Source organism: Amphiura filiformis, chromosome 2, assembly GCF_039555335.1.
Source record: "Amphiura filiformis chromosome 2, Afil_fr2py, whole genome shotgun sequence".
Taxonomy (NCBI): domain Eukaryota; kingdom Metazoa; phylum Echinodermata; class Ophiuroidea; order Amphilepidida; family Amphiuridae; genus Amphiura; species Amphiura filiformis.
This window is the reverse complement of record NC_092629.1, coordinates 4,909,506-4,981,594: the sequence shown is the minus strand read 5'-3', so window position 1 is coordinate 4,981,594 and position 72,089 is coordinate 4,909,506. Positions and strand designations below refer to the sequence as shown.

At 37.8% G+C, this 72,089-nt stretch overlaps 2 protein-coding genes across 3 annotated transcripts; both read right to left on the bottom strand.

The window, feature by feature from the left end:
* Nucleotides 1-27,414: 27,414 nt before the first annotated feature.
* On the bottom strand, nucleotides 27,415-50,330 carry LOC140145804 (snake venom 5'-nucleotidase-like). 2 transcript variants are annotated; one of them, XM_072167481.1, is made up of 10 exons: nucleotides 50,211-50,330; nucleotides 38,114-38,284; nucleotides 37,224-37,402; nucleotides 35,040-35,253; nucleotides 34,164-34,370; nucleotides 33,414-33,632; nucleotides 32,243-32,503; nucleotides 31,409-31,558; nucleotides 29,463-29,666; nucleotides 27,415-28,784 (listed from the first exon to the last, which is right to left on the bottom strand). In XM_072167481.1, the coding sequence occupies exons 2-10, from the start codon at nucleotides 38,280-38,282 to the stop codon at nucleotides 28,594-28,596; spliced, it is 1,794 nt and encodes a 597-aa protein (XP_072023582.1). In that variant the 5' UTR covers nucleotides 38,283-38,284; nucleotides 50,211-50,330; the 3' UTR covers nucleotides 27,415-28,593. The 2 variants fall into 2 exon arrangements, with proteins under 2 accessions (XP_072023582.1, XP_072023583.1); XM_072167482.1 differs by lacking the exon at nucleotides 50,211-50,330 and having other exon boundaries at nucleotides 38,114-38,304.
* A 6,497-nt stretch (nucleotides 50,331-56,827) lies between these two features.
* On the bottom strand, nucleotides 56,828-58,704 carry LOC140172615 (uncharacterized). Its single transcript, XM_072195755.1, has 3 exons — nucleotides 58,404-58,704; nucleotides 58,012-58,287; nucleotides 56,828-57,875 (listed from the first exon to the last, which is right to left on the bottom strand). Exons 1-3 carry the CDS (start codon nucleotides 58,687-58,689, stop codon nucleotides 57,592-57,594), a joined length of 846 nt encoding a protein of 281 aa, XP_072051856.1. The 5' UTR covers nucleotides 58,690-58,704; the 3' UTR covers nucleotides 56,828-57,591.
* Between the last annotated feature and the right edge of the window lie 13,385 nt (nucleotides 58,705-72,089).

Sequence of the window (72,089 nt, the reverse complement as noted above, 5' to 3'; positions counted from 1 at the left end):
GAATTTTGTATACATATGTGTACAAAACACACGCACCCTGATATCATGTACGGTTTTCTATTGGCATCAATTTTGCATATTAATTAGCTGAACTTAGTCATTTTGTTCAGCTTTAATTTGTCTGCAGATTGGCCGAAATTGCTAAAATCGTATATTTGGTTAATTTATTATAATTATTCAATGATAGATTTTTAAATTTTGTTTTCTTTGGCGAAGTCAGAAAAGATAGGCATTTAACCTGTGATACTTAAATAAACCTGTAAAATATAGAAATGTGCCAATTTTGTCATGATAGCCATTTGTGGCAGATTTGCATTCCATTTATGAGTATCTTAAAATTGACACTACATCACAATGCATTGACCGATTTCAATTCCGTTTATTTTTTATTTTTGATGCTTTAATAAAGCTCATTCATGTAGAAACATTAAATAACGTGTTTCTGCTGCGCTTAATTTTGAGGTGATATGCCTACTAAAAATGAGCGAACACAGCCATTAATCCCTCCTACCAGACTTTAGAGACAGGGTCGCAATTTCTCCCAATTACGCACCAGGAACGAGCGTTTTCGGCTGAGTCATGATATTTTGTTGATCTTTTAAACCATTACATTACATTACATTACATTATATACAAGGCATTTATAGGGCGCCATTTCATCAAGACCACGGCGCCAAGATGGAACACAAAATATTTAAAAGGCAAAATAAAACAGCAAACTGAAACAAAGCCACCAGATTATTGTGGGAACAGGAAGGTTTTGAGACCTCTCTTGAAACTTGGCAGAGAAACAGCAGTACGGAGTTCAGATGGAAGTGAGTTCCAGAGTGCGGGTGCGGTGAGAAAAAAACTCTTGTCGAAAGCTGATTGCAGGCCTTTAGGGTTGAATTATGGCACAGAGGGACGTGTAGTGTCCGTTGCAGAACGTAAGCAAGCTATTCTTGGGATTGTTCTTCAGTTCCATGAATGCCTTTTTTAAAATTCTGGTGCAGCTGTTATAATATTTTTTTCAATATTTTTTTTTCAATATATTTTTTTCAATATAGCTGTGCAATATTTGGTCAATATTCTGTGTGCAATTTGTTATTGATGTCTTTTAAAGTTCTACTTTCAATATTTTTAATGTTTTAATCTGTATGTTTGAATTGTAACGTTACATGTGATTTGGCCACTTGGCCACGATATGTGATATAATAAATACCGATAATAATAATAATAATAATAATAACGTGAACAAAGCAGCTGGGAAGTTATAAGTTGTAAATAAAATTTTCAGCTAAGAACAATGAAGACACGCGTACAAACATTCACATAAAAACAGATACATACCTGAGTTGACATGTTATTAGCGTTGGCCGTAGGCTCCGTGGTATAAGGGTTAAAAACGTACTTAGTCTCCTTCACAATATCTGATTGAGAAGCTTGAGTAACCTTATTGATACCACCATTCTGCTTCGATGTGTCTTGCATTTCTACATCGTCTGAGTCAGAGTCTAAAGCACTTCCTCTGTTAAATTTAGTAACGTTATAAGTAAACACTATTAATTGAACAAATATCACATAATTTAAATTTTCAATATTAATAAAAATGAAGTGGCATTTCTTGTTTACGTTTACACTTCTGTAGACAATGAGAAGCACGTATGCCTACGCGATAAACACTAGGAGTGTATTTTGCGGCAATAAGTTGAAGTTTTCTTCTGTTTTTAGATAAAAGTACTTAAAGTAGCCTACTCGACCTTTCTATCTATATCCCCGGGTGTATATCCAACTAACGTTTGGTGACAATATCAATATTCGGACAATTCAATTAGATAGCCAACTTTTTTAATTCCTTAAAAGACACTTCAGTGCCCTTTTAAAAGATACTATAATTATTATTAACATTGTATCGCCCTCTTACCAGATACCAGCTGATCAATATTGTAGCACAGTAACACTGTAGTACAGGCCACTGACTTCGTGTGTATTCTCGCGGGCTGTGTTTTATGAATCAGTAGATTTTGATGATGCAGTGGCAAAGCGCAATAGTAGCCACCACTGGCGTAAGGGGTGGTATTACGTTGTAGTGTCTTATTAATACTTATTGCTCTTTACTCTTTGAAATAATAAATTAAAAATGTTCCTAATAATGGGGAATAAACCCAAGCAAAGCACCTGGGTTTCAGATGTTGATGTATTTTGAACGAGTAGTTACTTAGCTTCAAACTGACACCAAATTTGTTTTTGATACAATGTACTTATTAGACCAGCCCAGAATATATCAGCATTGCCCTATGAATCTTCTCTTTAGCTCGGAACATACCATATTGGGCTAAAATATAATAAAGTTACAAGAAATACCTGGAAAATGTCAGTTTTTATCTTGATTTTGGGCTAAAATTGTAACAATGTTTAACATTTCCGGGTCAATATGATTAATTGTTAACTGGTTAATTGTTAACTTTACACCCCAACCCCGATACATTCTCGTTAGATACATGAATCAACTGTCAAGGGTTCTTCAGAAATTGGTTTCAACATAATTTACACTCGATCACCTGTCTAGGTAAATTGTACATACTGAACATCTGTGAAATTCGCTTTTCTAATAATAATCAAGTAAAAATTTGAGTCGAAATGTAATCTTACTTCGGATCGTCATCTTTGGTGTTTCTATATAATCCTACGCCCATGATGATGATGACCAGCACACCACCCACGCAGATTAGAAGGATTGCCCACCACTCTAGTTGTAGACCTGTTATCGGTTCGGGAGCACCACGTTGGAATCCATAACCCAATTCATCGGCAATCTTGTCACTGTTCTCAACCAACATGGTATCCAGCTAGAAAAAATGTAATGTATCATTGACTTGTGCTCGTGTTGTGCACTTGAGCAAGACACCTTACCTCATTTTTCTTTCCATCAAGATGTGAAGATGATAGAGGGGCTAATTACGTTTTCGCCCTAAGCAAAATAATTAAATGTTGTTTCCCCCTCCCCCTTTTTTTCTTCTTTTTTTTGGTCGTGGAATAAATTGTTGTAAAGCGCTTTGAACAAATTGGAAAGGCAATATAAAAACATAATAAATATATATTTGCAAGTGCATGTGTTCTACTACCTTAATACCTCTCAATACTTCATATTTGAGATAAATCAGTTTAGAGCTGATTGTCCAGCGGTTGATGGCGGTTGAGCCGCGTTCCATCGCTTTTAGCAATATAAACCGACTACAACCGGACGGAACGGGGTGGAACCGCGGGAAATCGGCGGTTGAGTTTTGAAGCCATCCTTACGGTATTTTAAGAGTGGTAAGTTCAAACGAATAACGATGACAAACAAGTTAGTTACAGTACCTCTGTGTCATTTCTTCTTTGATTGTATCCTGTTAGTTTATTTACGGTTATCTCATATTATAGAAACAATTCATTTATCATTAGTTATATCAAACAGCAAGGTTGTCGTTTCGAGCCCTGTTAGGGCCAACACATTGTGTCCTTGAGTAAGGCACTCTATTTCGATTATCCCACTCAATGTAAAATGAGGAGCTGTTGGGGGGGGGGGCAGTCATAATGTTAAGCTTTTTGATAGCTACTCTTAATATCTACATTAATTTATTTTATTTACTAATACAATGTAACAAAATTCCGCTCACTTGATTCATACCTCTCCAGTCTATGTTTCAAACTATAAATCAAGAAAATTGATAAAGTCGTTTTTGGATTATATCAAAATATCTTGGGGGGCTTACTTTTTGAGAACCGTTTAATCATACAGACCTTAGTGGGTGGGGAATACATGTAAAGTATTTTGATAGCTGCTCTAAATGCCTACATTTACTAATATCATGTATATCATTTGTATTATGTATATAATTTGAGACTGAAATAAATCTGAATCTAAACTTACTTGTTCTGAGTTTAATACCACCTCTGTTCCATCGCCATATGTAACATAAAACTCAACCACCGTATCTGTGCCTTCCATTTCCAAGATGGCGGCCAATTCTGGTGCAGAGATTCCACGGATATTATATGTCACTACATCATTTGCACTGTAAAAAGTTGTAAAAAATAATTGTATAAATAAGTTTTAAAAATGTGCACATGAACGTACCCAAAGGTGTGTAAGACTCGGCAAGGTGGGTATTAACTGGAGGGTAATAATCTACTCAATATTCCAGAAAAATATTACAGAACTAAAATGTTTGATTAAACAAATATTACCCATTAGTTAGTTCTAACTGGCAATTAAAGCCACATTGTAATAGTTTTGCAATTTAGGGCCAATTGGACCAAAACATGCAATGTTGCATGATTTCTTACAATTCTAGTCACACATTCAAACATGACAGAAGTCTCAGCAGTGAAATATTGGAGTATAGGCGAAGAGTTTGCTCATAAATTTATTTTTTATGTATATTTTTAGAAATGGTTACATAAGATATTAGAACATATTAATATATTTACCAAATAGTAAATACAATGCATAACCTGAAATAAGTCTTAGTTCAATTATACAAGTGTCTATTCCCTGTAAAGATTCGAACACAAAGATAAATAGCGCCATCAGTGTTCAACTTATGATTAACAATTAATACAGTTCTACATTCCATCAAACAACCGTGATCGACGGTGAATCCAAGATCGATCAAATTTGGGATGAGATGCTTTATTTACCTCACGGTAATTCCCTGCACAGCACAGTTTTGTGGCTCACTGCTGCAGAACTCGTTCACGTTTTTGGCGATGGTAGATGTGAACTTCATTTCTTCCTCTTGGTCAAACTGTGATATAAAAAGCGAAAACAGCGCAGGGCGTAAATATAAAAATTATGATTTAGTTTTATACTATGCAAATTAAAATTATCGAGTGTTCCACAAAGGGCAATTAATATTTTAAGAAAAATGTTGTTTTTTTAATATACGCAGGGTAATTCTTAGTCAACTATTTCAATAATAAGCGACACAACTGTTGGCTGAAAACAATACATTGAAATTGCAATTAAGATCCCTAGCAAACACAATACGTTTTTCAGAAAAGGTTTAAATGTTCGAGTATATAAATTTATACGATGGTATGCCTATACGGTATCCGTTTAATAACATTCATAACACATTTTTGTATACTTTATGCAAACCATTGATTTCAAATCACATAATTATAATAACTATTGACAAACTATTTTGCAAACAAATATGCTAAAATTGCTAACATATTTGCCAAAATTACTTGGCAATAACATAATAGACAACATAATTAATGTATTTTGAAAGGTTTGTTTTTCATATGGATCGTTTTAAAAATGTTTTCATTGACCTTTATATAACTCGACATTTAAAGGAGCATTTCGTGATGCTATCATCCTATCTTATTTTCAAAATAATATCATACCTCCTGAGGTGGAAACTCTAGTGTCACGATTACTCCACCAGCTTCAATCAGATCAGGATTGGGCTCAGTTGGTCGAGTTGGTGTTACTTTCCTGGTTGTCATTCTTGTCGTCATTCTTGTCGTCATCGTAGTTCCTCGGGTTGTTATCGGTTCCATGCTAGGCGTGGGCGTACTGCTTCCGGGAGGAGGAATAAAGAGGACGGAGACGGTGGCGGGGAGGTGGTGGGGTAGGTATCATAGGGGTGGGTTCAGTGGGTTGGGTCGGTGTTACAGGTATGCGGGTGGTTATGAAGGTAGTTGGAAGCATGGTTGTCTGAGGAGGGGCGGCTGTGGTGGTTGGATTCGTTGAGGGGAATATAGAGGGTGCGGGTGGAGCGGGTGGTGGAGGGGTAGGGACCATCGGAGTGGCAGGTATTGGAGTCGTTGTCATTTCTTCTGTGGTAACTGAAGGGGAAAAATGGGATAGAATAGTAGATTTACTCCATATACGCTGTACTGCATCATTTAGTATAACGTTGAGGATAGAATATTGACGTATAACCTTGTAATGTATCATAATAGCTAAGAAATACTAGCGGCCGACGGTTGTGTGTGGCTTGCGACCCTATGCTGCGTGCGTGCGATACATAAGGCAACTATCATACACATTAATTGATTAAAACTAATGCGATTGACAATAAAATGTAAAATAGTCAGAACTTTTACAAGGATAATGAATTTCAAATAAATAAAGTTACCTAAATGAGTAACTCCGGGTGAAATCTACACACCATGTGCGGTAAATTAAGGTAATGTGTTTCACCCTTTTCACTCACAAATACACCACCAAGTGATTGATTCAAAACATGAAATTTGAACAGTATCCCATGTATTTTTGCTTCTTCTTATACTCACAGTGAGTGTTCATTGATGATCAAAACATAATATATTTTGAATATAACTCGAGTGGAAAAAATAAAATTAAATGGTAAACATTTTTGAGATGTAATAATAATCCATGTACATATTCAAAGCGTATCGGATGACAATTCACCTTTTTCTATAAAACCCATAATCCTTTGCGCTTTAACCTCGAATGTTGAGGATAGTCGTCGATTGAAACCACTGACTATGGCTTTTTGCCCTCGCCAATATGAAAGAAGGTCAGTGAGTTCAATACCAATCACCGTGGTATTGATTATTTTGCACTCCTTGCATTTGCATGTATTCTAAAGGACGGTTTAAACTTTTTTCAAGTTTAGCCTTAATTTAAATCTAAATGTATACATTTATACAGAGTTGGGTGGGGATTCTTCTTTACTCATCAGTGAGGTGATTGTTTCCCTCACCAATATGGCGGCCAGGTGGTTTCAATTTTCGGTCGCCGCCCGTTATCAATATATGAAGGGTTTTGCAACAAAGCTCTTCATATAGACGTCGTACGCGTCGCTGGCGCACACACACCGGTGTGATGTCAAGTGACAATGTCAGTGGTCCAAACTCGTAGGCTTATGGGATTTACCGAAAAGGTGAAACAGTGATCAAAGTTCACGACTGAATTTTATTATTGGAGCAAAGTAAATAGCTTGTTATCATTGATTATTTTATCTTAAGTGAATACACTCTATCGGTGCCGTAATACACTATATCGTGCTAGCCATAGGTTCAACATAAAAAGTTCTCAAAATACCAAGAGCCATATTAAGAACCACTGAACCAGTACTAATAATAATTTCTACTTATTTTAATAAATTTTCATGCTGATTCCAAATATGGCAATGCAACTGTACAATTTGATTTTTTATTAATTAAAAAACCCCGGAAAGTTAGTTTACGTTGACGCAAGCGGGGGAGTTACTTAAGAAGTGGATAGTCTCTGAAGTTAGCCAGGTTGTATATAACGCATGGAGATGGACATATTTGTTTCTAGGTGGCTATTATATTTAAAATTAATAAATACAGTTTTGGGTTTTAACATGTTGACAAGACGTAAAACACAAAGAGGGTATGTTGAACAATGTTAAAATGAGAGAGTGTGGGAAATGTGCGCAATGTCTTTATGGTGTCGATCCCGTGTAAAGATACATTTTCTCTATAATAGTTACAGACTTGACATTTAATATGGAATATTTTTTTGCAAAATTCCAAGACTGGTCTGGACGGAGTCTTCATAAACCGCACGGGATAAATATTAATTGAGGTGTGTCGGGAGGCTCCAGGTTGTTTAAAATAATTGTTTGCTTTCCACAAGTTTACATTACGGTGCTCATAATGTAGCGAATTTTCCTAAAATGGCGGATTTAAGGAGGCTGCATTTGAGCATTTTGTGTGACACAATTTCGGACTTTTTCAACAACATTGTTCTGTTATTATAAAATTTATAGGGGTTAGAGGTGATATTTCTTAAACTTCAGCAGCAACTGGCATTCATCACAGCTGAAATAAACTTGCAATGTACCAATTCTTTGAACATCGAGGAGCTTTAAAATATGGCTCTTAAAAGTGGTACGTACTCAGAAAGTTTGAATGGTCCCCTGGGGTCAAATGTTATAAACTTACGGTACAAAAACAACTGCGCCGATTCCTGGCCGTCCAATGAATACACGCTGTTTTTTTGTGTACAGTCAGTTTATAACATTTGGCTCCAAAGGCCCTCTGAGTGCGTACCACGTGTAAGAGCCATATTTTTCAAAGCTCATCCCACTTTCAAAACTAGTAGATTACAAGTGCATTTCAGTTCTGACGAACTCTTATTAATATTTAGGTTCAGTAAATATCGCCTCAAACCTCAATAAATTTGAGAATATCATAATAATGTTCTTCAAATTCAGAAATTTTACCCCCCCATAAAAATTACATTTAGTCTCCTTAAACCCACCTAATTCACTACATTATGAGCGCCATAATGTAAACTAATGGAAAGCACGTTTTCTGTCAAACAATTATTTTACACTATATCCTGACACACTCCAATTAATATTTAACCCGTGCGGTTTATGCAGACCCCTGTCAGACTAGTCTTGGAATTTTGCGAAACAAACATTCTATATTAATTGTCAAGTCTGTACATGACCTCAAACGCCTTATAGTTTGTGCTCAAATGAAAAACCACAATATCGACCAATATACTTCTAGTGCCCGTTTCTATTCATCGTTATGTATTCTTCTCCCGTGCATTATATTCGCGAACTACCCTTCATAGCCCAAATTATATAAACCTGCATGCTAAACAATACATTATCTAAAACCCGCACGCTAAAGAATATATTTTAGATATCTACTGTCGTTTTATCTTTTCTGTTTCGGGAGCTCTATTGTTCAGAAACGAAAACGCAAGGAATTATGTGAGTTGATCTGTTCCTTAAATTCATTGTCAAGTTTGAAGTATCAATCAGATTATTTCAATAGAGATGGATGCCTGTTGTTAATAAAGGCAGGATAAGACAAGATTATGAAACACCCACAGTGTGTGGAAGACCGGTGTTTTTAGTGGTCTAGCGCCCCTTTCGCTGATCAATGAATGACAAATAATATACATTTAAAATAGACTGGCAATTTTGCCTGAAGCAATTATCAGATTACCAATTCCAATGAAAGAAATCCAATTAGTTTCACTTTAACGCACTTCTTTGGTGTTGCATATTACCAAGTTTTAAGGTGTATTTGGAACGAAAATAATTCCCCGTTTCATCTCTACATAATAATATGACCGATTTTTGCGCGATTGCACGAACAAGTATACGTAATTCATACTAGTGACTAGTGTATATTTCTACGCTGGGCTATTTTCACGAGCCACTCCCGCCTAGGCTGAAGTACATATACCCCCAACGCAAGTAAATTGAAGCTGTACAATTTATCGCGAATTTACGACCGTAAAATTTAGACACTTCTTTTGTCTAGATTAGCATCAACCCTCTCATCTCACGTTTTTCATGTCAGAAATTAACATAACTCCCGAAACCGAAACAGAAGTTATCTTCGTTCAACTTTTCTGTAGGCAACAAAAGACTAGAATAAAAGGATTGTTCACACGTACCATGCTAACACTTCAAAATAACAATGAGACCCAATGAGAACAGAAAAGATAAAACGACGGATAATATGTGCACGTTCAAATACTAGAAATACTACTTTCACATAACTAATAACTTGTATATTCGATATATACCATCAAAAAAGTACGAATATACATTCTGTGGTATTAAAATAATTATAGGTTACAGGTTATGGTATTTTTCATGAGCACGATGTAAATCATAGGTTACAAACTGTGTTCTATTTTGCAACTATCATTGTCATAAATAATAATTAATGAACCCAAATGAATCAAACATCAAATGAGAATAATCGAGCTTCTATTAATTAAAAAGGGCTCAACACAGGGGACCATAATAATTATACAAGATGACACCATTACAAAATATTCAGCATTTTACAAATGAAATACATGTAGGCCTATATCTAAAACAACATAAACACGTCCGGGAAACACACACTAGCGCATACCATCATGTACAAATTGTAAAATTCCACTGTCGTGTGTTTTAATATAAGTAGATATTAAAGTTCAAATTACAGCACTATAAAGTCCCGTTGATATTGTTATATAAATTTATTCTCTCATCCCCATTCACCGAATTACCGTCGTACTAGACGTCAAAATCGATCGTTTCCAGGTCAACTGGTTCATGTTCTCTGTGTTCGGAACCACCATAAAAATGATCACAGCATAAAATCAATTGGTTACAAACCATGCGTGAATAAGTTACTAAAGTATGACGTTTGGCGCAATCGATACCATTGATAGCTTAAACTTATACAGTGATTGATTTTCTTGACCAGTCAAATGCTACCTGGTCAGTCGCCTGACGGTGTTTTTAAATTATTTTCCCTAATATTCAAACTAATATAATGAATGCAGCAATTAATATTGCCTATTGTTTTAATACACTCAAAGTATATTCCGCATAATGTACTCGTGCAAATGCATTCGTCAAAATAATCGCACTTGCCATGGAGTTATTGCATTTAGCTCTCGAGCCTATCGACTCTCGAGCTAAATGCATAACTCCACGGCGCGTGGATTATCTTGACTAATGCATTGCACTCAGTTCATTATCCTTATCATAAGTCACGTGATGTATTGATTATACTCAAGCAACCACAGTGACAATACATGTACATTTTCCTACTTCGTAGTTAATTTTTTTTGGTTTTTTTAAAGCCATATTTGGCAACACGGAGGTGTATTTTAATGGAGTCACCGTTTTGAAATTAACACTACAGCCTGTCTAAAAAAATTGTGCAAGTGAAAAACGCCCGCTTTGGCAATTAGAAAATACTTGCTTGTTTCAATTTCGAGATATGTTTATTTAACAACGAAAGGGTAAAATCACAATTGTGCCACTTTGCGCGTGCATTATTTTGTCTAATTTCTCTCTCAACAAGTAATACGTGTTCATTAACCATTAAGTGTGCAGTATTTGTTTGTCTTTTAGCATGTCTTAAGTGACTAAGAGAACAGTATTTACCATGATAAAATCATTGACATGTACATCTCGAGATTAAAACAAGCAAATTGAACAGAACAAACGGTATTTAAGAGCTAAGACTACCCCCCTTGACGTTGATGTAAGCATCATGTCACAATGGTGGTATTTTCTAATTGCCAAAGAGGGCGCTTTTCACTTGCACAATTTGTTTTTGAGACAGGCTGTATTTGTGTGCAAAATTAAGGTTATGTCTTTCATATTTCAAGTAGAATAATCACATTTTTTTTTATTCCATTCGGCCTCAACCATTATGATAATATTGTTTAATGGACACACCTAGTGTCCAATGTACAAAATAGCCGAATATCGATGGAGAAGAATATAATAATGCATGTGCAATGTATAAAATGTGTCAAGAGTCCAAAGATTCAAAGTACAGTACCATTATCGCATAAGCAAATGGTAAACATATGGAAAGGCTTCTATACAAAAACGATTCTCTTATCAACCATCATGCGCACAGTTCCACCTCGATACACCTGAGCACACATTTTCGTCCAAGGGCTCTTATGCAAGCAGTGAATTGTCGCCGTAGAGTCTTCCGTTACACTACACGGTTTTTTTTAAATATCAAACGAAAGCTGACACTTTCCCCTAAAAACACTTTTTGTCACTAGCACCTTTGTTCCATAACCATTAAGGTATAGGATTTTGTTTTTGTTTTTGCTATAGCCCCCTAATGAAATATATTTAATTATGTTTGTACTCACTCAGGTAGCATTGTGTGTGAATTTTACATCCGAACTAAGTGCTGTTCTTTTTTATGGGCATTTTAGTGTCTAAAATGGCCCAAAATGAGGGTTTTTCAATATTGCCGTCCATTTCTAATAGTCACCCCCATAAACTTTACATGTAAAATAAAAAGGCTCATAAAAATTTAATAGCACTTAGTTCGGATGTAAAATTCAGACAAAATGCTTTTTGAATGATACAAAGATAATTAAATACTTTTCATTCGGGGGCTATGTGGATTTGTTTTTAATGTATTCTTTGTACAGTGAAATTTCACAATAAAATGTCCATTGGAAACACAATTCAATGTTATAGCAAGGCGAATATGGAAAATATGTTGAAAACTACCTATCCAAGCACATTTTTGACCAAAATGTAAGTTTTGAAAGTCAAAACCTCAAGTATTCTTTACAATATTTTATGTCATTAAATGAAAAGTACACTTATATTGTCCATAGGCCTATACTATAGAAAGAGCAATGGCCAATTCTCTTTAAATTGCAAATCGTGTGCAAAAAGTTACTATTTTCGCCTGATTTGTTTACGGTTGTAAATCCAATTAACTTTGCTAAAGAGCGCTTACAAATTGATATGTCCCTGAAAGAGGATTGCGATTTGAATGAGACAATAGAACCAAATTATTTATGAAATATCAATTAATTAGCTATTGTACAATACAGTTTGATTTACTATTAATTCTGATTAATTAGTACTCATTTTGTGGTAGAAGCTAACAGATGGCAGGTCACACATATGACGTTTTCAGGAACTGATCATCATGATCATGCATGCAGGCCAGTAACAGACGGACAACCAGACAGACAAACACACAGACAGACAGACAGACAGACAGACGGACAGACAGACACACTTACTGGGCGGACTAGGTGATATCTGACAGTATTCTCCACGATAAGGGTGTGGGCATATACATGTACTCTCATAGCATGTGCCCCCGTTAATGCATTCAGGTACACAAATCAATGTATCTGTTGACAGACAAACATATGAACAAACAAGCAAATTGACGGTTTTAGATTTCATATTAGGGAAATGGGACTGGGCAAATTTATGTATGACGTAGGAAGGAGTGCACATTTGCCCGGGCATTTGCCAGACCAGTAACAGACGGACAGTCAGGCAGAGAGACATACCCACATACAGACATACACTTACTGCAAATACTAGTTGATATCTGACATTTTTAGTCAGTGGTAGTGGTCTATTAGTAGACACATAATCTGATTGGACAATCGCATGATTTTGAGTGTCGTCTATCAGGCTGTAGACGACCCCACGTCATCATGAGTGTTGATAACGCGTAACACGCTCATAGAGGTGCGCGTATGTATCGCGTTGTATGCGTAGACGCAGTGCGGAATACTCGCACGCGCTAGCAGTACGCCGACAAAAGATGTGAAGTTGTAAACAAGTTTCGTTCATTTTAGAAAAAGGGGAGTTTTTATGACGGTAACTTAATTTTTGCTTTAAAAAATAGTTCACAGTTATTAAAATAATATTTAACTGACTAAGAATGTGCGCCGGCATCCACTACTCAAAATATTGAACCTGCCTGTCGTCTATCACACGGTAGAGGATAGGCAAAATAAAAATTCCTATCGTTTATTCTCTAAGTATTCTCCACGATAACCGGGTAGGCATATACATGTACTCCCATAGCACGTGCCCCATTAATGCATTGAGGTACACAGATCAACATATCTGTTGACTGACAAACATATGGACAAACAAGGAAATTGACTTGTGTAAGACATATAATGAAATGTTTGGAAAGCATAACTGCATGAGGTTTGATAGGACGATAGATACAATAAACACATTTATGAATGTCATAATTTGTCACGGTTATTCTGAGGCATTATTAAGGCGAGTCGGAGCCTTTAGGTCATATTTGTCAAGTTTGGTTAATTTGCTATATTAAGTTTCAGTTTATTTCACCTTTCACCTTAATAATTATATTAATCATTACTGCAGAGTAATACATTAATTGATCTTATAGGAAGTGAGTCGATGAAACCACTGGTCACATTTATATTTCCGTACTAACTTATGACATAAATCCACTACAATGAACATTGGGATCTCACGTATATTGAACAAGGGAACCGAACCCTGGTCCTTATGAACTAAAGTGCAAGAACTCTAAACATAGACCTACCATTTAATCCTATTAATTCCAAACATACCTTGTCCAGCGACTCCAACTGCACATAAGAAAATCAAAGAAAATTCGAAGTACCCCATCTTTCCTTTACTGAGGCACGGATATTGATCATAGAGTTACAAACGTCGTGTCCTAAATCAATGGCCGTGGAATAGTTCCTTGACGTCAGCAGTAAAATGTACAACCAGACACCGAATGTATGTATCCTACCCAATCTTGTGTTAGAGTCAGAGGAATGGCTACTAGAGTCAGGAGCATGGATTTGATATATTATATGTAACAGGCGAAAAAAGATTAAGATAAATGCTTTCTATTCTCTAAATCCTGGTAGATACGTTGCGCCCACTAATCAAATAATATAGCTGAGTAACAATATCAGTCACGCAAACGTTTAGTTATCTACTTATAACTGAATATTTATCTGACTGCGATAAGTATTGCTACAGTGTGTCCAAGGAAAAGTACCAATACTCATTCAATAACAAATATTAACAATAATTAATACAATAAGCACATTTTAAAGCGTCTTTCTCCAGATTTCGGAGAATTCAAAGAGCTGTAATTTCGCTGCCATGGTGAATTATCACAATTAGATCGCATCAACTAGGCTGGTTGCAGCTGAATCCGGCGCAAACCTATCCGCACTTAAAATTGTAACATTCACCGATTATATGTGCAGCTCCCCAACTTTCATTTGGTGAAGGAAGACAAGTCGTTCCAAATGTAGCTGAATCTTCAATTCAGCCCAATCTCATTAGTTGTCGCAATAGACGTTTTGGTAATTGCCCTGTCGGGGATACTGTATCATGTTAAAGGAAGTCGCTGTCAATCACAAGATTATGCCTTATATGTAAGAAAAATAATTATCAAGCACGAATCACGTCGTTTTATTTCAAACAAACTCATTGTGACCACAAGAATGAATAAAAATATCCGTCTCTAAACACGCGATATGCAAAATTCCCGGGCGTCGAAATTGTCGAATGCAATGGCGTCCCAGTAAGACTATGCAGGCTGATAACAATTGAGCACAGATAACCATTACACCATGCAATTAGACAATTTCGGCGCGGGAATTTCGAATATCGCCTGTTGTGAGCCGACTGCACGGTGGCTCAGTGGTTACGGCCTTGGACTCATAATCTGAGAGCTTGCTCAACGTACGTGGGTTCGATTCCCCGTCCCACCACCGTGTTGCACCCGTGGACAAGGCGCTTTGCCTCGTCCCACCCAGGTGCAATGGGAAGCTGATGACGGCGGAATAAATAAAAAGAGCTTTGAGGCTGTTTATGGCATAAAGCGCTATATAAATATCTACATTTTATTTTTATTTTTTATTTATTCATTTTCATGGTCAACATGAGTTTGTTTTAAATACAACCATTCGTGCACGATTTATTTTTCTTCATAAAGACACAATCTTATGATTGCCGTAGACTTCCTTAAGGGTAGACTAGTTATTGTTGGTCGAAGCGGCCAATTTTTTCTTTTTTTTTTTCATCCTTTAAATCAATATGTATTATTGAAAAATAACACGTTGATATTTTGCAAAATTTCATTCTACAAATCATATACTTAGAAAACTTGCTTGATGTATTAATGAGTTATGTGCGTTTTACAAAACTGTTGTTGTTTCGGCCCTCTTTACAACATAACTCAAGAACCTTGGCCCACTTTGGTGTCTGTGTGTGGCAAAAGTGACTGAATTGAGTTGAATGCTCTTAAGATGTGTAATTTAACAATGTGACATTTGATATGATATCTATTTCAAAATCAGAAATTAAAATTTCTGATTTTGAAATAGATAACATATTAGGCCTATTTATTAAATAATCTCAATTAAGTGAAAGAAAAACACGAAACACCTTTTGTTTTTGTTCTGAGATCATTGACGATAAGCATGAAAGTTCATTTACGCGGTACAAACTTCATGTGCAAAATTGACAAAAAAAGTGCCCCAACTCGAGCGATTATGTAAAATCGGGCATAGCGTTTGATCCTGATCTAGGAAAGACACAAAGTAAAATGTTTCTCTTTGCCAAGATATTACTGTTTCTACGGCATATCACATTTACGCCATGACCGCTTTTATTCTGTTCTGAAAAGCCAAAATACATTACTGCTTATCATGAAAGTCGGTTTTACGCAATGCAAGCTTGATATGCCCAAAAATGTCCGAACTCGTTTTCTGGACGATTTAGTTAATTGAGCATAGCGTTTGAGCCCGAACTAGTAAAGAAACCAAGTTAACTTTTATATTAGCTAAATTATTAATAATTCCACCGCAAATAACACTGTCATGTTGCGATGATCACTTTTTTTTCTTAGAAGCGAAATTGTAATTGTATAATTTGTATGGTTACGGTCTTTAGTCCATAGCCGATGGGATTTGCCAACCGGCAATCATTGGAAGTAAAAAAAATTGTTTTGCAGTTCGTGGTAGTTATGTGACAGTTTCAATTACCATAGCAATGTGTTTGCACTATTTGAATATGTATTGCCGAAACGTTTAAAGGTCCGATTATATAAAGGGTATAAAATGCTGTAATAACATTCCAATTGTTTTTCTTTTGAAAACATTCAGTAAATGTTATTTGCATTTCGACAAAATATTCTTTAAGATATTGCTATAGTGTTATTCATATCCCTTTTTTCTTTTGGTATAATCTGCACTAAATGTTATTGAAAGGTTTTGGTCAAGATCAAACACGTTTATAACACTTGAAAAGCATTGTTGCGTTTGTTTGGTATATTCTAGTCGGGTTTTTTAGACACACTGTAGCATTGATAAAATCTGAATTGCGCGGGTCCAAAGTTCTTTATAACATGTATAAAGCAGTTTAGCGGCAGTAAATGTTCACGATGAAGCATTTATGTATATGATTTGCATAACGGTGCTCAGTCAAATGATTTCTACATTTTTGAATACATTTTGTTCATCTGAAAATTCAAGTTATGTTATAAAAAGAGTAGTTCTATAAAATTAACGTTTTAAAAATAACAATACATCTGTATACATAAGTTACTCGACGTAGTAGTAGTTGCAATAATTATTTTTATCTCGTTATCTCTGTCAAGTAAACTTTGACCACGACCACTTAACCCTGACGTCTCGAGCATGCTAACGACCATCTATAATCACATGCTTCAGTCACACTAAACATTTTGTTATCAACTTGGCTGTGTTGCCAAGCAGCAGACTTGATATTGCCCTATCCCCTTATTCTTCACTTCATCACGTGACTGAATTCATATTATTCCGGTACTATGATTGGCTAATTTGCTTTGTTCTACTATGCGTTAAATAGCTCGAATACGTTTGCTAATGTTTTTGCTATTTTGGTCTATTCTTCAGTTGCGTAGATTTGTTTTTGATATTGAAGACCTGGATATTGAAGTCCACTTTTGACGAAATTGAGTTACAGGTGGTTTTGAAGTGGAATAAATTCACGCGACTCGAACAGACATTAATTGGCACTTTTTATTTAGGATAGGCCGCCCTCTCTAATTATAATTAAAATTACATCGGCAGTGAGACATTTCCGAGAGAATAAAATCATTACATGTTCAATTCGCCGGTAGATCCGCCATGAGCTGTAGTGGCGTGTGGTGGTGAGCTATACGACATGTAATCGTTAGTGCACGCTGGTTCGAATCCGAAAGGTTCTGATTTTTTCTCTCCTTTATTATAATGCCAGTTTGTCTGAGCTCCGTTTCTTTAATTGTTATATATTTTCTCAGGCATGTTTCCGCTGGATCCTCGCATTTAATATTTAATGTCTCATATTGATTGATGTTCTGCCAGGACACAGCAGATAGGCCGCCCTCTCTAATTATAGAAATTATACGTACATATTATCGATTTTGATCATATTCAATAAGGTATAACAATTGGTATATCAAATGGAAGCAATTGAAACCTCGATGTGTTTTGCACTAATGCTCTAATTATGTATTTTTATACGCTTGAACGTAGTTCCATCAGGATCCAGTGTGCCTCCCTACGTAATTAATGTTTAAACAAACAAACAAACAAACAAACAAACAGACCTACAAACCATCAAACAACAGATAACAAACAAACAAACCACTTCTTGGCATAAACATCCAAACAATTGCGAATTGCGTAGTTTAGTTGTTCCCCAATCACTGCAACACGAAGCAGGAAATAATACTCTTACAGAAAATGGACCCAGAATATATCTAAAATTAGATCCAATTGAAGAAGTCATAAGAAAAGGTGCTTACAATATTTCTTCGGATGTCGTGCATAGATTGTTTTCACGAATACTAAAATTTTACAGAAATTTATCGGCACTCTTAATGCATAATACGTAACTACAACCAGACAAACATTCAGTACATATACAATTAATATTACTTATTTCCTAATTCGCAGGCTCAACCGGAAATAAATTATTTCCTTTTGCGCCTTTTGTCCTCCTGCAACAAACACATGTTAATATACACATTTAAGGAAATTGCAGACACGCAATACAAATTATTATTAAACTATCAATTCATTTCACATCACAATCTTCTGTTTAACCTTTTATATTACATTCTTAAAGCTACTTTACTTCTCTCATTTGGAAGATACATTTTTGACAAGGATACTTCTGTTTTCTACCTACTATTTTATCCTTCTTAAAGGCCCATATAAAATTAACAGATGTGGAAATAGGAGTATAAACTGACCAATAGATCCCGTTGTAGTCCTACTAATTCATGGCATATTGGATGGCCTAGGGGAAAGTTAGCCCATATTAGCAAGACTATCCTTGCCTTCAAGGTGAAACAAACCTACTCATGTTACCCTCTGGCCATGGGCTGGCCTGGTATCAGATCTTACCCAGGGAAAGATGACATTCCAATATATGCCTTTAAGGAGTGTTTCGTGATCCTAGCGTACACTTTTTATGACATTTTTCAGTACATATCCACGAAAAAAGCATATTCCCAAAATTTCAGTTGATTCATATCTTGCGTTTGCGAGTTATGCATGATTATGTGTATTACACTGCTCTATTGACAATGCGTTGTAATTTCGTTCTGGTGCACCAGAACGAAATTCAAATTTAAAGATATCTTTGCAAAACGAATTAATCTGCAAGAAATATTTTGTACATAAACATTATGTAGCCAGAGGTTTCCAGTGATATAAAAATCTCAACTTTTTTGAGAAAAGTGGGGGATGAGGCTGTGGATCACGAAATGCCCCTTTAAATCAAAACCTATTATCAAGCACATGACATCTTACACTTCCATAGTATATCAGAACCATCATAAAACATACTACCTCTCTAGTTGAATATTCGTCTGTCCTTTAGACTTCAGAAATTTATGCAGGTTTCTACTTACAATCCTAAACTATAAGATACCTGCAGTTGGTTAGCAAGTTCTTCTTTAACGTACCTATGTTTGGAAACATCTGTTTTCCGTCTCCAGTGCTTCTTCAGCAATCTATCTGGTACCCCTAGTGCTGCTGCTGCCGACACCCCTCCAGATCTCAGGCTATGCAAGCCATATCTCTTAGGGTCTACCTCAAAATTTCTTTTAAGGCGAAATGTAAAATTTCTCTACATCTGCTATATGATAACTTCCCTTTCGTTATCTGATATACCTGCTTTGATTTCCTAAAAAGAACAGGTTTAAACAAAAAGTCTTCCGCAGATAAATCCAACTCTGCAAGGTTAATATATCAAAGTATCTTTGCCGGATGCAGCCACTACAACCCAAGCCCCTTCCCTGTACTGGTCATTCTTACTTTTGCTTATGAAAAACATAACATGTGATGTAAATATTTTTACATCACAAAGCCTGAGGTAAGATAACTCATCGTATCTAAAAAACCCTGCATACGCCACCAATAACATGGCACACATTCTGATATGCATCAAATTTTCACCTTGACCAAATTTACATACGATTTTAAGAAGGATATCTGCTGTGATAGGTTCCTTTTGAACCACTGGCTTGGCTAAAATCCTTTTTAGCCCGTCTATAAGTAATTTCACAAACTTCATGTCACATGGATTGTTATCCACCTGTGGTGAACAGTCAAAGTGCCACTTGATGGCATAATAGCTCGACTCAATTACAGAATACGGAACATTATTGTTGTACAAATGCACAAAGTACATTGCTAATTCTTCATGGCTAGCAGGGGGGACACAGCCCTTTGCCACTACACCAGTCTTCCCATAATTTAAACGCTCTCTTGTATTTTGCAACCGTAATGTTGGCCATTGAGGAGTCCAAAATTTTCCAAAAACACCATTATATTCTGCTTCCCTGCACAATGTAAACAAAAAACAAAATAGTATATATTCTTCTCTGCCGCACAGGAAAACAATGTGCAATTATGCTAATTAGCACTATACAATCTCAAATTTCCTTATCATGTCTCCATCTCCAGTGAGATTTGACATACTTCAGATTTACAACTCAAGAACTCACACATACAATGCCATAGTTACTTCTCTGTTTCTATCCTTACACATAGAACATGACTTTTCATATTCTGAGATCCGAACAATGATTTATGATTCCGACCTTGCATGCACAAATATATGGGAAGGATCCGAAAATCTATGCCTGCCCAAAAGCTATTATGACTGAATAACAAAGGCCAAAATGGTGCTGAAGGTCAGTCTGGTATTACTAGCGTCCCATATGCCTTACAAACTTTCAAATGCTTGATTACCTTAGGCACTAAATGTATTAGAGGAACAATCCAATTGTTCTCCCCAACCCAACTGATCGAAAAAGCATCCACATGATTCGAACCTGGACACCAAAATTTGGAATTAAACCTCTCTAACTTAGCATTGAAGTTATCAGCAAACCGATCAATAGTGTGAGGACCCCATACCTTTTCCATGAACTGGAAAAATTCCTTACTTACACCCCAGTCATCGAAATCGATTTCTCTACTAAGCTGATCAGCCTGTACTTTATTCTCTCTTGGAACCCACTGGACTTCCAAATTGATGTTATTCTTTTTACACAGTCTGAAAATCTCAAGGCTTAAGTTTTGCAACTCTAGATTCATACTGCCCTTATTCACTATAGCCACTACACCTCTATTGTCTGTGAATAATTTAACTGAATTGTACTTAATCCTGGGCAGGAAGGCTTCTAAAGCCAACAGCACTCCTTTCATTTCTCTCTTTTGGATATGTTGTTCTGGAAGGTGTTTAGGAGTCACTAGCAAGCAGAAACTTTGTTGTTCCATTTTTGGTCTAGGTGCGCCCATGTTGGTACTTAAATTGACTCCTCTATAAAGGGGTTTTGGATTTGGTAAAAACCTTTTAATAACGTTTAAATGTTGGCTGATATAAATGTCCATGAAAACATTTTGAAAACGTTTTATATAAAAAAACAACAACACTAAAACAAATGTCAAAATGTTATTGCCAAAAAAGAGTAAATATTTTTACGAAATATTTTGTCAACGTTAACATTAGGTTTCAATTTTATGCGTCAAGTTTTCAAAAATGTCTTCTTATTAACAGATTTTATACCCTTTATATAACCAGACATACAAACGTGTTCTATAACCCGTGTTTTGATTGCTGGGAATTCACTCAGATGCAAATTTTAAAATTTGAGGCCTGCATTATCGGCCATTTTGGAAATATGCAATTTAACATTTTCCTCATGTGCCCTTTTTACCCCTTTTGGATATGTTGTTCAAGAGGGCGTTTAGAGTCACTAGCAAGCAAAAACATTGGTGTTCCATTGGGCTATTACAGAAATTAACGGCACCTACCCTATAGAAGACTTGGGATTCCCAAAATATTTTTTTTTTTATTTACGAGGTCAGATGTGTCAAATTTGTCTTCTATAGGGTATGTACCTTTTATTTCTGGAAAAGCCCATACAGAGCAGGGTCACGTGACACAAAACTTCGGACGCTGTGAGAGGTTGCATATCAATCTTCTGTCACAGTTCAATAACAGAGATGCAAGAGTGAAGCTAAAGCAGCAGGCAGAGTTGGGGGTATGAGGCTATTATTGAGTTAGTTTCAATATTCTAATAAAGTTTGGTTATTTCTTCATCATGTAGGCCTTAATTTACACGAAATTAGGATTAGGGTTAGGGTTAGGGTTATTAGAAGGATAATGGTTAGGTTTGGGTTCGGATTAGCGTATACGAAATCATTTACGTGGAGTATCAACTTAAGATTTTTTTTCGTTTTTTTTTTTTTTTTTTTTTTTTGTTATTAAGCATATATAAAGATTTTAAAAAACGAGTTTGAAGAAAATTTATCTTCGAGTCCCAATTTTTTTTCTTGAGAAAAAGGCTGTTTTGTGATTTTTCTTCCATTGATGACAATGTTAAAACTATTTTTGTTTTTATCCGTTTGTCAAAATGGAGACTCGGATGGCTTTCAAAATAGAGTACCACGTGCCCACGGATATGATGATTGATATAAAAAAGTTTGAAATTGACAACCAAAATCCGAAATATTTTTCATTTTATACCAAGAGAGAACAAAATATTTGATGTGCATTTTACGAAAAATGTCAATTTTAAGCTGTTGAAATCCAAAACGGAAACAAATTTCGTTCCTTCAGGTTGCAAGAGATACGATGTGCATAGAAATGGTCAAAGAGTGTGCTTTTCTAGCACTTTGGAGGAAATCATATTTTCAAATTAATGCAGATATCCCGTTTTGTCGGTTGCGTAGGTCTATACATTTTTAAACATTGAATATTGATAAACTAATGATTGATGATCGATAATTGATTATAGATAATTGATTATCGATAATCGATAATTGATTATCGATAATCGATAATTGGTTATCGATAATCGATAATTAATTAGCCATAATTAATTCCACGCACAACCCCCCCCATACCCAGAAGGAAATCATCCTTAGCGATTCCCAGTTTTGTCGGTTGCGTAGGCCTATAAATTTTTGTTAAATGATTGATTATCGATTATTGATTATCTATAATCGATAATTGATTATCGATAATCAATACCCCCTCACCCCCCCAGTATCCACAAGGATATCATCCTTAGCCATTTGAACATGAGAGTCGGTTGCGTAGGCCTATAAATTTTTCAACATTGAATAATTGTTAAATGATTGATTATCGATTATTGATTATCTATAATCGATTATTGATTATCGATAATCAATACCCCCTCACCCCCCACCCCACCCCCCAGTATCCACAAGGATATCATCCTTAGCCATTTGAACATGAGAGTCTGTTTCATCATTTGCTTGTTAGGGTTTAGAATTTAACTGATTGATCATTGATTATCGGTTATCGACTATCTATAATTATATCTCCTCCCCCACCCACACCAACTCAAACACTACTTAACTATGGCATCTACTAGCTTGGTCGGAAATGGTTCTGCATTATGAAATTTTTTTTTTTGGGGGGGGAGAATAATGGGCTATTACAGAAATTAACGGCACCTACCCTATAGAAGACTTGGGATTCCCAAAATATTTTTTATTTTATTTACGAGGTCAGATGTGTCAAATTTGTCTTCTATAGGGTATGTACCTTTTATTTCTGGAAAAGCCCATTTTTGGACTCGGTGCGCCCAATTTGGTACTTAAATTGACTCCTCTAGATAAAGGTGTTTTGGATTTGGCCAAAACCTTTTAATAACGTTTAAATGTTGGATGATAAAATGTCCATGAAAACATTTTGAAAAAGTTTTATATAAAAAAAACCACTAAAACAAATGGCAAAATGTTATTGCCAAAAAAGAGTAAATATTTTAACGTAATATTTTGTCAACGTTAACATTATGTTACAATGTTAAGTTTTCAAAAATGTCTTCTTATTAACATATTTTATACCCTTTATAACCCGACATACAAACGTTTTCTATGAAACGTGTTGTGATTGCTGGGAATCCCGTTATCAACGGATAAAGGGACTGTCGAAATAATTTTCTTGAAAAGGGATCATATTATGTCGAGTGAAGGTATCAATATTTTGGCGATCTTTTCCTTTAGACCGCCAACGCTATGACTAAATTATTACTTTTGCATTAATGTTTACTTTTGCATCAAGCTTAAACAGTTACCAAACACTTTGAAGTCAAGGTTAAATGTATTGGAAGGTGGGCAGGGCTTCGATAAATGAGGGGTATTATGGGGTAAAAACAAGGTTAAAACACCTTTTTGAAAACAAGTGCTTCTGCTAGGAAGTTTTTGTCTCAAAAAAACAATTTAAAAAATATCGGAAATGAAAGAAACATACCTTCATAAAATCAGCATCAGATGAGTTGAAAGTGGTATGTGCTTTAAGTTTCCTGGTCGGGCAAAATTGGGAAGAGTGCAGTACGTGCCAAACGTTTTCGTTTTTCAAGTCATTGATTTAATACAGTTGAACCTGAGTAGTGACATTGAAGGTCATGTTTGACAGAGAGATGTTTTTAAAATTAGAAACTGCGGATTTTGTTTGTATGTCGAGATCAGCTTTTTACGCAATTGCTTTACGTTTGAAATAGAGGCCCTCTTCTAGTTCGGTATACATGTACATGATCTAGGTCTACCACGGGCTACTAAATAATGAAGGTTGGGGTCGGTTTGATGAGGCAGCCCTACTTTTAATTAAAATATGTCCTTTTTACTGTTGCCTCCAGCTGGCAGGTGTCCCCTGTGAGGAGTCTTGCCTCTCACTCTCCCGGTTGGATGCTGGCAGCTCTGACAATTGCGAATTATAGTCCACCCCCCCCTCCCCCCCCCCCTTGAAAGGGGCCTTGCCCCCTTTGCAACCCCTCTGAATATTTGCATTCCTTGGTCTCAGCAGTCTCAGCCCTGCTGGGCTTGCGGCATGTTAAGATATCGATGTGGAGCAAGGCTGCAGCAACTTCCGGTAGCTGGGGATAGCGGAGCGGTACCGACGCTGTACCAGGGCTCTATTGGGGTTTTCCACACATTATACTCTCCGATATGAGAGTATTTGCCACGCCTTAAGTATTAATTAGCAACACCTATACTATCTCTAGTGATAATGCTGCAGAATGGTGCTACATAAATCAAACCTATATAAACTGAACTCAAAAAGAAACTTTTATAATTTTTTACAACTTGTGAATCACAAGGTCATATCTTAAAATACTGTCAATCAAAATGAACCAAAATTACACACGTGATTACCTTAATACTCTACTCAAAACACATGTCAGTAACCAAGCAGTTGTTCAACTGACACAACAGCAAAATGCACTGTCATGGGATAGCTTCCTGGACTTCCTTCACTTTCACAGCCCAACATTTGGCACCCAGGACAAAAGTCTGTGAGAATGCACAGAAGATCCTTGCACAGATGATAAAACGGTGCTGCTTTCTGCTTTACATACACTTTTCATGAAACAGGGCTGGGCTGTGAATGTGGTCCAGGAAGCTGTCCCATGTCAGTGTATTTTGCTGTTGTGTCAGTTGGATAACTGCTTGGTTACTGACATGTGTTAAGAGTAGAGTATTGAAGTAAATCTGTGTGTAATTTTGGTTCAATTTGATGGACAGGATTTCAAGATATGACCTTGTGAAAAAGTATAAGTTTCTTTTTGAGCTCAGTTTTTAATAGTATAGCGCCTGTACAGAAATTGGCACATATGTAGCTCTTGATATGCTTAACAAATCTTCGATAAAGGGCAAAAACAGGGGTCACATTCAAAAACATTACTCATATTTTGTAGAAAACCACACCAAAATAGTTATAAGGATTCAGAAGAAGAATAGTTTGATCTATCTGTATCGTACGGTTATCAAGGTCATATTTTGATCTCCACAGGAGTCAAATATTTTAGAATGCTCCGATTTTAATCAAAATGGTATCAAATTCATGATCTTGTAAAAATAATTCAAATAATGGACAGTTTTATCACACTCAAGTGTTTCGTTACCAAGGTAATAGGGTAAAGTCCAAACTCCGCACTGATCTGTATTGACTGTGACCTATTTTTAGATATTACCTATGTAACGAAACATCCTAGATGGTGCAAGCTAATCTTTATTTGACTTGTATTTGCAGGAGGAACATTATTTGAGGCCTTTTTTTTGTGGTTAAAATAGCATTCTTTCATTCTTACCGATTTGACCCTTATGGAGGTCAAATATGAACTTGGACGAATTTGAATACAACCCATTTATCACTTTGATGACTTTTTACCGTCATCTTGGAAAGAAATTATTTATGACCCTTACTCCAAGCAGATTAAGAGCTACATCTGTACCATTTCTTGTCCTTTTCCGATAAAATACACAATAGATTCACCCTCCTGCAGCACTGTGATACATGTACCGACTTTAGTTGTCCAGTATGAAGGTTGTGTATTAGGTTTAACATTGCTGAAAAATTTAAAAGCACTTAAGGAGAGAGGGACACCCGAAATAATGTATGTACATTATTTATATGTAAATATATCACTTGTTTTCATGCCTGTTGGTTCGTGCCGTATTTATAATTATTTTAGTCGAAGATATAAGAACATAAAGATTCCGATACCTCTCCTCCGTAAATTCATCTTTATTTAAATTAGATGATCTAAACATTGTTAACCTCTTCTTTAGCAGGCGACAAAGAAGTGCATGAACATGATGTATCCGAATAGTAAAGCATCACCCTTTTATTATTTTATTAAATCTAAGACTACGTGTCCTTATTGAAGATAGCGAGCGTGTAGCGTGTAGCATAGCGAGCGTGTAGAAGATATCCTTATTATATCATTTTAGAAATCATGTGTCTAGCTTTGATTAAAATCCCTAAAACTTTGAAATTATGAATTTTGCGCATTTTTATAGATTAAGGAAGAACTAACTTTTATACACCAATCCGACTAGGCCATTACTACGGTGGCCCCGACGTAAACCTGTGGTGTTCCAAGATCGGGGGTTCCATAATTACTTGCTAGTGTGCTACAGATAATTGTGCACTCCAGTGATTTTCAATACACGGTCGATCATGAGTTGACTGAACAAATTAAATCTCAAGCACTGGTACATCTGGGGTTCCGTCAATAGAGGGCCAAATGCAGAAACGCTTCTCGGATTGGTGTATACTTGTAAAATTCTGATCATACCAGCAATTCCCAAATATCTAAATACAGTTTTGACATTTAATATGGAATATTTCTTCACGAAGTGCCAAGACTATTCTGAAATAGGACTGCATAAAATCCCAATTGCTCTGCGCACTGCCAAATCGCTTAATATCTTCAAGAAAAATTTAAAATCATATCTCTTTCCAAAATGAGTTTGTAATTGTTGCATTTATATTTGTTTGCTCTGTCATTATTTATTATGCTTGTTGATTTAATATTGTTTTGCTGTATCATCACACCCGCTGTGGTCTTTATGAAATGGCGGGTTATAAAAGCCTTGTTGTATGTATGTATGTATGTGTATTAGTATTGGCACTTCGTAAAGAAATATTCCATATTAAATGTCAAGTCTGTATATCATTATATTTACAGTTTTACAGTACACAACACCAATCATTCAAATACTTCCTTTATGCCCGCTCTTTTAACTCAGTGAGCTTTATGATATTGAGTATTGCCAAAATCAGCACAAAAGTTCATACAGGGGCAACACAGTTGAAAATGTCTGATATTATTAAATGATTTATCAAAAATTAAGTACATAAGTGACATTAAAATAGAATCAAGGCATTGAAAAGTGGTGGATTGGTCCAACTTTACAATTGCAACTATCACTCCCATGTCTTCCATGTGTCTCATAGGTTAAATGCAGTTGATAATATGTCTTATTTACATCCATCATTTCAAAATAAATCTCATAGATGAAGAGCTTTGTTTCAAAACCCCTGACATCCACTTCAGAAATTGCGAGAAAACATTAGTAAATCATCAAAAAAAAATCATTGATGTTAGGGGGTCTGCAACAAAAGCGGTTTTTCGCGGGATGCCTGGGTAGGATGAGCATCCTGCCAAAAATTGCTCTTGTTGCAAACCCCCTTATATCAGTGTTGTTGTTTTTTTGATGATTTTTTGACGTTTTCTCAAAATTGCTCAAGTTGATGTAAGGGGTTTTGAAACAAAGCTCTTCAAATATTTAATTTATATTAATTGCACCCATGGCATTGATAACATATTGAAAATCCTGCATAGCTCTCTCCGTATTCCTGATATCTGCAAAATTATATATTCATTTGCATAACAATTATATCAGGTTGAAATGTCCAAAACGCACTGCGCAAAGACAATTTAAACACGTATTTGAGAATACCGCCGACGAAGTGACCTCCCTGAAAAATGCATACTTATATATATATATATATATATAAGTACATTTGTTGGTCAATCCGGCTACTTAGTTTGGCAATATTCTCACGTCCGCAATCAAATTTCGGATTTATTACGCCGCGTTTAAACTCGTCCTAGGCGACCCATCGAAAATTAACATTGGGCATGGAAAATATGGAGATGAAAATGTAATCTAAAAAGGTTCGTCTTTCAAACATTTATGCAATATCAGTATGTTACTGGTACTTATTGTCTGCGTCTGCTTTCTATCAGAATGGAGTGATAAAATACACTACAGAAAGAACCACTGGTCTAATTCATGCACACGTAATGATGGAACCCACAGAAATGATGTAGGCGTGCATCTCTGGCGCGTGATGAATGCTCACCTTTGATCGCGTGCGTATCACACGCCAATGTCTTAAGGAAGCCGAATGGACAAATTTATAGGCAACTTATGGATTATTATTTGTCAGTATACGGAAAGACTGGTAAATTATATCTCCTGACTTATTCACTATTAGGCGAGGTAACTGGTAAGCCAGTCAGTGATGACGATGTATCAATAACGTCGGGGATTGTCGAAAGCTCTGGTGCAGCTGAGGGCGGCATTTCAATGAACTTAATCCGTCCGCCAATGCCTGTGTATATAGGGCTGAACTGCTCGATATACTTTGCGACAACATCCTGAGCGATTTCACCTGTGTAAGACATTAGCATAAGGATTACGTCATGTATTATATTACAGTAAATAACCGAAATGAAGGCTACTGAGAGAACTCGATCGCAAAAGTGAGGACAGTGTGAGCTCGGGACCTTGTGTAAGAGATATGTGACTAATGGCTAGCTTGGTCTACGTCATTGATCTTGGCCAACATTTGCATTCATTGCAGAATGACGTCATTCACTCTTACACTGCCTTTAGTAGGCAGACGACGACGCAAAAAAATGTCTCTTCTTCTCTTTTCTGACTACCCTTTAAAACAAAATGTATAGTATAGTTATATATACATTTAGAATTGTTTTTATAATTTTATTATCAATTTAACCATGATTTAACCCAGTAATTTTCACTCGTTGTGCATGATCATTGACAGCTGCATATCGGTGGTACACAAATCTGATCATCAGGTTTATTACGTGGATGGCAGCAGACAGATTGCAACTGTCCTCTGACCCTGACCGACCTGCACTGTTTGTCACGTAGACAGACCGTGACCTGGGTCGATGCGTACAAAGCAGGGGATGCGACTGTTACACAGGTCTTGTCCTCAGATTCGGTAGGCAATTTGTATAGAGTACCTGTCGAAATCACAGATAATTGACCTTTTCTTTTAATCCCATAAAGCCTTTCGGTAAAATGGAAAATAGACATTTACCTTGCATGTAATTCAAAGCATTTTCTTTGAGCACATCATACCCGTCTCCGCCACCTCCGATGAAAGATGGTACGATGATTCGATATAGCTTATCTTCTTCGAGTGGAAAATATTTTGGGACTCTACATTCAGTACAAAGCACCACGACCTTTGAAACTCTATCAACAAATGGCTCTCCGGTGAGGTCATAGGTTACTTTCATTCCTAATGAAAAGAAATAGATTATGAAGTTAAAAAGGAAAATGAATAAAGCTAGAATGAAAAAAAAATGGAAACAATGGCCATTACTATTCGACATATGGAGCGCAAGTACCCTCACAAAATATAATGCTCAAGAATTATCAGTATACACAACGCACTGAAGGGTCTATTGTTCTATTGTGTCCGATTTGAGCGCTGACATATTGAAAAATGTTGCCAATCAATATTCATGAAGTCGTGCGATCGACACCTACATCTGTTCAATTGGGCGACTTTATTGTTAGGTGCTTTTATTCGTACATTGGGCGTATCGAGCTGCATCGGTTGGCTTGCAAAATTCGGACAAGTTTGGTCCGCAATTATATTTAATATAGTATTATAGGCCTACAAGTATGATTTACTTTGCTTTATTGATTGATCGACTGAATGGCGGCTGACTGAATGATTGATTGATATGTTAATAGATCGATTGATTTATGCATATTTACCGTTAGGTATTCATTTAGCATTTTATTTCTTTATTTTGTACCATTTTGACCACTCTCCATTCATTTCTTTATTTATTGATAATTAATTTCTTAACCCAATTATTATCATAAATTGATCTGAACTTGGTATAAACGTGGTTTCTGAGCATTGTGAGAGGTCGTCGTGAGTGTGCGATGTTTTGTTTTTACAAAATAATCCGAGCATCCATTCATCACGGCACGTTAAATGTTCAGAGAAATCAAGTATATCATTAGGGCCTATTAGGCCTACTCGCTCGAAGAGTTGGTCATTACATTTGGCGGTGGGTTTGTCAGGGTGAGAATTTTGGGCGCTGCAATATGTTTGTATTGCAGGCGAACCTCTGTTTTGTGTGCATGCGACAACTCAAGCACACCCTTGGGTTTGATTAGAACAAAGAGTACCTCTCGCTCGTGTAGGCGCTTTCATGTGACTTTCGTTTCATCACTTATTGACAGTAGCCTGCCTATTATAGCGTTAATACGCTATCAGGTCAGTTACCGATTTACTGGCGGAAGCCCCTCGAACAAAAGGTACCTCTCGATGAAACTCAAATAGGCACAAAGGAACAATAGGCGTTACGTAATATATTTCCTCTCCTTTCTATAACCTCCTTGAGTATACATGTGACATAAGCTTTTACCTTTTTGAGCATTCTGTTGCTCCCTAATATAATAGGCGTTGAACTATAACCTCTGGGGTCAAGACTACTCGAATGTACATCTAAGTACATCAGCGTAAGTTATATAGAACAGGCACTGAGGCTACTGTAGTTTCTGAGCACAGATCCTGGTTCTGAGCTACATGTGTTTAAAGTTGAACACATATTCTACTTTCAATCATAAAGAGCTCGTGATAATAGATTATCATCGGCGGTGGTGGAAACTATTTAACATGTTGGACCCGAAGCATGTAGGAAGTTCTATTGGAAATCATTCTTCTTCCATCGAAATTAATCTAGTGTGTCCCAATAAAAAATGATGCTTTTCTTTTGTTAACAATTCTTGAATATACCTACATACATGTACTGGAACTACAAATTGAAAAGGAAAACACGTATCACAATCCACTTCCTACATATCATAGCAAAAATGCTACGTATACGCATGTCACGTACAGTTCATTCTAATCTTTATTCCACAAATCCATGACCAAAGTTACCGACCCTTAGATCTGAGACCTCCGTATTGTTAAATATTAATGGAATAGGGATACTACCACGTAAACTATGGACTAACCTGACATTTGAAGAAATGTGCCGGCAAAGTCTTCATATCTTGCGACGGCATGTTCCAACATTTCCTTGATATGACGTCCGTATAGATCCAATATATCAAATGTACTGGCAAATGGCAGGACTCGGTTAATATCACCAAGACGCACCTCGCCTATTACAAAAATTACATCAATAACTAATATCAGGTGGGTAACGCAATTATCTGTCTAAACGGATCGTATCTCATGCCACGGTTGTTTGATGTCAGTACTTTTGAAGTAAAGGTGAACGCTAATGGCGCTATTTACCTTAAATCTTGTTTGTATGTTTATAAGGTGTCGACACTTGTATAGTGACATTAAAACAACATAAAAAGAGTAACAAAGAGCAAGAAATAAAAAACAACCAAAAACAACAACATTTATCATGAAATGTAAGGAATAACTCATATTTAGAAATATTTTAACTCTTGATCTCAATACAAATAGATTTACCCCGTAATTTTCAGCTGTTGCTACTACAGCCTTCTTCAGTGGACTGGCCCGATCGAGCACACACTTGAAGTGTGACGTAATAATCGGATCATAGACATTCGGCAACTTGTAGCGCCCTCCGTCCTTGATCAGATCAAGAGTTAAAATCTTTCTATATAATGGATTACCAATACAGATGAACTTCCATGCTAATAACTCATATAAGTTGGCTAAATAATTTAAAAAATGAAGTTGCAAAAGCCCTTCTTCTAATGGCAAAGTGGTGGGACACGGCTCGTGTAACCATGAAATTATTATATTATAAACAAATGTTGACAGAAATAAAGCAAAACAAAAATTAAAGGTAAATATCGAAAAATTACCTCTTTCAATAGATCCTCTTATTGCGCCGCCATTTTGAACGCCAATGGATACATTATTCCAGACCTTGTCATCAAATGACGTCACGTAATTCCATACCATTGCGTCAGTAATCAAATTACCCAGGTTGCACTCGCCCTTCCGGCAAGCGTTGTCTCCTGGCACGTTACCAGCAAGTTTGACCAGTGTTCTACCCAATAGCCGGTTGACGGTGTTTTCTACTCCTTCAGCGTATTCCTTTATCTCCTCAAGTAATTCAGGATCTGAAAAGCAAGTATCGATATACTTAATTCTTTTAAATACAAATAGCATGACATCTGTCCAGAGATCCGAGGTTAAATTTAATGCTCGACACATAGATGTGGTCTATACCATGGATTTAGTAGAGATCTAATACAATATCAATGAAAAACTTAAGACATAGCTCGTCAACACACTTGTTCATACATTAACGTGCAAAGATGGTCAGCCAAAATATTAGCCTTATTACTCAAGTTGGTACATATATGACGATGATTTTTGAGATATCTACACGTTTAAACATCTTCCTGATTTAGCTAGAACGATGTATATCGATTATTTTTTGCTCATGATCAAAGGTGCTCTTCTACCCACGGACTATCCGGTGCAAACCTTAACATGGAAACAAACAATAAATACAAAATGGCGACTGTCAGGGGCGTAGCCAGAGCATCAGGGGCCCATGGACAAGGCGCAGTACGGTCCCTTTTAACGAGGGCGGGGTTTACCTTTTGGGGGCCCTGGGTCATGCCACAATTGCCGAGGATCTTGGAAGGCATATGTGCACTTATGTTAGTTAGTGGCCAAGTTTTGGTTTTACGTATAATATAGAGGGGAACTAACATATTTTGTTCTGATATTATTAAGACATTTGCGCGCAAAGCACGCGAATAAAATTCAATTTCAGATTATTTTAGCCCCAGATCAACATGAATTTTGCTATTTGAATGCGCGCGAAGTGCGGAAAAAAGTTTGCCCTATTTTGGCCAAAAACATGCTGTTATTGGGGTTAAAAGAAAGATTCATAAGGCACTTTTGGCCCCCCCAATGTTGGGGCCCCTGAACCCTCGAGGGGTCACGACATTCTCTCACACTTCTGGCTTCAATTGCGGCAAGCAAAAAAAACACCCCGTACACATAATATCAACCAACCTTGTTCGATATTCTTGTCCAGCCGAATAGGATTCCCATACCATTCTGTAATTTTACCATCTTCGTCAAACACAACGTTCAGCCGACCAATATACCTGGCATCAATGTATCCATGGATAATGAGAACTTCGCCGTCGGGGTCATCGTTTGGGGTCACAACCTTTGGGTACGGTTCCGAAACGTAAGCACCAATCTCGTCCTCTCTTATAAACGGGCATCCTATGGGAGATTAAATAGTATTATTTTATTGGTTACAACTGAACATAAAAATAAAGAATTTTCTTTGGGGTCATAACCTTTGGGCACGGTACCGAAACATAGGCGTCAATATCATTTTCTCTTATAAACGGTCATCCTATGGGTGGGGTGGATTAAATATAAAATTAAACATAAAATAAAGAATTTTCTTTGGCCGTAGTCTGATAATAGTACAGTTACATTTAACCTAAACTGTCTGTTGATCGTGTCGTCATGATACCCTCTCGCATAATGACAGACGAATCTGGATACCGGTGATCCGTACCAATAATGAATAGAAGTTCAGTGATCAAGTCCGTGTTTGTTATGGTGGCTACTTGTGCTTGGCGAATATTTACTCCATCGTTGACGAGCGATTGGTCTTTGACCAATTAGGTGACTCGCTCTTCCCAATGCAGCAAAATTGGCTACAAACCTCTGTGCGATGTACAGACGTTTAAGAATCTTGTATTCGATAGTGTGCGGAAATAAGTAATCAAAGTGTATCCATACCGTTATTTGGGTATTGAAAAAGAAGTGCACCACCAATCACAACTATATCGACACCACTGATGTTTTTGGCAATTTCTAGAGCTTCGTTACCATCAACAACTCTGCCGTAACTATGACCCAAAACGATGATTATATCTACGCCTTGCGACGTCAAAGAATCGACCTCCTTTTGCACTGAATCGATCACATCTTCAAAGTACGCGTCACCTATGAATATTAAAAAACAAGGAATGTTAGTGACATTGTTGTTCCTATTTACGATTTTCACATTTAATTGTTTTGTTTGTTTTTATCTGGGACGCGCAGTCTGTTACAAAGATAAATAAGAGAATTGATTTGTCTCCACAACCGATCGTCTATCCCGTGTGGTCCCGAAGACCACAAAAATAAAAAACTGCAAGTATCTCCTGTATTCAAAAATAAAAAATAAAAAAACAGAAACAAACCAACGAAACAAACAAAAACCGTGTAGCCCGTCTTATACGTTAATTTTGTTTCGAAGTAGTTGCTTTGACTGATTGTGAATAAACGATTACGTAACACATTCATTCCAAGTTAAAAAGAAAGAACATTCAAAACAATACACACTGGTATACACTCTGGTAGTTAATATGTAAATTAGCTTTATATTGTGTTTGGTGCTTTTTCTTCATCTTCAGCAACCTGTTTCCTACAAAACATTTAATTAGGTTTAAATGTTCAAATGTAAAAATAATGCACGCTTGCATACAGGACAATGCTCAATATTTATTCGTTAATATTTACTGCATAAAGAAATTCCAGCTGGCTAACAAAGAGAGTAAACTGTATGCAAGTACTTGCATGTACAGTTTGCTCTCTTGTGATTTATTTTAGGTCCTCTTTATTGAAACTCACCAACATTTGCTATAACATTAGTTCGTTGAACCGTGTAGCCGACAATGCCGACTGGTTTACCATCTATGTCCTTTATCACACTCTTGCTGAACAATCCTTGGAGGCTAGGTTCGTTGGTTACGTTAAGATTAGCACTGACAGCGTCAAAATCGATATCCTCTAGGAATGATGCTAGACCATCTGGTCCAAGTGCAAACTCAAGGTTACCGAACGTCTGTAAAATAAAGTCAATCATGTTGGTATGATACTTTCTGCCGCTTGTCGCTGAGCGGCGTGACGATTCATCATGCCGCTTGCACTTGTCTGCAAACGCAACGGCACGCCGCACAGTGTCGACACCATATATTACAAATATAAACTTAATACTCCGTTGGTGAGCGACGGGCGAGTGGTATTTCACCGAACGAAAGAAAAGGAGTTCTATCTGATTGGCTGGCAATCGATCGCTGGATCGCTTAGTGGTGAACTACAAACTCAAAATGGAGCGATGTATTCAATTCGATTGAAATCGATATTCTATTATTGACGCCGATAAAGAAAGTGCCATAGTATGCATTGTATGACTTGTGATTTAATTTTCTAATACAGGTGTTCCTTTATAGAATTGGAATTCTCAAACAGTTGAATATATCACAATTTTTATTTTGAAGATCAAAAGATTATAAAATGCAGTAAAATATATCCACAGCAAAATACCGGTGTATTTAATTCCCAGTTAGTGTATTAAAAATACCTGACTACAAATCAAATTTTCTTGTAATAGAAATATCATATGGGATACTGATCATGCGCAAATCGTACATGTGTGGCAGGCTCTGTGGAATGGTATGCTTAGCTTGAGTCGCTTGGCCTATCTCGAACAAAAGAGGATTCATCGTACTATCACGGCAATTTTTTACACGAAGATATAGAGATGATGACGCTGTGCGCCGCTGAGTGGCAGCGGCATGACTATGAAAGCCATTGTTGCCGGCGATGGTACCGCTTGGGCAAAGCGGTGGAGTGATCGATGTATCGGCTTGCCTCTGGTCAACGCTACCGTTTCTGGTGCAACTGCGCAGTGGAGCGAAATCATCTTCAGAGCAGCAAAGCGGCAGGAAAGTATGAAACCAATTTGTTCCTGTTCTCATACATACACGGCATACACACGCGCTACTGTGTCAGAATCAGTTCACTTCTGCAATGTCCGGGACGGATTAGGAGTCGCGACTATATAACCTGACTGACAACTGGATGATGACTATTTGTACATGGAGCCACAGCTTAATTAACAGATACCCCTAGTGGTCCAGTAACACTATGGACATGATTGGGAGAGCGGTCGGAAGTCGGAATTTAATCCATGGATGTAACCAATTTAGGGTTATACCGAAGACGTTATTTAAAAAAATCGTTATTTAGAAGATTCGATATTCTGAAGGGTCATTTCTCGTCATCCCCAATGTACGATTGCGTCGAAGGTATGTTATTCAGAAGGGTCAATACTCCGAAGGCTCATTACTACGAAAGTTTATTACTCCGAATTTCGGAATAACTACCCTTCGAAATAATGATCCGTACTGTAAATTCAAAGTAATGACCCTTTGGAGTAACGACCCTCTGGAATACTGGCCCTTCGTAATAACAAACCTTCGGTGTAATGAACCTTCTAAAAATTAAAAACTAGTTCAATGCTACAAAACATTTAAACATAATGCTATTTAAGACAATACTTGGCAAAATAACAGAATTTATAATAACATTAATTTGTCTAAATGTTCTTACAATATTGCAGGCAGGCCTATTTGTTTTCATATCGAACGTTAAGAACTGTTTCATGACCCGACATTTAAATGTTTTTGAAATGCTTTGTCGAAACCCAAATACGTTTATGTAACATAAAGAATTTCATCAGCTCAAGACCAGTCAAAACGAACGTTTTCTGGACGTTTAATCAACCATCGGTTGACTTCATCAGCAGTGCTGATGTTTTGAAGTGAAACGGCAACACTTTAAATTATATTGTTTCTTTGATACTGTTTGAGCGTATTCTAAGTTTATACTCCATCGCTGAGCGCCGAGCGATTGCTATTTGGCAAATGAGGTACCTCGCTCTTCCGCAACAAAAATCACTCCACCTCATTTGCTAAAAACCAATTGCTATCGCTCAGCGATGTAGTATAAATTGTGCTTTCAAGAACGTACCATTGCGTCATAACCCAGCCTGTTCATGAAGTAAGAAGTTGCCTCGCCTTTGTAGACATTAAACCATTCACCAACGAACTGATCCCCTCCATCTAACAACAGGACATTGATATCATCACGTTCATTTCGGACACCATTGATGACCGTCCCACGACGCGGTACTCCTCCAAGACATTCACCTAAACAAGTATATAAAAATACAATACATAAGGGATGGACAACCATTGATGACCGTCCCAAGACGCGGTACTCCTCCAAGACATTCACCTAAACAAACATATAATACATAAGAAACCAACAGTATCAAGTGGAACTTTTGTCACGCCATCTGAGCAAAGTAAACACATATATGACATTGGCAAAAGTACCAAAATCTGAATTCTGGCTGGTATTTTTACGATCGTTCTGATGAGCAAATCACTTTTTGCATTCAGGGCCGGATTTACCATAGGACCAGATGGGCCCGGTCCCAAAATTGCCCTGTGCAGTGTCCATCTTCCATTTTAGCCGAAAAACACCATGTTTAGGGCTAAAATAGGGTACAAAAATGGTAACGTTTTGCGCGCTTCGCGCGTAACTAGCCTGGTATATAGCAAAATCCAGCTTCAATTTGGGCTAAAATAGTCTAGAATTGTCCTGGTAAAATCTAAAAACTTGGCCAATTGAGTGCCCATACCTTCCTCACGGTGCGTTTGGGGACTCCAAATTTTAGCCTGGCCCAGGGGGCCCCAAAAAGATAAATCCGGCCCTTTTTTTCGTGACCATAAGAATAATATGGCGTGACCCACGGCATAATATAAATTGTATTATGCCGTGGGTCGCGCCATATTATTCTTGTGGTCACGAAGAAAAATCCGTTTCTAATCTAGTACCTCTCTGTTGGTACTCACCCCTTGCGTCTTCATCGTCTGTGCATTTATCCCCGTCCGTGTTAAATTGCTCAAAAGAAGACGTAACGTCACTAGTGTGGAGTATTGTTAGATGTAAGTCGTCATCCTGACCAACAGATAATGCCATGAGCGTCGTAAATATTAGCAAACTAATACAAGAATAAGCCATGTCTGAAAATGTCCAAGAAATACTACAAGAAGTCAACATGTTTGATTAACGGTAAAGATTCGCCTAATGCGCTATGGTCAGTGCACCCTTGACATATCACATAAGTGGAATGTATTTGATTTTGATTTTTTAAATAAATAAATAAATAAATAAATAAATAAATAAATAAATAAATAAATAAATAAATAAATAAATAAATAAATAAATAAATAAATAAATAAATAAATTAATTAATTAATTAATTAATTAATTAATTAATTAATTAATTAATTAATTAATTAATTAATTAATTAATTAATTATTTATTTATTTATTTATTTATTTATTTATTATTTATTTTTTATCAATATTAATTACGCAGGAAATACGCATTTTTATCCAAGTGGTTTTTGACCAATTCGATTACTCATGTTAAAGCCATGTTATAACATTTTCCATACAAAATAGATTAGCATTTCTTTTCCATAAAATGTTAGCTTTTACTGTCAGATATTACCCTTTTTAATTTTGAGCCGGACAACTGGGGAAAAGCAAAGAAAACTGAAATTAAATGCCAGCGCAGATGTCGCCAATGCATGTCCTTCGGTTTTGCTACTGCACGGGCTTTTGATGTGTGAGTACCATCCTGCACGCCGTGTACTGTGACTACCAAAAAACGTTGACAACGTAAAAGAAAGCAGCAAGTTTAAAAAGCCCCACCTCGGCTCACTTTTGAAACTTGATCCCATTTTGAATATCAACAGCAAATCGGTGTTTTTTTAGCATCATTGCCATTAACATGCCTACTTGTTATTCATTTAATTCAATCATTGATCATGAACTTAATAATTATTATAAAACAAAACATATATAGGATATTGGCCAAGAACAACATAATAACCTTTCTGATCGTTCCAGAATGCTAACAACTTGTAAGTAATATATCGCATCGGCACATTAAAGATTCATAACACTTCTGGAAATGTTTTAAGTTGATAATTATGACAAAGTTTAAATCAGTATCTTTTACAAATGGGACCAAGTTTCAAAAAGTGAGCCGAGGTGGGGCTTTTTAAACTTGCTGCTTTCTTTACGTTGTCAACGTTTTTTTGGTAGATTTCGTTTCTTTTTATGAATGAAGCCGAGTAGCTCCAAGCTTGAAAAGTCATCCGGTTACGAAGTACTCCATAAGGCGAATAAAGCGAAAAATAGAAGTTTGAATAATATTATCCTTGATTTATGACAATAAAAAATACGAGTATAATAGCTATACCTATAACTAAAATGTACGTGGTTCTTTGTAGCACTGGGGCAATCTAGTTGGATATCCAAATTTCGCCGTTTGTGGTTCTTTGTAGCCCTGCAGGCAATCTAGTTGGATATCTCTATTGAGCGGCGGTTGTTGGCGGTCTTTCGCGGTTCGTGGTATTCCTTTATTCTTCAAGCCCTGTCCTCTATCGGGGCTAATTTATTGTTTAAGCTTGTTGGAAATCCATATTTCGCGGTGTGTGGTTCTTTGTAGCCCTGCGGGGCAATATAGTTGGATATCTCTATTGAGGTGGTTGTTGGAGGTCTTTCGCGGTTCGTGGTTATAATTTTCCTTATCCTTCAAGCCTTGCTCTCTATTGAGGGCTAATTTATAGTTAAAACTTGTTGGACATCCATATTTCGCGGTGTGTGGTTCTTTATAGCCCTGCGGGGCAATCTAGTTGGATATTTCTATTGAGCGGCAGTTGTTGGCAGTTTTTCGCGGTTTGTTGTTTTAATTTGTAGGATATCCATATTTCAAGATTTGTGGTTCCTGAGTCCTGCAGGGGCAATCTAGCTAGATATCCAAATTTCGCGGTTTGTGGTTCTTTGTAGCCCTGCGGGGCAATCTAGTTGGATATCCCTATTGAGCGGCGGTTGTCGGTGGTCTTTTGAGATTTAATTTTCCCTTTAATTTCGGGCCGCCCTCTCCTCTACATCCTGAGGATGCTTTTCAATAATTTAAATTATACGGTGTCAACAATTACTATTACTTGGTATGATAACTTATCTTACCATGTTGACTTATATTGTTTGTTAAGGCAACTTTCACGGTTCGTGGTTATAATTTCCCTAATCCTTCAAGCTTTGCCCTCTATCGAGGGCTAATTTATAGTTAAAACTTGTTGGACATCCATATTTCGCGGTTTATGGTTCTTTATAGCCCTGCGGGGCAATCTAGTTGAAATATAGTTGAATATTTCTATTAAGCGGCAGTTGTTGGCGGTTTTTCGCGGTTTGTGGTTTTAATTTGCATGATATCCATATTTCAAGATTTGTGGTTCCTGAGTCCTGCGGGGCAATCTAGCTGGATATCGAAATTCCGCGGTTTGTGGTTCTTTGTAGCACTGCGGGGCAATCTAGTTGGATATCCCTATTGAGCGACGGTTGTCGGCGGTCTTTTGAGATTTAATTTTACCTTTAATTTCGGGCCGCCCCCTCCTCTACATCCCGAGGATGCTTTTCAATAATTTAAATTATACGGTGTCAAAAATTACTATTCCTTGGTATGATAATTTATCTTACCATGTTGACTTATATTGTTTGTTAAGTCAACTGGACGTGACAGAATATCTTGCTATGTAGACATTAATTTGTTGCTAAATTGACTTGGCATAATAATTTATTTCGGGAAGAAGACATCCATTTTTGGTATGTCGACTTAGCATGATAATTTATCTTGCCATATTGACTTGTTTGTTCAGTTGTCTTGGCGAGATATTTTATATCGTCATTTTGACATAATGCTGATAATAAGTCGACATGGCAAGATAATTATCTTGTCAAGTTGTGTCACATAGACGCTTCCGTACTATATATGCTTGATAAATGTTATTTGGATTTTTTTCCTGCTGGCCTTCCATACTAGCGGAACAATTTTCCACACCTACAGAGTGTTTGTAATCAACCTACCGGGACGGTATGACAATTGTCATGTTCTACGATAGCTGAAGATGACAGAAGCCTTGTTCACACAGTCGGACTTAAACCACTTAATACCGGACTTAAATTACGTCGGTAATAGTATCGGGTATAAGTGGCAGTGTGAATGAGCGTCGGATATAACTATATCCGACGTAATGTGGTTTAAATCCGACAATTTAAATCCGAAGATGACCAGGGTTAAGAGCTGTTAAGACCGATCGAAACGTTACGATCGGTAATAGTAATTACGTGTGAACACTGAACAGCGCTTTTGGGCTGTCGGATATAACTGTGACCTTTCACCTTTCTGCGTGATTCAGCGTGAAGAACACTTCCGGGTTAAATTAAATCACTCGCGCAACTGATTTGAAGCAGAGTATAAATAGTGTGACCAGTGAGAGATAAAACAAAATCATCATGGATGCAGGTGCGAATATCAAACGCAATAGAGGAATGAACTGGCAAGAGAAGGAGACATTAGCTCTGCTGACCATTTCCGGTTAGTTATGACCGGTAATAGCTCGGATATAAACACGTCGGACATAGAGCTATTGCCGACTCGTCGTGTTCACACAGTCGGACTATTACCGGACTTAAATTACGTCGGTAATAGTATCGGATATAAGTGGCAGTGTGAATGAACGTAGGATATAAAAAAAAATTACTATATCCGACGTAATGTGCTTTAAATCCGACAATTTAAGGCTGAAGATGACCAGAGTTAAGAGCTGTTAAGACCGATCGAAACGTTACGTCCGGTAATAGTAATTACGTGTGGACACGCAGCACTATTGGGCTGTCGGATATAATTGTGAGTAGGCCTATATCACTCGCGGAAAATTTTAAGCAGAGTAATTTATGGCTGCAGCTGCAAATATTAATATAAACTAGCGGGATGCAGGCCTTGCCGTTTAGATTTTAAAGGCGAGTGGTTAATCACTCGCTAGCATGATTGTAGGCGAGTGGTCGAATTTTCACAAATATCACTTATTTAGGAAATAATCAAGTAGAGTTTCTGTCTTGACACGGTATTTATGTACATTTACGTTGAAATGCGCGCGAAGCGCGCTAACATTTTTCACTTTCTACGCTTGGAGGGAGTACAGCATCGATTAAATACTGAAATGGCTGAGTCAGTGGCTGATTTTGGGAGATTCGCAGCGAGTGATATTTAGTGTCTATGGCGAGTGGAAAATCGCTCACTAAAAATCGAGTTTGGGCGAGCGGCGGCGAGCGAGAGCGATCGCTCGCCTCAAACGGCAAGGCCTGGGGATGCGATTATTTTTTCGGACATCACCGTTAGATGAGTAAATGGGAGCGTTCACTATAACAGGAAGAATTACTGAACAGGTAGAATCATTGAAAATGAACATTAAAATCTGTTCTTTCTTACATTTCCCGTTTAGCTTCTTTTTTTATTTGCTGCTTGTGATTTCCCGTTTCCATAGAGGGGTCAATTGGAATGACAAGGAAACATTGGCTATACTCAAAATTTGGAGAGACACGGAAAGTATTTCTGGGATAAAAAAAGCTTTGGGAGGAGATAGCCACGCTATTACATGACAAGGGGGGGGGGGTCCTGATACGGTCGGGGAGCAGATACCTGTAGTGATAAAGGTACTGAAAACTCTCCATCGCTCCCTCCATGATCGGGTGAAAAATTCAGGCGCAGGAGCAATTGACCATCCTTATTGGGATAACCTACACGAGTTTCGGGGGGGTAGCAAATGTTAACCCCAGAGGGTTCAGTGGGGGGGCAGTATGGCCCTGGATGTAGATGGAGATGAAATGTATTAAGCCATAAGCATGATAACAGAAAGGCATGCAATTGCATTTTATTAGATGATTAGGGGGTCCCAAATATATACGGAAAGAAAAATAGGGGGTGTCATAAAATATTTTTGATGACCAAAATGTAGGGAGTCACAACACAGCATGACTACAGATAGTGTGTTTATTTTATTCAAAACTAGCGGGATACCCGCGCTTCGCGCGGGTCCCCGCTAGATGAGTAATGGGAGCGATCACTAAAACAGGAGGAATTACTGAAAAGGTAGAATCATTGAAAGGTAAATTTTATTTTTCTAAACCTGTCCCTTCTTGCATTTCCATTTTCTTTTCAGTTTCTTCTGCACGGGCCTAGGTTGTTTCCATTAAAACAAAATGCTATTTAGCTTGTTATTTTCCGTGTCCATGTTATTTATCTATCTAGGCCTAACCCCATTCCCATTATTTTCTAAATCTATCCTTTCCCTTTATAGCTTCATTTTTATTAGCTGCTTAGCTTGTGATTTCCCGTTTCCTTAAGTTGTTATTTATTTTTCTTATTTTTCCTGATTAGTTTCTAATTTTAACTTCTTTTTCCCTTAATTTTCCTGATTAGTTTCTTTCTTTCTTTTCCTCTTTAGTTTGCTCCCGTTTCATTTAGTTACTGCAACCATAACCCGTATAATAGGCCTACCCGTACCTTTTTTTTCTTCTTCTTTTTTTTTTTTTTTTTGTTTTATTAATTTAGCTCCTTTCTTTCTCTTCAGTTTCTTTTGCATAGGTCTATTTTGTTCCCATGCTGCTTAGCTTGTGATTTCCGTTTCCACGTTATTCATTTATTGAGCCCCGTTCCCACCCATGCATTATTTTAAAAATCTACCATTTCTCCTTTTAGTTTTGGCTTTTTTCTACATTTTATTCCCATTTGTCATATTTCCTGCTTAGTTTCTGATTTCCCGTTTGAATTTTATTTATTTATTTATTTATTTATTTATTTATTTATTTATTTATTTATTTATTTATTTATTTAAGTAACGGTTGCCTTGCCAGAGGTCTATACTTTGAATTTGTTTCTATAGCTCACCTGTAATGGGTTTGAGCACTCTAAATTCCAAAGTTAGTCACTTGTAAAGTAAACTTGTTATATTTATTTATTTATTTATTTATTTATTTATTTATTTATTTATTTATTTATTTATTTATTTATTTATTTATTTATTTATTTATTTATTTATTTATTTATTTTTTTTTATTTATTCATTCATTCATTCATTCTTTCATTTTTAGCTTCCTTCCTTCCTCTCGTATCCTCACGATTTTTTATCATCTTGGCGGGTAATCTCTTAACCGAATCCAGTACCATGCATATAATCCACAACCCGACCCATCCATAGGCCTACCTTTTCAGTTTTGTCTTCCTTTCTTTTCTTTTCAATTTCTCTGGCACGGAAAGTTGGTCTGTGCATATTATTTCTCAGTACGCCGACGTAGGCCTACTAACGCCAACTCGCTGCTGACAGTTAGTTACGGTACGCGCTACCACTGAGTTTTGACAACAAAAAATCCCGGGAAAAAACCCGGTTTTAACCATATTTTCACTGATTTTGAGGCCAATTAATTCTTGGTCTTGACCGTTTTGAACCAAATAAAGTGCAATGCTTTCCCCGTATATTCTCCCGTATGAATTTGGCTGTAAAACTAAACGAAGATTCATAGGCCTAGAATAAATAATAAAATTCACGCGACGTAGCCTTAATCTCTTGGCTGCCAACTTCGGTGCAGTGGCGGAAAATGGGGTGCGTAGCTCTGCGTAGGGGCGAAAAGCTCGTAAGATCATTCTTAAAGTACGCGATGTTGCATAAGGGGTATAATCCTCTTCCACGGTAAACCAAACAGCTTCCGTGGTAAACCTTATAGCGCCATCACTTGATGAAAGTACGTTATTAGTAGGCGTGAGTTAAAAACTATCTGGGCTAGAACCATTGCGACTGTAGGGGTGAGCTTGCCTACAGGTAAAAAAAATAGTTTAGGGCGACGGGGAGGGTGGATTAGACACTTAAAAGTGAACACCTAAATAACATATTTTTACTCCCATGGCCACCAAACACAATTTTAAAGTCAGATCTCGAATGCTATATCATAACCCTCTCCTGTATTATTGTGTAGTTTTAATAGGCCTATTAATTATAATATTTAAATGCTATTTTATTATTTTGTTATTAATTGAAAATCTAAAATAGTATTAAATCGTATATGATGCCTTAAATTAAAGTTTAAAACCGTTCTTCCAATATTAAAAACTATTATTAAAAAATCCCTAACATCTCAGACAACACCCCCCTCCCCACACACCCCCCCCCCCACCCCCCTACACACCCCTACACCAACAACCACATGCCAAGTCTTGGCGCAAGTCTACCTTGTACATCGTGCACCATCCAGCATTGCCTAGCTAAAATACACTACCCTATTACGAGCAATGGAATAGCCCGTCAATCATGCACAGTGGTTGCTCCTGGAAGGAAGATTATACCCGATATGACGCGGTTGCTCATGGAAGACAAAAAGGATTATACCCCTTTTCCGATGTTGTGCATTTAGATAGCCTGAATCATTTCTTGGCCACCTCGCAGTTGGCAGAAAACAGGGCAATATTGCTCTGCGTATGGTTTTGTAATGGAAATATTATTACGCGGTTCACGTTGTCCTTATTACCCACAATGCCACTGCATGCGATTTTGCATAGCAACACGACAGTTTTTATGTTATTCTCTTAGTTACCATCAATTTTGCAAAATGAACCTCAGATGGTTTAATGGCAATATATACCCGATCAATGTACGAATAAATCAGAGCTGAAAGTGAAATCATCTCTGAGTCTATTCGCGCACAAGATTTAGCGACTTCCTTTTATTTATATAGAAGACTGATGCCTGTTTTTTTGCGGGGGGGGTGTAAACGGTGGGGGGGGGGGGTCATAAAATATTTGCTGCCGAAATAGGGGAGGTCGCAATTTTATTGAAGCTGACTTTTGTAAATTTGGGACCCCCCACCAAGAAAAAAATAGCATGATGATGGGAGTCAGTGTAATTTTTTTTATTTTTGTCATTTTTTCAAAGATGTCCACCATAGTAGGGCCCACATGTATAAAATGCCATATAGAGCTAAGTCTACTGTAAAATGGGACTACTTTGTCAAACTAAAATAATAATAATAATAATAATAATAATAATAATAATAATAATAATAATAATAATAATAATAATAATAATAATAATAATAATAGAACCTAGGCCTACATAAATACAAAATTGGTCTTACTTTTGGAACTTTTGAATTTGCATTTTTCTTACATGACATACCTACCGCATTGTCTGTAATTTGTTCTAAAGAGGGGCGTTTATTGAAAGTGAATTTTCAGTGAAAACATTTAAAATCGGGTTAAATTTTCTGATGATGCTCATGTAGAAAGAAGAGATTTATAACGGACATAACACGTCGGGCATACGCTGGCGAAGTTACGTCATTTATCGGATTAATTACCATAGCAATAGGTGAAAACAATTTTGAACATTTCGCGCTGTACTACAAGCAGGTTGCACTCATCACCTGTATGTTTGCAATCATAGATTGAATACAATACCGATCTTTTCAAAGATACTAATCTTACAGGTGCAACTAATCAGCATGATTCACCTATTGCTATGGTAGTTAATCCGATTATTACGTAACTTCGCCACCGTATAGCGCTATTGCCGACAAATGTGGACGCACTAAGGGATTAGCGGAAATATTTAATTCGATCGGACATGAGCCTAGATAAAATATTACCGGTAATAAGTGCATGTGTGAACACAGCTAGAGAGTCAGGTCTCTTAATCGATTCAACAACCATTCATACATATCACAATCATCATTGTCCTATTATCATGCGAATTTGCCCGTGGTAGGACAAAATACATTTAAATGAGAATAACAATGAGTAACGTCGTATTGCATACCCTATAATACCTGATCTGGTTTCTTGTGTTATTCAGATTTCTTTTGATCCTTGATGGTGTTGTATCACATTATGCTGTGTTTTTAAATAGGAAAAAAAAAAAAAAAACAATTTCCATGAGAATCAAACAACTTGCTTTAATAAAAAATTAATATCACAATAGCACTGGATGTTTAAAATTATGTTATCCTTGATTAATGAAAATAAATTGTTTAATAAAACATTGAAAAAAAAATCAGTTGGTCACCGGGTTTCGAACTCGGGATAGCGTATCTGGAGTCAAGCGCACTAACCATTAGGCCACGGACCTCTGCTGTAAAATACTGTGTCGAAATACAGCATTTATATAAATGGATGCGTCGTCCGATAAGAACAAAAGAATTGTGAAAAACTTGATGTTTTGGCGAATGGGGCTCAGAATTTGTATGTAGGGTATCCAGGAAACTGCTAGGGTATATTTGGAAGTGAATCTGAAAAAGTAGTGTGAATGTGATAACCAGGTAGACCTGTAGCAGTGTCCAAAAATTCTGGATCAGTATGATTTGCAACTAATTTTCGCTATGAAATACCGCGTGAAATGGAAGCAAAAATATTTGTTTATTACGAACAATGATTGACTGTAGGATTGGTGGCCCTTTTGGAATTAATGAGTTGTCACGATATTACACCTGGGACTGTAAATAACATTTAGCATGGTTTTAGATACATTTTGTACCCAGCGAAAAATAACATCGAACAATAGAAGTCAAGTGTTTTAATGTTACGTGTAAATATAGTCTCGTGGGAGCATCTGTTATTAGTCTTCTTTATCAGTCTTTTTTTTTTAAAACTTGCTGGTCACGGCTACCGCGTGACTCTAATGTGAACATCGTGTACGCGTTCGACTAATATTTCCATCGTAATAAAACTACGGTTCATGCGTTTTATTCAAAATCGCGAATTTTGACAAAACTACAGCACCTAGAGTCTTGATTTTTTCAGGGTCAGGGCATGTTAGTTTAATAAAGTACATATTAGTATGGCTTTAAGGATAACGTGGCATGTATGGGTATGTCCATGATATACCATGGGCATACCATGAATTTACTTAATATTTACCTCAAGAAATCTCGGATCTAGCATAGGCACACAGAAAATCCCCGGGCCCCCCCCCCCCCTCATTAACAAGTTTTAAACAATCAAGAATCGTGATGACTGCACTATTAGAGGCAGCCATTCCATATTTAAATACCGTAACACAATTTAATAGTCATAGGTCTACCTGTAAGGATTATACCATCGCACGTATTTCTCAAATAAACAAATTAACTAATTGGATCATTGCAAAACTATAAAGGAAATTATTCCGGTTTCTTCTTATTAATCCAGTACCCATGGAAACCTTGACCAAATAATGTATAGCTAAATAAATCATTCTTAGCCAACAAGTAACATTATATATCCCAGTGAATTTCCTAATTGCCTTTGGAAATTGTTAACATCATTGCAAAACTATAAAGGAAATTATTCCGGTTTCTTCTTATTAATCCAGTACCCATGGAAACCTTGACCAGATAATTTATAGCTAAATAAATCATTCTTAGCCAACAATTGCCTTTGGAAATTGTTAACAATAGTAATTTCCCTTGTTAAATAACTCCGATAGTCTCGAGAATCATACATACTAAATTACACACCCCCCCCCAAAAAACAAAAACAAAAAAAACAAAAAAAACAACAACAACAACAACAAAAAAAAAAAAAAAAAAAAAAACAAAAACAACAACAACAAACACTCCGCCAAGGATCGCAATCATTGCACAGGCCCTTAATAAGCGGCTCCTATCTTACTCAACAGTTGTACAAGCCGCGCCGATCCCTTTGAATATTATTTTTCATGCATGGTAAAAGATATAAAATTAATAACAAGTAACTAGGCCTATACAACTAAGTTGTCAATGAAAACTGTGACCTTCATTGTCTATTTAGAGGCTGCATGGATTTGGTTTCTTCATAATCACGTATTATGCTTGATTTATTTTAGTCCTTTTCACACGGTCGGACTTACTTATAACCGGTAATAAGTCACTATTACCGGTTATAAGTCGCTTATTACCGGTATTAACTCACTTGTTCGACGTGTTTCACACAAGGTAAATTTGCTACAACAATTAAAAGTACATTTAGTAGCATTTGATTAAGCAGTTGCTCCTTGGGGCCTTGCCCGAGTCAAATATACAAGACTGGCTAAAAGCGGGCTAAAAAGCCTATAAGCATAGTGACATATGCAAATTAAAACAAGTGACAAAATATAAGATAAAACAAAGCATCTTGCAAGTTCGTAATTTGATCTTGAGATCATTTTAGTTAATATTACACAATTTATACCAGCTTCTAGTAACTTTTAATATAATTTCTAGCTATCTACTGAAGATAGCACACATGTGATTGTTCGTTGTGAGAGGTGCAATTGCTCTCATGTCGTCTGCAAGGTTATTTAATTTAATGGTGTTCGTTTTCTGGAGTTTTTGAGCATAAATTTAAACATATTGCAAGATCTTGAGATCATTTTAATTATTATTTCACAATTTAAACCAGCTTCTAGTAGCTTCTGAAATAATTTCTAGCCAGCTACTGAAGATAGCACAATGTTTGTTCATTTTGATTGTGTGGAAACATAAAGCACAGGTGGCCAACCCAGGCCTGTACTCAAATGTATTGTTATGGGCTAAATGAAGTATGACAAATTTAACTCGTGTTGGAATATTGGGTTTGGATTTCAGCTTCTGGTTGCCCCGCTGATTGCTTAAAATGAGATTTAAAAAAATACCAAAATCTAGGGGGGAAGGTATATGGTCAACGGAAGGCTAAAAGATTTGACATACAACCCGTCATTTGGGTTTGACGTTATCTCCAAGACACAAGTTCATATTACTATAATATTGAGTAAATTTACACCAATTTACACTCATTTCCATTGTAGCCTATATGTTTCTCAATTTCACCATAATATATTAGACGACCACAGACTGATAACATGTTTACTATAAATTTTTCCAGAAGTCTACGAATTCGAAGATCGAGTTCTCGAGTAAGATATAGGCTATACAAATGAAGACATAACTACAAATCATGATTCATGTAAGTTGTCTGCTGCATGCGTACATTCAACCATACACTGTCTATAATAGGAAGACATACTTTGCACAGTTAGTCTTAGATATGGTAAAGAAATAATAATGTTAAATTACCTTGATAAGATTCCAACACGGAAAAAAGGTGGTACCGTTCTAATCAATGTAACCACTGCACACACAATAATACATGTACATTTGCAGTGTCAGTGCTGCATGATCACAGGGTGGATTGAAAGAACCTTGGGAGAGAACCAAAACAAAGAACGGTCACAGAGGCGTAAAATAATGATTGTACAGGGTGTACAAAAATTTATACAATCTAGAAAATATTATTAGGCAAATGTGTTACCTATTGATTGTATTGAATATTAATTGGTTGCCAAAGTAATTTCCTTAGGTACTACATAATTATTGTTTCAATAAAATCGGTGGTCTTCAAGCGCAGATATAGCCAATGAATTGCGCAAAATAGTCCTAAAACAGCTTGGGCCCTTTTCGTTTAGTGAACAAAAGTTATTGAATTGAGTTGAATCATGAACCATCTTGTCGGTGCTCTTAGAAAGAGGAGAACGGAAGGCATACAAATCCTTTGTTTTTTCTTCTGAGATCTTTGACGATAAGCCTGAGAGTTTATTTTACGCGGTACAATCTTGATGTGCGAAATTGGCAAAAAGAGATCCAACTAAGTTAAATCGGACATAGCGTTTGAACCTGAGCTAAGAAAGACACCAAGTAATATTTTTTTCTGTTAACCAAGTTGTTATTGATTCTATTGCATATCATACTTACGCCATGCCATATCCCTTTTTTTCTGAAAAGCAAAACTGCAAATTGATAATCATGAAGGTCGATTTTACACAATACAAAAGTGGCCCAACTCGTTTTCTGGAAGATTCAGTTAATCGAGCATTGCGTTTAAGCTCGAACTAGTAAAGAAACCATGTAAAAATTTCTGTTAGCCAAGGTTTATTGATTCCACTGCATATAACATAGTTGCCATTAGCTTTTTTCTAAGAAACGAAATTGCAATTTTTTATTTTTTATTGTTACAGTCTGTAGTTCGTCCAACCAACCTTGGGATCATTCGCTTGGATTAGTAGGGTGCTAGGAAAATGGACTGCACTTTTGTCTTTTGTTGCGAATTGATGTTTATCATTGAGCGTGTATATAGTGAGCCAGATTATTTCGGCATTAGTAGCATATAACAGGGTATTAGTTCTACGAAATCAATAGAGGTTATCCGTGTTCTATAAGCTGCATATCCTACCAACGACTGCTATACCTTGTTTAGGACTTTCAAAAGAAGTACCTGAGGGTGCAACCATCACTGTTCAAAATAGCCCGCCAAAGTCATGCAGGTAACTCCGAGGTCGTGCATTGTCATAGTTTGAATGAAGAATACTAAGGGAACCAGCGCCGCACAGTGTCAACGCCGTATTATAAATATTTTTTATATATCCCGCTCCATACTCCGTTGGTGATCAATATTCTATTGTTGACACAGATAAAGAAAGTTTACATATGCATTGTGATATACACGTGCACGATCGAATATTCTATACAAGCAGCTGGATGGGCTAAATGTGTTCTTTTATATAATTGTAATTCTCAAAATTAAACATATCATAGTTTTTACTTTGGATTTCAAATTTTTTTACTTATAAAATGCAGTAAAGATATCCACAGCAAGCTGCAAGGCCCCGCTAATTAGTGTATTGCTTTTCGAGTGAGTGTACTGGAAACAAAACCCTGGTTTTACCTGAAAAACAAATCGATTTTTCTTGTAATATAAACATCATATGGGGTACTAGAGCATGCACAGATCGTAATAATGTGTAGAATATAGAAACTCTGTTGTATCGCATATGATAGTCATGGTATGCTTAGCCTGAGTCGCTCGGCCTATCTCGAACAAAATCGCGATGCGTAGCTGTTGAAAAACGAGAGGATTCGCTGTACTATCACGGTAATTTTTGACACGAAGATATAGGGATGATGACGATGTGCGCCGTTTGTTAGAAGTCACACATGAGTAAAGTGAATAACCTCTATTGTCATTGCAGTATAATCTTTGTTTATACAGCCACTATAGAGTGTATGCAATAAACCAACCGGAACGATATAACAATTGAAATGGGAGCCATGCTGGAGGACAGTTCTAAGGTAACTTAAGATGACAGAGGGACAGGTCTCTAGATCGATTCCACAACCATTCATACATATCACACGTTTTATTGTATTATCATGCGAATTTTATTTAAATGAGGATGACTCTGTTATGAGTGACGTCGTATTGCATACCCTCAAGGGGCTTACCCAACGGACTGCAGCGTTTATAGATGATGTAACGATCTATACGCCGTAGAAGTGACGTCATAATCGGATTAAGTACCATAGCAATAGATGGAATACAATTTTTGAATAGACCGCCCTGCACCAGGAGGGTGAAAATGCATAGGAACAATGCCGGAAACTACGTCACGCTATTGTTCGACTTAGACTACATCATTCGCCATTTTGTAAATATTAACGCATGATCGTTGCTTTGAAGTTTCCACCGGATAGCGTGGATAGCGTAAGAGCATGCTTTGACTATGCGCAAAAAAATAATTGACAGGTGTATCCTGAAGATGTTTAAGATTGATTCATAGATGTTTCAAAAAATTACCGTCATATTGCATAGATTCACCAAAGAATGGTTTGAAGTACTAACCTTATTTAGTAATTTTAAAAATCGGAGAATTTTAAGAAATCAATGTTTTTACCTGTCGGTATTACAACTCGTGAAACACATTAGTGATGTGCCTGGGTGACCTATTTCTACTAATCTTTAACGTTTCCTCTATGAACTCTAACCCTCCTGCAATATGGCGCCTATTGTCTAGACTTACACTACATCTTCCGGTTTGTTACGTAATACTAGGATGCCCATCCCTTTGTATCGATCCCCGCATGCACTACAAGCAGATTGCACTACTGTCTGTTCAATTAGCGTAGATTCTTGAATATTTAAGATATTTGAAAAAATAGAAAATTGTGGTCAAAGGCATCAAAGAAACGTGTTAGCACAGCCTTAGACCTAACGTGATTTATACTTTTCAAATTCTTTTCAGTTTCGTATAGTTTGGTACTGTTTAAAACATGTTCCAGGGTGAAAACATCATGAAAGGTTGTGAAAGATTTGTTGTGGCCCCTGAACATGTATGGTGCTATCAACTCTAGATCTTCACCATCACCCACACGCAACAATGTATCAAGAGGATTTACACCGCGCAAACGAACTGTGCTATTAACAAGGGGGTGACACTAAATTCACGGTTGTTCTATCAAGCACGCAAACGAAAGTAGTATACGGGTCTGTAGGGACGTGTTTCAAGGTCACACGAGCTCATGAATATTAATGGGGGGTGTGTCTAATTAGCATATATAAATATAAATGAGGGGCGAGACTAATTAGCATATTTGAATATGAATGAGGGGGCGCGCTAATCGTGCCAAAAAAAAATACCCACAAAAAAATTTAAAAAAAAAAAGAGACAAATTTCCAAAAATATTTAGGAACGTCGAAAAAACGATTTGAGCAAATGAGAGAGACGAGAATTTTTGTTTGCTTTTTAATCTTTCACTTTAATTAGGAACATTTAAGAAATATTACTAATAATTCTATATGTTGAAGAATATTAAAGAGAACACGAAGAACACTAGATACGTTCAGCTCCAGAAGCGTTCACTACAGTTCACTATTCTCGCTTCAAACTCTCCAGGTTGTCCCTAGCACGGTTGGCCAACTCCGCTCGCTTCAAACTATCCACCTTTCCCTAGCCCGGCGGACCAGCTCAGCTTTCGTGTAGATGAACCCATCTTGTAACGAGCAATAAGCGATTTTTCGAAATATCATCATTTGTAACAGCCCGTCTCTTCCGTTCCGATATTCTTTATCTTTCCATTTTGCCACGGATACCGTCGTACTTTCCGTAAAATCGACCAGGCGGACGTCTAAGTTTTGAATATTAGCGACCTCTAACCATATAGCACGAACGTAGTTCAGATCCACCTCGCGTAAGGCTTCTTCATAAACTACGTCCCATAAGGGGTCTTCTTCGTCAAGATATAGACAGTCGTGTTGGGTCTGACTCGGACGATCGTTTATACAACCGTAACAATGTTTTTTCATCGATGCTTCGGTCAGGCGTTGGAACTCTTCACCGACGATGTAGTGTACAAATTGACGGAGTAGATGAACCTGTCTCTCAGTCTCCGTGTCTTCGAAACACTCGGTCCGATAATCTTCTTCTTCTCGCCCTTTGCTAAAAGATAGGCGATCCGTTGAACCCATAGTAACCGGTTTGTTGAAGAAGCGCTATCGGTTTACTGATCGAAACTGAATGACTAGACTCGCAAATCGCCCTTTTTATAATACAAAAGGTAAGGTAACGTAGTTGACCGATTGAACGGTTTGGAAGTAATGATTTAAGTTCTTCGCAGCGTCGATGGTTATAGTATAGTTAGAGGTAAAAAAAGTACATTTTTTTCTTTACAGACACGGTCCTCTACAGCGTGAGAGGGAAAATTCACACGACGTCGACTAGACGTCTCTTTTATATACATTGTCCAAGCGTATATCCTCATTCCTGTTGGTTCACGCGTATAATTTGAATTTCATTATGGTTACCATTTCTCTCATCCATAAGGTGTAGATCTCCACAATAACAAGGTGTCACGAAAATGTAACGCGGATCATCCATCATAAAATCTACACACGCGTCAAATTCGTCCATATAATCCTCATTCTCTTCGAAACCTTCATCGGTTTCAGTTTCTTCGAGGCAGTCGTGTTCCGCTTTAGGGTACGGCAGAATTACGTCGCAAACTTCGCAAGTAAAAATTTGCATATATATCGGTTTGGTAGGATCGTAAAATTCACCCTCGATGTCCCACGTTGCTAGTTGATGCGCGTCTATAGAAATAATTTCATAGGGTTTTCGATGATCGGGTTGGACGTTTTCTGCAGCCATCGCGAAAAGTCACGGACTTTCATTTTGGTACTAGAAGAAATAATGACGGCGAGTAATGACGGGTTTTCCTTTAATACACGAAACCTTCGATAGTTATAGACGCTACGTACGAATACGACGCGATCCCGCTAATGTTGTCTATCGACGCGGAACGTTCATCGAGCACTCAAAAACTTTGTATTACGATGACGTCACGACGACTATACACAAACATTTAACGCTTGTGAAAGAAGGCTACGAATACGAACAAAATAAAATTAAAAGTTAACAAATTTCAAGAGACTACGTGGATGAACAAGACGTATATCGGCTTACACTTACAAAAATAACGAGATGCATGTACAAATAATTAAAAGTAAAGAAGCGATACTCTACCTACTGCAACATCACGCGGCTAATTCTTTCTCCACGGTTAAAGGATTCCATGCATTTCACGGGAGAATAGTTAAACCAAACGCGCCGGTGAATGCGGAATGGCGGAAGAGTAGCGACGGGCTACTCTCACGGATTATTTTAACGTGGATTATCGCTCCAATGTAACGCCGATATTATTTGCGAGGCGTTAACGTCGTTAAAAAAAAAACACGACTCGTTAGGCAATAAAATTTTTGGTGTATTCACCAATTTATTGAAAGTATTTAACAACGATCGTTTTAATATCTAGTCGCGCTCTAATTTTTGCAACTGGTGGGTAATTTTTAAAACGCAAACCGTTAATCGGTGGGTGATTTGGCGATTCAAGAAACAACGAGCATTACGACCGTTAAAAACACGATCGGTGGATAATTTGGCGACGCAAAGATCAACGAGTCGCGCCCGGCGTTTATATTGCAACAGTTTACGAGGCGTGATAATTTGTTGTTGAATCGATTTTAAGCACCGGATCAACGCCGTTCAAAAATACATTCATTCATCGGAGGAAAATATCCAACAAAGCGATAGTATTCAACAAACATTTGCGGCCGTGTCGCCGCTAAAACACGTTAAAAGCGGAGATTGTAACGTCACGCGGTAGATAATTTAACGAGTCAAGAAACAACCAATACATCGAGACTGTTCAACACATTACGGTCGTTACAAACATTTGCGGACGTTGCGTTGTTACAAAACACGATCGGTGGATGATTTGGCGTGTCAAGTAATCAACAGATTAATTAGTAATCTCGCTCCAATTTACCGCCGCTAATATTTGTGACTAGGCGTTGCAACGTGTTTTCTCTCGTTAAAAACACGGTAGGTGGTTCATTTGGCGTGTCAAGTAATCAACAAATTAACAAAGTGTCTCGCTCCAACTGAACGTGGCTATTTCGCTCGTTAAAAACACGATCGGTGGTTGATTCGGCGTGTTTAGAAACAATCACAAAACCGTACAAAACTTTCAACAACAACAACAAAACAAAACAAAAAAACACACAAAAAAAAAGAAAAAAAACAATTTAAAAACGAAAAAGAAAAAATTTAAAACAAGTTTTCAAACAATTTTGAAAATGAAAATCAAACAAAAGAAAAATAAATAAAAAAGAATTTCAAGCAAGAATAATAATAAAAAAACATACAAGAATTCAAATTCCCTATGAAACGGCGTTACTAAATAGCGTATCTGAATATCAAAGTTCCCGAAATGCAAAATGACGGACATCGTTATCTCTCGGCCTTCCCGCCACAACGAATTAAGTATGACACGATAAAAGTTTTTATGTTTTTTATATTCTTTATTAGTAAATCGACAGATCGTAAGAAGAAGGTCGACTTTCAAAATCGTTTTTTCATTTGTTAAAAAGAGGAGGTTGTAAAGTTATACGCCGGAGTCAACGCGCCTCTTCTTCTTATTGAACGACGTGGAGCATTCTTGCGGTCCTTTTTGCAGTTTCGCCTCGAGGCAGGTACGGTTCTGAATTTGAGGAACGGATGGACGGTCGTTTTCAAGACGTGCGGAGCCACCGTGGCGTGGGTTCTTCTTGCGCATTAGTCTTTTATCGGTCAAGGCACGGAGAAGGTTCTTATGCATCGAAAGTTTCTTTTTCTTTCTTTCCGAGTCCGAAGGCCCATTACGCGGTGATGCCGCGCGGAGATGACGCTCGTGCGTCTTCATCATCTTCTTCCGCCTTCGATCTAAACGTTTCAGAACATGCATCGCGCATTCACACAATGCATCGACGATGCTATTATCGACGTGTTGAATGATGGATTTCCTCTGGCGCGGGTTACACTTTGCCAGGAAGCGGAGCGCTTCGGAGTTACGTTGTATCTTCTGCAACATGTTGACGACGAATGACACTCCTAAAAGACGGGACACGTTAATATACTCATCGCGGCGAAAATTAAATCTTACTTAGAGACGCCATAACCGTAAGGAAAAGTTTCGAAACCGTCGGAGATCCAACGTTTGTCGAAGACGACTCTGTAATCCTTCTTGAATACTCGAGTCTCGATATTCTTGGTTTGAACGTTACGTACGATCTTCCGAGGATCCGTCACCGTCACTTTCTCTCCTTCTTTTCTCCGTCCGCTTTTAAACCTTTCACCATACGCACCAGTGTCGAAGCGTTGACCAGTTCTGAGTTTCGAGCGTTCAGCGTGATCCCTCTCACTTTCATGACGGTTTTACCGGTATCCGTAGTATACGAATAATTCTTGCAGCCCCCCGTGACGAAAGTAGAGATGTGATTGCCATCGTGCGGAGCGACCTCGTCCGTCAATTGACCCAAATAGTCGCCAGTAGGGGGTTCCCAATCTCCCGGACGACTGAGAAAAACGACGCTGTCTGTAGAAACGAGAAAACATTAGATATAATTACAAATAAAACACGCGCAAAAAAGATTGTTAAACACGTCTCTATATTATTGCGACATTAAACAATTAACCTCGTATTAATATCTTGAACACACGAGAATGCTTACCCGTATCTTGGTACATGGCGCGATCCCCCAACTTTTCCAGGACTTCGTACAACTTCAACCTGGCGTGGCAAGTCGTAAAAGCAGCGATGACGACGTTGGTGTTCGGGTTGACTCTAGCGAAAGCGTCGTCATCTTTATAAGTCACTTCGATGACTTCGTCATTGATGAGCCGAATATTGTCGACGGTGACGCTATCGCTCATCAGTAGCTTATACACTTCGGAAGGATCGTCGAGGATGACGGTTTGGCTCATGTTTGATCTCTGAGCGAATTTACCTGTAAAAATAATAGTAAATTAATAAAGAGATGAGAATCCTGCTAAGAGTACGTATCTGAAATGATGACGATGGGTGTACGGGTTGTAATGTTTATAAATTCTTCTTTAAACTCACCCCACATGCTGTTCAGACATAATTTGGCCAAAGATCTCATGCCTGGATTCTTCTCGATATTGTCGGGGTCCAGTCGTATCCCTTCGTTTTCGAAGTATTTGTCTATGTACCGTCGTTTGTCCTCCTCGGTCACGCACCAGTCGGGGTAACCGCTCGCTTCCTGTTTTAATTGGAGGAACCGATCAATGTAGTCGGTGAACAGTCCGCCCGTTTTTGTCTCTTTATCGTACTCCGCGCGTTGCTCCCAGTGCCACACCACTTCGATGTCCTTGACCTCGTAACCCATCTCCACTGCTTTCTGCACTTCGAGCGTCACCCAGGTACCCCTGATCGTCCTGGCTTTATCCGAATGGGGACAGTATGTCTGGCGTTTCTCCTCCATGCACGTTCCGCACAGGGCGAACATCAATTTGCCGTGACATCTCGCTGGTAGGACGGGATGAAAAAGATACCTGGGCGGTAAGACCGTGCACCGAATCAAACCAAAGTACTCCGAAACGTCTTCGAAATCGTTCGTAATAATCCGAGGATGACCGACGATGTAGGGGCGGTACTTGTTAGCCCACGGGTAGAGGCTAGATACGAGAAAGAAATACAAAAGGACATGTCTTGTTAATTTTTTTCAAATATTTAGCCGTGACGTTGATGAGTAATAATACGCGAATCGAAAGGATTATTTAAGGACGGTGCGATTCGACCTACCTAGTAAAGTCCAAATATCGGATGACTTCTCCGTCTCGGACTTGGTGGAAGAGCCTGGTAGCTTCCGTTCTTCCACCGTAGAGAGCTTCCTTCGCGTTCAAGTGCTCGAAATGAGCGGGAACGTCGATCTTTTCCTTCTCTTCCTTTGGAAGATTTTGCAAAACCCCCTTCCACTCGTGTTCCCATATTTCAATAATCTCATATTCGGGATAGTTGATCTCTATCTGATTCTTACGGAAGAGAGTTAACCTGTAAAGTTCGGCCATGGGTTTCTGGGAGATGGGGTTGAGGGTATCTTCGTCGTAACAATCGGGACATCCGTGGTATAGACACCCCTGGTAAGAATAGATCTTACGCGTCTCAAAATCAATGCCATCGACCGTCACTCTTCCCTTTAATCGCACTTCTCCCCCGTTCATGGCGTGAACTATATCGGTATCATTCTTGAGAGCTTCGTAGTTGAGCCACCGTATGGAGTCGCGAGAGAAGTTCTGGCCCGGCCCGTATCCATTCGGAGGGATGGTAGCGATGGTGTTTGGTTGAAGAAAATTGCGGCGTAATACGAGGTTGCACGCGGAGGCGATGGTGAGGGGTTTATCCAACGGATCGACCCCTGGATCTTCAGGACTAGTTTTCGTCACGTCCATGAACATTTCCGTAAATTTCATACAACACCGACGAAGAATAGCAACGTCGCTAACGCAGTATTTCAGGAGCTCTTCTTGGAGATCCCACGTCAATCCCTTCTCCTTTTCGGCAGTATGCCAGGCCAAGAACTGATCTTTACCGGTTTCGGACATGCCGTCAGGGTCGAAAAACTCGGCCGCCGGTATCTCTCCCACGTAATGTTCGTTATCTTTGGTGTTGAACAGGTGCGGAAAATGACCCTTGCATAATTCTTGAACGCCAAAGCTCTTGGGAAGTTTGGATAATGCCATTGGAAAGAAATTCAGACTGTCTTTGAAGGTGATCCCTAATCCGGGTACGAAGATGGACATGATCTTGGCTCCGTTCATGATGATGTTGGGTTTAACGCCATTGTCGTACAGGAATTGGAGAATGAAGTAGCCGTCGTATCCCTAACAACAAAAAAAAAAAAAGAATAATTAAAAATTATATTTTAATATTATTTAGTACAAAAACCTATAAATAAATACCACGCAAAAGTTTCGCTTAAACTCCTGGACTTACCTTTAAATTATGCGCCAAACAGACCGCGTGTTGATGTTTTTCTTCTTTGAAGAGCCACAGGCAGAACCTCTCCATGCAATCGTCGCCTCTGAAGATCATCTGTTTTCCACTCCGCATAAGTCGCACGGTTCTTCCCACGGATGTGGAGCGCACGTCTCGCAAGATTTCTGAGCCACGCAGAGGTTGGGTTTATGGATCCCCGTCTCCTGCCGACTTTCTACGTCGAAAAAGATGTAACTGAAACTGTTCTCCTTGTCCTTATGGGAATCTTTAACTTCGACGGGTTTGATGTAGCATTTATGTCCGGCGGGAAAGTTGCCTTGACAGACGCGACACCACAGATCCGTGCAGTCGTGTTCTTTTCGGAGGCACTTTTTGTCGACGATCCTGTCGCACTTATCGCATTTGAAATACTGCTTGCAGATGGTACCGTACTTCTTGATGCTGGTTCCCGGTTGTTTGTGGTTCTCGTAACACGTGCGGGATTTGAAATACCTATTGCAGTCGGAACAATGAACCCATTCGTCGACATCGTCGCTCAACAGACAGTTACCGGAACGACAGATTTTACACGTGTTCTCGCATCGATGTTCTGTTTTATTATTGTACGGTTTCTTGCACGGATGACACCAATAACTCCTGTTTAAATAGGCGCTCATACAAGTGATGAGATCAAAGTGACGATCGTTGTAAAGCAAATAAATGCCTCTGGGTTTTTTCGGTCCCTCGTATATGATCTTGTTCAAATGGTCTTTGGAAACTACGCAGAGCTGATAATCCGATATGACTTTCTGGAAGCTTTCCACCTCTTTTAATCCACAGGCGTCATACGGGACGTTCGCTTTGTCGTGAAGAGCTAGGGCGCGTTCCTCTTGATGTTTCTTGCCATCTCGTATACTCCTCCAAATCCATTCTTTAGAATTCAATTCGTGTTTAGCGATACCCGTCACTATAGCTCGCGCGAGACACATGTTGTCGCTTCGGTTGGTGATGGGGACGATACAACGCCAATCCTTCTTCTTCTCCACCCACGTCTTGAGTACTCTTCGGTCCGATTTACCTCCGTCTGGCATCTGCATATGGACGACGTTAATGTCCATGTTACTATCCAATTTGACGTCCTTTTTAGATTGGAGAACGTGCTCCACTCTAGTCATGAAACGGTCCATGGTAAGGTCGTCCTTCTTGATAAAAGGTAGGTTGATCGGTTTGTCCAACCCCGGGGCTTGGAGGACAATCCTCATCATATCCCTAGGACGAACACCGTCGCCGAGTCGTCCCAGAACATCGTCAATGATGGCGGAGAGTGTGGGTAGCCCATCGATGGCGAACGTTTCGTTCACGTTTTTCACTCTTAAGCGATAATCCGTAGCCGTGGCTTTAAATTTCTTGACGTGCTTGCTGTTCATGGATTCAAACTCGTAATACCGCGAAATGTCAGTCGAGGGGGACGCTTCGTCCGGAACCTGACGGCGATCTTCTTCGTTCTCTCGTTCGTCGTCTACAGTGTCGGCTCTCAATTCATCCACGGATTCGTCGGCCGGTCGTTTTCTTTTTCCAACCACGTTCGTCGCATCTTCCGCGACCTAATTACCGTGAAAAAAAATATCGGTTCAGATTTTACGTACGTTCGTGTTTAACAAAATTATACGTTTTTTAGAAATAGAAATTATCGTTCAAAATAATGCTTTTACTCACGTTTTGACCCGTCTTGACTGGATTACCCCCTCCCGTCATGTTGTCGTTATCGATCGTCTCCATTAAGTTGTCTAACCATGCCCTCCAATCCGTATTCTCGTCGACGGGTACGTTCGAAGTAGGGGTAATCTTCAACAAAGCGTCAAAATCTTTATCACCCCCGAGTTCCAAAATTCGTTGAAAAGCTAATCCCGAAATCTCGGTCCGCCAGTCATCTTCTTCGATCATCCTGTTCAATCTATCGAGATCGTCCGTGGTGCGGATTTCGTCGGCGACACTCGCGTTAGTCGATGATACGGCGAGGGTTCCTGTATTCAACGCGGTAACGGTAGACGAGGGGGCGAGTTGATCTTCGTGGATCAGAGTCGGGACAGTTTCTCCCTCTTTATTAGGCACCACCGTCACTTCGATGTTCCGCTCTGTAGCGAGTTGAATTATACGTGCGAAAGCCATGGTCGTGATCTCGGTCCGTCCATTATCTTCATCCATGATCCGCCGCAACTCCTCGAAATCTTCAGAGGTAGTGATTTTTTCGACGAAATTCGGTCTGCTGGAAGACTGAATACCGGGGTCTTTTATCAATTCGAACATCCTGAGCACCGCGAGTTGATATAAATTGTCGTCTAACCCTGTTCCTATGATGGCCTCGAGTTTCTCCAACGAGCGGCACTCACTAATAAAAACATCCATGTTGCGAGAGTTATCGGAACTTCGTGCATCGATGTAGTCGAATGAGTGTGTTATCTGCACACTGCCGTTTTTATAGTATATGAACTGCGTGACGTCATCCGGAAAATAACGTTACGGCGAGAATCTACGCTCTCACGTGTTGTGTACACGAGAAACGGTTCACTAATTGGCGTCCTTTATCGACCGAGCCAATCAAAATCGTAGCTTTAGAAACGTTTGACGTCATCGCTCGATAATTATCGAAGCGAGTGACACGCTGTCACGCGGTGTGTACACGTGAAGAGGTTTAACTCGATGTACTATATCATCCCTCGAAGCGTTTGACGTCATCACTCGACCGTAAGATTTTGAAGCGATAACATCGTTATACCGTGTAGTGCTAAATTATTATACTCGATCATATCTTCGTGAATTTTAACCTAACTTAGGACAATATTGGAAATATACTGATGGAATAATGGACGATATGATTATACAACGATTTCGGGATTTTATTGGGCGTTCTATTTTCACCAAACCTACAACGATCTTGGAATTATATTAATGGAATACTGCAGGAATATACCGTTGTTGGATTTATTCTATACTTTATAGGATATATGATTATATCTAGTCCTCCTTGGTTAGATAAATAAATGTTACAACGAATTTTTGCGGGTAGAGTTGGTACGTATCGGCAAGTCAATAACTTGAATTAATATTAAATTAATAAAACTATTTTAGCAGCCTAACTCTACGTTGTATTACGAATTTATTTGTTCTAACGCATGTCTGTACGTCGCTATCTATTGTAGGTGAGACTTCTTTCAAAAAACATTTCAGTCTTCTGGACTCTAGATTCGCTATCCCTTTTTGACGATTAAAACGAAAAGTACGTTAATACTATTAAACGATCGGCGATTGTTGGTTAAACACAATAAATGAGTGTGTTGCATACTCTCGATTTGTTGTTTGTTTCTTGAATCGTCAAATTATCCACCGAGCGTAGTTACGATCAGCGCTTTTTAACGACGTTAAAACGGGTTAGTCTTGATTTGTTGGTTGTTTTTTCTGACCGACCAAATTAACCACGGATTAACGATACGTGTTTTTAATGGCGTGTTTCTTGACTCGTCAAATTATTCACGGATTCATGTTTTTGAACCCCGTTAAACCCGTTAGTAAAAAATGTTTGCCATACGGTTCCGAGTGAAGTTTGGATTGTTGTTAACGGCCGTAGATGTTTGTTTAATACTCTCGTTTTGTTGGATATTTTCCAACGACGAACGATTCGCGTCAGTTTAAAAATGTTTAGCGTACTGTTCCGAGAGCAGGTGCCTGAACAACGAGTTACGATTGATTCGCGCGATGTATGAATAAAATCACGGCGCAGCGCGTTGTCAACGGTTGTTAATATTAGCGTACATTTTTAGCGTAATGTTTGTAAATGTTAGCGACCACCAACCGTGGTTTGTAACGACGCCACGTCCATTAATATGTGTAAACGGGTGTTTTTAATAACGAGCAAAATCACCACGTTAAATTGTAGCGAGATTCTTTGTTAATTTGTTGATTACTTGACACGCTAAATCAACCACCGACCGTGTTTTTAACGAGAGGAAACACGTTGCAGCGTCTAGTCACAAATATTAGCGGCGTTAAATTGGAGCGAGATGCGTTATTAATGACTGTTTCTTGACACGCCAAACCAACCACCGATCGTGTTGTTAACGAGAGAAAACACGGTAAATTGGAGCGAGACTACTTATTAATCTGTTAATTACTTGACACGCCGAATCACCCACCGATCGTGTTTTTAACGAGCGAAATAGCCACGTTCAGTTGGAGCGAGACACTTTGTTAATTTGTTGATTACTTGACACGCCAAATGAACCACCTACCGTGTTTTTAACGAGAGAAAACACGTTGCAACGCCTAGTCACAAATATTAGCGGCGGTAAATTGGAGCGAGATTACTAATTAATCTGTTGATTACTTGACACGCCAAATCATCCACCGATCGTGTTTTGTAACAACGCAACGTCCGCAAATGTTTGTAACGACCGTAATGTGTTGAACAGTCTCGATGTATTGGTTGTTTCTTGACTCGTTAAATTATCTACCGCGTGACGTTACAATCTCCGCTTTTAACGTGTTTTAGCGGCGACACGGCCGCAAATGTTTGTTGAATACTATCGCTTTGTTGGATATTTTCCTCCGATGAATGAATGTATTTTTGAACGGCGTTGATCCGGTGCTTAAAATCGATTCAACAACAAATTATCACGCCTCGTAAACTGTTGCAATATAAACGCCGGGCGCGACTCGTTGATTTTTGAGTCGCCAAATTATCCACCGATCGTGTTTTTAACGGTCGTAATGCTCGTTGTTTCTTGAATCGCCAAATCACCCACCGATTAACGGTTTGCGTTTTTAAAAATTACCCACCAGTTGCAAAAATTAGAGCGCGACTAGATATTAAAACGATCGTTGTTAAATACTTTCAATAAATTGGTGAATACACCAAAATTTTTATTGCCTAACGAGTCGTGTTTTTTTTAACGACGTTAACGCCTCGCAAATAATATCGGCGTTACATTGGAGCGATAATCCACGTTAAAATAATCCGTGAGAGTAGCCCGTCGCTACTCTTCCGCCATTCCGCATTCACCGGCGCGTTTGGTTTAACTATTCTCCCGTGAAATGCATGGAATCCTTTAACCGTGGAGAAAGAATTAGCCGCGTGATGTTGCAGTAGGTAGAGTATCGCTTCTTTACTTTTAATTATTTGTACATGCATCTCGTTATTTTTGTAAGTGTAAGCCGATATACGTCTTGTTCATCCACGTAGTCTCTTGAAATTTGTTAACTTTTAATTTTATTTTGTTCGTATTCGTAGCCTTCTTTCACAAGCGTTAAATGTTTGTGTATAGTCGTCGTGACGTCATCGTAATACAAAGTTTTTGAGTGCTCGATGAACGTTCCGCGTCGATAGACAACATTAGCGGGATCGCGTCGTATTCGTACGTAGCGTCTATAACTATCGAAGGTTTCGTGTATTAAAGGAAAACCCGTCATTACTCGCCGTCATTATTTCTTCTAGTACCAAAATGAAAGTCCGTGACTTTTCGCGATGGCTGCAGAAAACGTCCAACCCGATCATCGAAAACCCTATGAAATTATTTCTATAGACGCGCATCAACTAGCAACGTGGGACATCGAGGGTGAATTTTACGATCCTACCAAACCGATATATATGCAAATTTTTACTTGCGAAGTTTGCGACGTAATTCTGCCGTACCCTAAAGCGGAACACGACTGCCTCGAAGAAACTGAAACCGATGAAGGTTTCGAAGAGAATGAGGATTATATGGACGAATTTGACGCGTGTGTAGATTTTATGATGGATGATCCGCGTTACATTTTCGTGACACCTTGTTATTGTGGAGATCTACACCTTATGGATGAGAGAAATGGTAACCATAATGAAATTCAAATTATACGCGTGAACCAACAGGAATGAGGATATACGCTTGGACAATGTATATAAAAGAGACGTCTAGTCGACGTCGTGTGAATTTTCCCTCTCACGCTGTAGAGGACCGTGTCTGTAAAGAAAAAAATGTACTTTTTTTACCTCTAACTATACTATAACCATCGACGCTGCGAAGAACTTAAATCATTACTTCCAAACCGTTCAATCGGTCAACTACGTTACCTTACCTTTTGTATTATAAAAAGGGCGATTTGCGAGTCTAGTCATTCAGTTTCGATCAGTAAACCGATAGCGCTTCTTCAACAAACCGGTTACTATGGGTTCAACGGATCGCCTATCTTTTAGCAAAGGGCGAGAAGAAGAAGATTATCGGACCGAGTGTTTCGAAGACACGGAGACTGAGAGACAGGTTCATCTACTCCGTCAATTTGTACACTACATCGTCGGTGAAGAGTTCCAACGCCTGACCGAAGCATCGATGAAAAAACATTGTTACGGTTGTATAAACGATCGTCCGAGTCAGACCCAACACGACTGTCTATATCTTGACGAAGAAGACCCCTTATGGGACGTAGTTTATGAAGAAGCCTTACGCGAGGTGGATCTGAACTACGTTCGTGCTATATGGTTAGAGGTCGCTAATATTCAAAACTTAGACGTCCGCCTGGTCGATTTTACGGAAAGTACGACGGTATCCGTGGCAAAATGGAAAGATAAAGAATATCGGAACGGAAGAGACGGGCTGTTACAAATGATGATATTTCGAAAAATCGCTTATTGCTCGTTACAAGATGGGTTCATCTACACGAAAGCTGAGCTGGTCCGCCGGGCTAGGGGAAAGGTGGATAGTTTGAAGCGAGCGGAGTTGGCCAACCGTGCTAGGGACAACCTGGAGAGTTTGAAGCGAGAATAGTGAACTGTAGTGAACGCTTCTGGAGCTGAACGTATCTAGTGTTCTTCGTGTTCTCTTTAATATTCTTCAACATATAGAATTATTAGTAATATTTCTTAAATGTTCCTAATTAAAGTGAAAGATTAAAAAGCAAACAAAAATTCTCGTCTCTCTCATTTGCTCAAATCGTTTTTTTCGACGTTCCTAAATATTTTTGGAAATTTGTCTCTTTTTTTTTTAAATTTTTTGTGGGTATTTTTTTTGGCACGATTAGCGCGCCCCTCATTCATATTCAAATATGCTAATTAGTCTCGCCCCTCATTTATATTTATATATGCTAATTAGACACACCCCCCATTAATATTCATGAGCTCGTGTGACCTTGAAACACGTCCCTACAGACCCGTATACTACTAACGAATGACAAATCCTTTTGGTTTGCTATCTAGAAAATGAGGCCAGTTATCGATCCGTTATGAACCATTATGAATAATTCATATTCGACCCCATGATCAAGTTGGCGAATACTGACGCCATTAGTTTTACGAACTTTGTCTGTTCAATGAGAGTATAGCGCGCCCCAATACATCTGGGCACAAAACACTCGAAAACGATCCGATTTAATGAAATGGCGGACAGGCATTTCCCATCAGGCATCGTGATATGTTTTTCAAAGAAAGTCTACTAAATTAATTTGGAAATGACTGTTTGCAATAGAAGTGTCGAAATAAGGACTTGCTGTCAGTAATGCGAAGAAAATGCGTGACAGGTTTAAGGTATGAAATACATGTAGAATTTAAAGTATAGAAAATATTTGACATCACATCTGACCTTCCATTTTGGCGCCATTTTGAATGTGTGTTTCTATTCGTTTCCTTGCGTGATAATAATTATCAATCTGCAATTATCAGACATATTGGTACTTGGCTTCCGGAGTGAATAAGTATTTTTAAATGTATGTAAAGAATTTCACATCATAGTGCCATTTCAGCTATGTATTAATGCATACACAACACCAAAATGAACCAACTTCTGATTGGTCACAGTCTGCGTATTCCGGAAATCGAATAAATCAATGTCCTTGAACATTTTAAGATCCATTGTTGCTTTGACATAGCTGGATGACACCAGGAATAATAGACAAAGGGATAGGCATCCTAGTCTGCTGCCCTCTTTCGAAATATGTATCCTAGGTCTCACAATAGGCGGATTAGCGGCCATTTTGTCTTCGACATCACGTGTCCTTATATTTTAGTACACAAATATATAAGTTAACAGGTTTACTATTTTAAAATTATATTTTGAGTATACAATATATTCTGTGAGTAAATAGATCAAATGACGATGATTGTTTAGGTATTATATGCTTGATAGAATTAAACTGTTTGACCAGCTAGTATTCTCCTCCGCCGTCAGTGTGATTCCAGTCACTCCACGTACCGTGTTGCGAAGGTGGAGGAGTCTAAAGCTGTATTGACGAACACGCATGCGTTAAAAATATGTAGCCTAGGTCGAACAATAGCGTGACGTAGTTTCCGGCATTGTTCCTATGCACTTTCACCCTCCTGATGACACTGTGTACACTCAATTATATATCATTGTGAATTAACATGTCTTTTAAATGCAGACGAACCGTGTTTGCTTCTAATGTATTCGATAAAATTCCATATTATTGGGATAGGATTCTATGATGCAGCCGGGTGTGGCCACGCGTTGCCACCAACTGGCTTTAGCTGTAGTTTCAGTCGCTGGAGCTCCGCACTTCAGACGATAAAAAGGCATGTAAATCTCAAAGTGTATACACTTGATACATTTAATATTTGGCCTTTCTTTTATAACGAAACGGTATACGAAATATACCAGCTTATAGTTAATAAAGAAATGTGATTATACGTATTCACTTATCAATTTGGCATGGATGCAGGCCCCGTCTGCATAACATGACTACCGCCCGCAATACGCCAGGGCACAAATTTGAATAACAATACGCTATTTACATATCAATGCGCCTCATGCTAATGAGTTGAGCCCTCTCCGGGAATTGCTCTATGCTATTAATCGGAGACTCGATTACCACGGCAGGGAAGACGCATGTCGCGAACTCAACGCGTCTTAAATCGGTGCATGCCTTGTTCCAATCTGGATTATTGGAACAAACTTGGACCCGCGTATATGGTCAATTCCAGCCAAAGCGGGCCAAAATTCTCTCTGGGGGCCATTTTGAATATGTTTTCCTTTTCAATTCTAGACTTATCAAATGAGACGATCATGTCTAGTGAATCATCAGGTGGAAGTGCCATCGGATTGAAAAATAACTTTTCTTGCTAGACCAAATAAAGTGTTAAATGCGCATATGCATGTTACCCACGAATTCAAGCATTTTTCACCTGTTGTACGCCATAAAATTTCACTTTCTTTAATATCTTTCAATATTTTATGTGTGACTCATATGCACTAGAAATCGATGAAGACTTTGAACGCAAAATAGAATTTTATTACATATATCTACAAAGAAATATTTTGGTTATTACAAATTTTAAAAAAGAACCAGGTGTACAGTTAAGATTGTGTCAATTCTTCGAACTCTTTCCAAAGTGGCTGTCATTTAACATTACTGTATTATTTCGAAAGATTAGAATAAATGCTTCATATAAATGTAAAGTTAGATTTTGTATCTCGTCGCAGGATGAGGATCTCGGATGGATTCGTGGGTAACAGCGTCTGGAAAATAGCAATTCCTATTATTTTTTTAAATAAAAATAAAAAATACTTTTCCGTATGTCAATAATTCAGGCTGCAATGGCACTAAAATGAATTTTAATCAAAATACAGACTACATGGAATATTTAGAATGGATCATTATGGCATTTTGGGTATAAAAATTTTGAGAATAATGAAGTTGCCAAATTCAAATAGACAGAGCAAACAGTTTTATATTATTATTTTAGTAAAATCATTCCATATTTTCATGCATTAATATTCTATTAACTCGTGTTTGACAGTTCCTATGAACTAAAACACTATCAATACATTGTTAACTATAATTTAAGTAGGGATTCGTGGGTAACCAAAATGTTCGTGGGTAACACATATTTGAAGGTATGTATTGGTAAGCGGCAAAATAGAAAATATTACAGAAGGTTGGAAACCACCATGCGGTTATTCATCCATTGTGTTTCAATGATTCCCGTTTCTCTAACCAATTGCATTTACCCAAAAAATGGTAATTTAGGATAATCAATCAAAACTTCATGATACAGCTTCAGTATACCTTCAAGAGGACGCTATTAAACAGGACTGTTTTGGAACCTATTTCGCATGTTTTCAAAATGTTAAGATACATAAGAAACATATAATTTACGAGTAAATCCTTGGATTCGTGGGTAACGCCGAATTCGTGGGTAAAGCTACAAGTACTATAGTACCGTTTGGGGTTTGCGTTTCTTAGGTGTATAAACTCTAAGTACTGTCAAAATTATAGCATACCCATGGCTTGAATATGTGCTGATTTAAACTTAAAATAAACAATCTCCTTATTTTTCAAGGTTAGCATCTATTCGGGATTCGTGGGTAACAAAAGTTTAAGCCGTCGTAGATTCTTTATTAAAGCGGTGAACGTATTTTTACGATTTACAATTTTAAGCGCTTGTCAAACTAAATTCAGTGTCCAAAGTCATTAAATGTTAATTTAAGTTATGGCAATTATATTTGCTGGACTCGTGGGTAACAGTTGATACGTGGGTAACGTCAAATTTGATTTTATGGAATTTTATGGGTAAAACGTATTTGCATAAAATAATCACTTGGACCTCAGAATTATAGAACGAAACTTCGTTTCATGCTATAGTCATTTATGGCATATTCACTCAACATTTTTCAGAACGATCATTTTATTTTTGATACGCGGGTAACAAAATTATTAGCCAAATTGACTTAATGGCCTCTAGAGTCCGCAAACTTTGGTGGAATTCAATCGTTTTACATATGATGAGAGATCATGCAAACGTCTTTCTAACGGTAATAATTTCATTTTGATTGAAGGACATTCAATGACATATATGATGCTTTATCTTTGAATTCGTGGGTAACGCCAATTCATTTTAGCTATCATAACTTGAAAACTGGTATGACTTGCTAGTAAAGGCCTATATGCACAAAGAGAGCACATTGGACGTGACATGATATGCTCCATCAATAACTTTATTAATGACATTTTAAAGTGGAAAGTTAACATAGAGAGAATTTTGTCCCGCTTTCGCTGGAATTGACCATATATTGAACTTGATACTTCTGACGTAGTTATAATGCATCTTGGTACTAATGACATTGATTTCAACTCCCCAGCTGAATGTGCGAAGCGTATTCACCAACTTGCTAAAACCTTACTATGTTTGAGTAAGAAGCCTATGAACATAGTCATATATATCTGGAGTCACAACACAGAGACATCATGGTCACCAAGTGTGGATTAGGGATTTTAATACAAGAATTAGTGAACTTTGCCATGAACTTGGTTGGCTCTTCATTAAAAATGACAACATCCTTTCTTTTCATCTTGGTGATGATGATGGTCTCCATTTAAATCGAACTGGTACAAGCATACTTGCAAAAAACTATATTTCTATAATCCCGGATCTACGCTTTTCTGTTCCTGAAAATGTTCAAATGGAGAACAACCAAACTGTAAAATAGACAAGACTATGCATTTCACTATGAACTCTCAAAAATCTGAAGAGCTTCAAATACATGAACTGAATCCTGATTGTACATTATATGTGCAAAGTAAACCATGTAATATTAATTATGTTCCAATAAATTTTGATGACAATAGAGACTTGATCCCAATTGATAAGATTAGATTAGATTAGATTAGATTTATTATTATCTTTTCACTCATTACATGATACAAGAATAATGCTTAAGGGTAGACGAGGTATTGTTGGTCGAAGCAACCTAAAAATCGATTTTCATTATCTAGATCAATATATTATTGAAAATTAACACCTTGGTGTTTTGCAAAAGTTCATTCTACAAATCG

Bases quoted from the DNA above. Each gene is read 5' to 3' on its own strand.
- LOC140145804 (XM_072167481.1), bottom strand. From the start codon at position 38,282: ATGGCTTATTCTTGTATTAGTTTGCTAATATTTACGACGCTCATGGCA. The intron at 34,371-35,039 runs GTGAGTTTCAAT...TAATATTCATAG, and splicing joins TAATGTTATAGCAAATGTTG to GTGACGCGTACTTTGAAGAT. The intron at 33,633-34,163 runs GTATGGATACAC...AATCTCCCATAG, and splicing joins TTTTCAATACCCAAATAACG to GATGCCCGTTTATAAGAGAG.
- LOC140172615 (XM_072195755.1), bottom strand. From the start codon at position 58,689: ATGGGTTACGAGGTCAAGGACATCGAAGTGGTGTGGCACTGGGAGCAA. The intron at 58,288-58,403 runs GTGAGTTTAAAG...TTATTTTTACAG, and splicing joins ATGTCTGAACAGCATGTGGG to GTAAATTCGCTCAGAGATCA. The intron at 57,876-58,011 runs GTAAGCATTCTC...TCGTTTCTACAG, and splicing joins CGCCATGTACCAAGATACGG to ACAGCGTCGTTTTTCTCAGT.